The sequence below is a fragment of the Harpegnathos saltator genome, unplaced genomic scaffold (assembly GCF_003227715.2).
Source record: "Harpegnathos saltator strain DR-91 unplaced genomic scaffold, Hsal_v8.6 scaffold119, whole genome shotgun sequence".
NCBI lineage: Eukaryota > Metazoa > Arthropoda > Insecta > Hymenoptera > Formicidae > Harpegnathos > Harpegnathos saltator.
In genome coordinates, this window is record NW_020229894.1 from 24,413 (window position 1) to 85,360 (window position 60,948).

At 46.9% G+C, this 60,948-nt stretch overlaps 2 protein-coding genes across 2 annotated transcripts; one reads left to right on the forward strand and one right to left on the reverse strand.

Annotated features, from left to right (window-relative positions):
- The first annotated feature begins 5,044 nt into the window (after positions 1-5,044).
- On the forward strand, positions 5,045-50,104 carry emp (epithelial membrane protein). The gene is made up of 6 exons (XM_011138307.2): positions 5,045-6,767; positions 36,161-36,498; positions 38,587-39,084; positions 41,560-41,758; positions 46,150-46,358; positions 49,745-50,104. Exons 1-6 carry the CDS (start codon positions 6,710-6,712, stop codon positions 50,000-50,002), a joined length of 1,560 nt encoding a protein of 519 aa, XP_011136609.1. The 5' UTR covers positions 5,045-6,709; the 3' UTR covers positions 50,003-50,104.
- Positions 50,105-55,747: 5,643 nt separating this feature from the next.
- On the reverse strand, positions 55,748-59,520 carry LOC105181497 (scavenger receptor class B member 1). Its single transcript, XM_011138306.3, has 4 exons — positions 58,477-59,520; positions 57,425-57,699; positions 57,094-57,334; positions 55,748-56,634 (listed from the first exon to the last, which is right to left on the reverse strand). The coding sequence occupies exons 1-4, from the start codon at positions 59,152-59,154 to the stop codon at positions 56,284-56,286; spliced, it is 1,545 nt and encodes a 514-aa protein (XP_011136608.2). The 5' UTR covers positions 59,155-59,520; the 3' UTR covers positions 55,748-56,283.
- Between the last annotated feature and the right edge of the window lie 1,428 nt (positions 59,521-60,948).

Below are 60,948 nucleotides of genomic sequence, written 5' to 3' on the forward strand. Positions count from 1 at the left end.
CTATAGGCTAATAGTGAAAAGCCTTTCTTTTTATCGTCGGAAACAATTGCCGATCTCAATTACAAGCCAATCGCCACGCGTGATGCCCTTGCTTTTGCTGGACGATAGCAGTGGAAGTGAGTGGTAACCTTGATATTTTATTCGAACAATACCTCGAAATTTTTAGTATTACGAAACCAACTATATTGCGACTTTTGATAAATTATGACAAGGTAATATAATTGATGTAATCCAAACAGATTTGATGGCTTTTTTCTCTTTTCTTACGCCATTTTTTCCGCGCGTCGCGCTGAACGTACATTGCGTAACGTGCTCTGCCGACATCCTGATTGTAGTCTCTATTTATTAAAAAGAAAAAAATACAGGAACGAGAATCGCACGATTTTGCGCAAATCGTTTTTGCTTGGCGATGAGCAGCTACGCAAATGTTTTCTCGAAACCTTCGGATACGTGCCGGTTTATCCGAGATCCGACGTTAATCGCGATAATAAAATGTTATAACAATCGTATCGTTCTGTTATATGATTCATCGGAATCTCCTTTGTCTCGTGTATATATGTGAAAAATTTTGATTACGCCGGCTGCTTTGACTGAAACGAGCCGCGTGAATCCGTATAAATACATTCAAGCACATTCAAACAAATGTTTCAAGTATTTTATAGATTTATATATCCGCGAATCTCTCATAAATGCGTCAGATTTATTCAATATTCAGAATTCTAGTAGTAAGTTTAGTACTTCATCCAGAAGTATTAAATTAGAACATAAATGTTAAATTAAAACTTGAAACGTGAATATTAAATTTAAAATATTTGCTTTGATGTACGGAGTATTATAAGTTTTATATTTTTAAGGAGCAAATTTTTAATGTAAGAAAATGAAAAAGAGAAAAGACGTAAATAAACGTAAGAAATTTTTCTTTGAGCATATGATGACTTTTCTAAAATTCATGTAATGAGTATATTTCGAGTTATTATTATCAAGAAAATATTCTTTGTTGAAGATAACCATTAGTCACGAACGAAAAAAATTGAGCAATCGCTTCTCTTGATATAGTAGAATGATCTTTTCCTTGATCTGTTACATGTCGCAATATTTGATTCGACAAACATCTGTCTCAAACAATAGGAGGTTTGTATCATAGATACCGAAACGACTAAATTAGTCATATATCCTGTCTGGCAAAATATCATAAATTTCAAACTCTCCTCATTATACTTGTGTGGCTTCCGGATTGAGGTTGCGTCCTTCATGAATTTATTTCCATTTCGCAAACATTCCAGTTCATTTCGTCAGGAAAAGGGACGATAAATCCATGAAGGACACGGCGTTAAATTAAAAGTCAGATCAAGCGTTTCTCTATATCGCCAGAGCCTAAAATATCAAATTATATACAACATATTTCTCTCTCTCTCTCTCTCTCTCTCTCTTTCTCTCTCTCTCTCCCTCTCTCTCTCTCTCTCTCTCTCTCTCTCTTTACACATGTAATTTGAGTAAATTACATAATTGCATAAATGCAGATAGATTATTAAGATGATATTAAATTTAGTACATTTATTTGTACCATTCATGGTATAACAATGTAAATTTTTTTAATTATTAAGAGAGAGGCCCTCACATGATAGTCAATCACAAATTTGAACGGAAAGAAGTTCTGGCGAATAAGAGGCGTCGCAAAATTTTGGATGCAATCGTTCCTTCTTCTTTACGAGGATATGCATTATACATATCGTTAAGACCGAGAAGAAGTTGTTTTTAACTAAGATAATGTATATTTTCCTGGAAAACTGTGATATCCTGTTAAAAGAGAAAAAGAAATACACGCGTAATTGCTTATTCTATTTAAAGAGAGGGATTGAGATTTGTGTAAATACATACGTTATCATAGCCGTCGTACAAACGTTTCTCATTCTTTACAATCTCGTTTTCTCCCTCAATCAGCGGACGGATCCATCGTTGACAGCGGTGGTCTCTCTCTCTCTCTCTCTCTCTCTCTCTTTCTCTCTCTCTCTCTCTCTCTCTCTCTCTCTCTCTCACGGCTCACGTCGTTAGAATATAATTCCGCCTTTCAAGTTCGACCGTTTCAAAGGCGGACTCGCGGATCCTCCTCCGCACGCGCATGCCATGCGCGCGATCCTCTCGGCGTGCTTTATGAGATGAGTTATGCGAATCATACGACTCGGTCATAATGCGAGGACACTTGGGACTTCGATGAGATTGCGAGTCCGAACAACCGTCGCTCGTGAATTTTCCGATACGCGTCAGCGAATTCGAGCGAGATTCCGCGCCATCCGCTTCTTCTCGCGCGTCCGCCCGGATATGACGGACTGAAATATCGCATATGTGTGAAATTCGGTCAAACGTAACGGTTCCTCAAGCATACTCAGCCGATTGCCACATGAGTAACAATTATCGTTGATACAAATCACAGTGGGAGCTCTAGATGCGATAATGCGGCGGAGCTTCGCGAGCGGAGCAGCATCGGAGGGCGGAGGCAGGGCGGAGGGAAGGAGGGAAGCGCCGTAAAAACTCGCGTGGTTTTCCGAGCTGACCCACATTTATGTCCTCGATCGAGCCGGCCGGCCACGTTCCTAGGTAAGAGGCGATTGCGTCGATCGCGTCGATGTGCTAGGCAGAGGAATCGGGTTAATTTTGGCGGCGGACCTCCTCTTTCGAGAGTTCGCTAACTGTAAAGTCCGGTTACCCCTCCCGCTACCCCTCTCTCCGTCGTTTATCGGAGTCTACGCGGGCTCCGTCCATTTCGGTCAGACCGCGGCCGCCGCGGCGTGCTAATGATAATCCCTGGGAATCTCGGCGGCCGGAAATTCAACGTCTTTCAGTGATTTCGATGCGTGGGTAACCGACTGGCTGGTCGCGACCGGGTGAAAGTCCGTGATGCGCGAAAAACTATGTCTGAGCGCGCGACTTTGTGCACGCGCCGCCGTAAACTGGGACTAGTTTCGAACGGCATGGGTAGATCCCGTGCCGTGTGCGTTGGTTTGCAAGATGCCAAGTCGTTTCTGTTCCATCTTGGTCGTATCAGGTCACGTGACACTGACACCTCTGATCGCCGCGGAAAATACTTGCCGCAGAAAAATCCAAACCCCCCCGCCCCCCTCCCCCACCGGCGCGGCGGGTTCCGAGAGTTTGTTTGTGGTCTTGTCAGCATTGTACGTGAATCCTTGATTTGCACGCGACAAGGAATCTCAGAACAACTGAGAGAATTGGCGCTGGCAGGAAATGATAATTTTGTGACTGAAAATATTCGTATGACGTTACAATTGAGGTACACCGGCGAAATTGTACGTTTCGCGTATATCACTTTAAATATCTTCTATAATATCACGATTGAGACTCTTTTTATCGGCAAAGATTTCCATATAATAATTGTAATTAGATCAACTAAATTAATTGAGTAATGAGTTAAATCGAAGAAAAAAAATTTTAATTCGCATAACTGAGCGGAGAGCAGGAGCTTGGTTAAAAAGAAAAAATCAATGTTGGGCATTAATTGATTGGAAAATTTGAACCGATTGACAACAAACAATTAAAATTAGGGTGGAGTAAATAATTTCAATTGTTCCAATTAATTATTTTGATTTGATTGATCATATACTGATGTTTTAGATTTCTTCGATATAATATAGAGAAATGTTTGATTTAATTTCTACGCCGCGTTGGTGCCGCGTTTATCTTGGATTCGTTTCCGACCTTTCATGAACATTCCAGTTCATTTCTTCGGAAAGAAGAATAACCCGAAATTGAAACGGATTATATACACTAATAAATAATTAACATCATCAGTCGACTAAATTATGCACAGTTATTTAGCGTATTTTGATCAATTTTGATTATTAATTTGCCGGTTATTTTGGCCAAACAATTTTTTAATTTATCAATACCCAAGAGAGGAATATTTCTCTTATTGCAGCCGAAAACATTTGTTTGGATATTCAGCTGTATTAAAACCCGGTCAAGATAACCGAGAACGGCTGGCCGACTAAAGGCCTCTTGCAGAGCTCCTTCCGCTTTTCCAATTAAATTTTTATCATCGTGGTCCCCGGCCAATAGATAATTCAGTTCTGCTAATGGAGTTGCTCTCTCTTTGTAAAAGCCGACAGTCGCTGGTTAGTTGGCCAAGTGTCGGAGGATTCACTCTCTCTCGATAAGAAATATCTTGATACATACTTTGACGATTAATCTTAAGATTTATTATCCCCGCAAGGTATGGTCACCTTGAGAGACTAATTAAAAAAAAAAGAAAAAGAAGAAGGAAATGAGGTACGTAAATCGAGGTTAGCCATTAGCATTAGTTTTCGGTAAAACGGAAACTCCGGCAGACCGAAAGTCGTCTGCGAAAACGAAGCGAAGCGAGAATCCGCGGAGGACGAGACCGCCGCGCGCGTTCTTCGTGTCGCAGGATGAATGAGCGGAACGCCATGAGGAACTCGTGGGAAGCGCGTAGCGTTCCAGGACAGTCACCGAACTCCACCTATGCGGCACAAGGATTATTATTATTATTTTCCAAAACCGTCGCGCAGAGCGAGCTGGCCGGCCGCGAGGAGACGGATTGCCGGATGACGAGGAATCGCGCGCGGAAGCAAAGGACCCGAGGGAAGGACGACCTGGCGAACAAGGACGACAAGGCGCTGGAGAAAGCGAGAGGAGACGAGACGTGGAGTGCGCTCTCAGGTGCTGGTGGTGGTAGCAGCGCAGGCGCAGGCGTCCGCACCTGCGTTACCTGGCTGGAAGAAGGAGCAAGAGAGAGAGAAAGACTCGCTTCACGTGCAGGGACGTGCCTAGGCTCGCGGAGCTATGGTCGGAAAATGAAGCAGCAAGGATTCAGGCTCGTGATCATAGAATCACGCGATCGAACGTCCGTCACTTTCCGCAGTCACATGCTCGTGTTTTGAGTCCTGGAATTTTTTGCAGGACTTTCAATTCGCGGATTCTGCCGAGCCACATGCATCTCTTGCCCGCACCGCGCACCGACACGTGTGCGCGAGAGCTCTTAATAAAAAGAAAAAAAATTGGAAAAGGGAAGAAAAAGAAGACGTAGTGTTGGGATAAAATTTCTCGTGATGTGGAAGAAATTCCGACAAGATAATGCGCGCTCCTGCGCAAGCTATACAACGCGAAAGGAGCGCGAATGCCGAATGGAGCAGCAGCGACGCGCCAGCATTCAGCGATAGTAGCAACAGCAGCAGCAGCAGCAGTAGTAGTAGCCGCTGATAGTCACCGAAGGGGGCAAAGTGGAGCGGCAAGTGGGGGCAATAATAAATCGTTCACCTGAACGACGCGACGCTCTTCGGCGCGCTCGCAGTGTCTCGGCCGATCTCGCACCGATCGCACCACGCTCGCCCATCCTTAACCACACGACTTCGCGCGCGCGAACACGTACACACCGCTACCTACACGTACGTCAAACGCACACGTCAGTTCCGCCGTTTGATTTCGCTTCGGTTATCTCTCCTCTCCTCTCCTCTCTCTCTCTCTCTCTCCTCTCTCTCTCTCTCTCTCTCTCTCTCTCTCTCTCTCTTTCTCTCTGTCTCTCTTTTCTTCCTTCTGCTCCCTACTTCCATTCACGACTTCTCGACACTCCTCTTCCCGATTCAGTCTTGTCTTTCTCTCTCTCTCTCCTTTTTCTATATACATATATATATATATATTTCTCTCTCTCTCTCTCTCTCTCTCTCTCTCTCCCCCTCTCCCCCTTCCCTCCCTTTTTCTCCATCCGTCTCCATGTATCTCTTTCGCTTCTTCTATCCATATCCCTACGTCGCTCCCTCCTCCTGATCGTATGCCTCTTCCTCGCCCAAGTACATCATCATCAGCGCCGGTCGTTCCCACGATCACTGTCGCAACCACCGACAGCCGACCACGCAGCAGTCGAAGAGGTAGTCGTGTGCACTCGCGTGCATTCGTCGCGTGCGGACGGACTCGAGGGCCAACGAGGATCGCTCGATCGTGGACGCTGGTACCGCTGTGAACGATCGATCGATCGACCGACCGGTTGATCGGGGACGTGGTGGACATCCTCCGCGGTATCAGCTGGTCCCGCCGAGAGAAGGGTATGCGGTGATCGCGCTGCCTCTGCTTCAGAGAGCATCCGACGTTTTCCGTGAAACGCACAGCGACGACGGTAACGACGACGACGACGACGACGACCACGACCACGATCACGACGACGACGACGACGACGTGTAAAAGAGGAGAAGTAAAAGCGCGTCTTCTGGACCAGGATCAACGGTATAATAAACGCGCACGGCGGCACCGCGCGCTCCGGCACACTTAGCGCACTCTGAAAGGAGGATTGACTTTCTCCAGCTGTTCTTCCAACTGTTCGACAGCCTCTTCCAAGCCGTCGTCGCGAGAAAACGACCAAGAGAACGCCAAGAAGGCAACACGTGACGCTGGAAGACTACGGCGGCATCGGTAAGACAAGGACGACGAAGACGCCAAAGCTCGACGACTTCGGGAAAGAGGTGTTTTTTGTGTACTTTATCTACGGGTGGATTCTGAAGGAAGGAAGGACACCTGAAAGAGAGAGAGAGAGAGAGAGAGAGAGAGAGAGAGAGAGAGAGGGAGAGAGAGAAGAAAGGAGAAGCAAGAGGAAACGAGCTTCGAGTTCGCACTTGGAACGATTTTGGCGTATCGCCGGTGTGCTTTCGTGATTTCGGGGTGAAGGCGCAGTGAAGGTTCGTTCAGCATGAGGGTGCATCGCGGGATCTGCGCGAAACTGCAGGGCGGCTTCCTCAGACGATGGTGTAAGTACTCACTCTTCCCTCGAGATCCCGTTTTGGGAATGTTTCTGAATCCAGGACTCCGTTGCTGCCGAGGAGCAACAGGAGTTTGGCGAGAGCGCTGTACTCTCCGGTGCATTCGTACACTTGTGCTCATTCGCGTGAATTGCGCTCGCCCTCGTAACATAATACGATCGTAACGTAATCGTCATGATCGGCTCGACTCGATCGCGAAAGTCAAGCGTCTCTCGCGTGAATATCGCAGCGTCATACGCGCTCGCCGTGCGTTTACAGCCGGAAGCGGTATTCGCGATATTGTGCGCGCGTATCGAGGTTGCGTGTTTCGCGGTTAAATCGCCGCGATGTTCCCGTTGATCGCCGATGTTGCTGCTCGACCGGACGAGCGGCACGAGGACGAGGCGCGTGCGGACGACGATTGTGAAATCGTCGCGAGAAGACGGCCAGGCAAAGCCGCAGGTAACCTCGGAGGATCTACGACCCGATTATATTCCCCTCGATAACTTTCATATACGCGGTGAGGAGAACAAAACGCGACTTGTATGTCGCGGAAGGTCCACTCGGAATTTCAAGCAGAAGCCGACTCCCTCGTCACGTTGATTGGTCGAACTGACTGAAATAATCGGTCGACTAACGTCGCATTCGCACGCATTCTCTCGTTTCCGTCTTCGTTTACGTCTCCGTCGTAAGTACGATGTAAAAATGATAAAAAATAATTAAGGAACCGCTGTTTACAGTAACCGCTGAGATGCTTTCGCTCGCATGACACGCGGTAGAGCTGAACTTATTACACTTATCAAAAATCTACTCAGTTACGTTTCGCACTCGTAAACATGAGTAAAGTTAACGTTCCAATATAACCACTTCGACGTAGCACTTGAAGCCGAAGGGGCGGAGAGCGGGGGGCAGACATAAAATTCCAAAGCGAATGGTAAATTACCATTTTTGGATTACCTACGCGGCGTTACTTCCACCTTGCGATTTTCTATCTAGGCTAATGGAAAGCGCCGATTCGCGGGCGAAAAGGCTCCCTCGTCTCTATTTTCCCCGGAGAGAGGCCCCTCTCTCGCTCCCCATGTAGGCGCCGTTATGCAAGCTTAATTATCGCTCATCTTATACAACGTTAAAATCGCTTCGAATCTACTAAGGTACGGTAAAGTTCGTCACGCTCGAAAAGCTGAATCGAACCGCGTCGGCGTTTACGTAATGCATCACCGCCGGCTCGCTCGTGGCACCGTCGACTCGTCCTCGATCCTGTCAGCTGGATCCCGACGGTGCATCTTTGCGACAATCGCGCAGCGTCCCGACCACTCCGCCGACCTCGTCTCGGTCTCGCGAGGCGCACCGGACGCACCGTGACGTGGTGCGCTTCTTCGGGCCCGGCAGGCTGCGCGATTAACTCGATCATCGCGGCTAATGTCACGGCTCGCTTGTAGCTCCGTTGCTCTTAATTCGATTCAATGGATGTGTCATCGCGCTCGCGCTCGACCGCACTGAATCATTGCGGTCTATTCAGCGTCGGCCCTCGCCGGCGCGGCGGACCGGCGTCGCCGTCGACACCTCCGCCGCCGCGGCGCACAGTGGAGCCAGATGACATTCTTTGATTGAAAATTCTCTGGAGACCTGAATTTCCAACCGATCATCGACAACAATGGATGAGGTTGAGCCTGAATAAATTCCGAAGAGATCTGTCTTGCCAAAATTGAAAAGAAATTTTTTTCTCAAATTACCAGCCCCAAAAGAAAAAAAATTATCGCGTCAAACGCGAGAAATACTTGTGAAATACTCATTATTCGACATTTATTTCTATCTAATAGCGTATTCAGCGGATTGAAACTATGAAACCAATCAACAGACACCTCGAGATTTATCGATCTTGAAGCAGAAACCCATTAACCCAAAACTCATATGCCCAAAATACAAAAACATCAAATATAGACCCGTTAAGCACAAAATCGAGGGATTTTAATCCTTCATTATTTCTTAATGTGGGCTGAAATGATGAGCTTTGAAATTCTGAGGTGATTTCCAAAAGGTGATTATAAGTTCTGGGGTCTCGCATTTTAATATTCATAGGCTCGAACCCATTGAGGTCGAACCCAAGACACTGTACTTTAAACGATAAACTTTTAAGACAAACCCTAAACCCATGAACCCTGAGCCGATAATTTTTTCGAAATTTCGGCTAGACAGATCTTTTTGGAATTTATTCAAGATCAATCTCATCGATTGGTGTCGATGATCGGTTGGAAATTCAGGTCTCTATACTAGAAAAAATGTATTGTTGCGTGAACCAAAATTTTGTTGTAACAAAATAATTTGGTTAAAATATGCCCAACAAAACTGTTTAGTTCCTGTAAACAAATATCTCGTTTGATTACGGTTTGTTCGTATAACGTAATACTTTTGTTATAACAACCAAAAAGCTTTAACTATATGAATTTTGTTATACTATAATTTTTTCTTAATATATAAAATCTAAATTTTAGTGCACAGAAAGACAAAATAGTATCCATTGGGCCTTATTTTACTTTATGTAAAATAATATTTCGTTATTATATAATTTTTACGGATAAAATAATTAAAATGCTTAACTTTTATATATGAAGAACAAGATCATTTGGTCCAGACAAAGCAGAACATAGCAGACCACATAGCAGGAACAAAGCAGAAAAATATATTTAGTCGAGACAACTAAATATTTCGTTATATAAAACAAGATATTTGGTTGGTATTAAAAAATGCCTCAACTAAACAGTTTTGTTAGAGATACTAAATTTTTTTCCTAGTGTAGAGAATTTTGAACCAATAAATGTCATCTGGCCCCACTGTGCGGCGCCCTGAAGGGGCTGCCACCCCGGGCGCCCCGGGCGGATATGCGCGTTCCGGGTGCCGCGCGGTACTTTTGCGACACGAACCCGAAAGTTCCGTCGCCGGACGGGCCCGATCGGGGCCACGTGAAGTAAAATATGACGCCCGACGTCATAATATCGCCCGCGGTTTATTAACCCGCGCGACCGCTTCCGGAAAGGAGCTTTCGCTGCGAACTCGCGACCGATGCGAGACGTCGTCTTACTCTCGCGCGAATCGGACTCATCGGGAGTTCCGGTAATCTCGCCGGCTGCTGGCGAGCATGGAGAAAAGCACCCAGCATTCTGGCATAGAAAGAGTTCGTCGCGCCGAGGCCGCCGAATGGCGATTCGCTGCTCGTCGAGTAATTCGTTTCGTAGCCTGGGGGGGAATTATTCAATCGGGGCCGACTTAATTGCGCGTGAAGGATTCGGCCGGTTAATCGTACAAAGAGTCGGAGTGATGCGATCGGCCGTTTCTGGGCGGCGCGGGGGGAGGATCCTATTTTCCGCGAAGTTTCCGGTTCGCGAGACAATTCACCGCGGCGACGGCGAGCATGGAACAGCGTCGGTTAAACGTGCGAAAGACGGCGATCATCAGAGTCGTGTAAAGCATGGGGGAGGGCCAGAGAGGTTGCTTGACTCGACTCGAGTTTTCGGGGAGAAAATTTGATTTTCTGCGGGATTTCCGTCCCGCCGAAAACACGGCACACGGTGCTGTAGATGCGGGATATAACGTCGGTCGATTGTGCGAACGACGGCGTTTAATTATGTAAAGCGTCGGAGATTGCGCGACTTACGTGCCCCTCCGGGGAGAAAATTCCATTTTCCGCCGAGTTTCCGATTTGCGAAACGATGACCGCGATGCTGTAAGCGTGGAGCAACTTCGGTTAATCGTGTCGAAGGCGACGGTAAATCACGCGAAGCGTCAGGATTTACGCGACTCGCGGCTTTCGCGGCCGCGAAGATTTGACTTTCCGCGGAGTTTTTTCGATTCGCAGAGCGACTGTAAATATGGAGGCGCAGAGAGCGCATAAATTGTCACGTTTCCATTGTCGTTGATAATTTAGTCGCGCAGACGTACGTACTTTCCATGTCTGCCGTCTGAAAATTATACTGATCTCAATCTCCTGCGTGGCTGCTCGAAGGAGAACGTCACGATTGAACATTGATACTGAGAGAATGTCACGTTGTCGCATGTTTTATCGCCTCTTCGGCCGCGCGAGTCGCGGCAACTGTTTATTTTCATAATATTCTTTCTGGATTCGCGCCTACAACAGGACTCGTATCTCAGCGGCTCTTTAATTTCGATGTGCGAGAATTCGCGCCGTAAACAACATCCCACAAAGCTTGGCTTTAATTTAATTTAATAATATGATGACCCTAAATCTGTCGTAAAATTTATGATCGAAGTGACGTTCGATGTCGGTGGAATGCGAAAGACATGCAAAAAATTAGAGCATGCGAAAGACATGCAAATTACAAGAGAAAAAAAATAGGCAAAAACGGTGAGAAGGATAAACAGGGAGCGATACACGAAGGAGATATCTTTATGCGTATAATTTTGCTAATCATCTGATCGGACCGATTGTTAATCGGTTAATACGATTCCATCAAAGTCCATCAACTTTACATCAGTCGACTTCGGATCTGTCGTCAAATTCGTGACGGGAGTGACATCCGACGTGGATGGAATAAAATAGGAGAAGTGGCGAAGAAAAGAGAGAGAAAAAGAGGGGGAGAGAGAGAGAGAGAGAGAGAGAGAGAGAGAGAGAGAAAGATACGAAAAGGAAAATTGTTAATCGGCTAATGATCGATAAATAACGATCAGGTGATCAGGCTATTTAATGACTGCATTTTATGACGGACGTTTCTCTTCATATCGGACATGTTTTCTTTTTTACTCCTCGCGCCGAACGCTAATCGATCGATCCTTTTTCTAGTACTGGTTATCCTCGGTGGCGTAACATATTGGATCTCAAAGATCGATAGATCGAGATTCCGGGATTGCTAATTATCGCGTTCTCCCGTGCATGCGTCAATCATGCCAAAGTACGAGGTCTGTTTATTATATAATTCAATTTTTTTGCCGTGCGCAAAAAATTGTACATCATCGCCAGGGCAGGTTGAATTGCCAGGTTCGATCGAATCGAACGATCAGCGTCACTCGCGCCGAGTCTCTTTCGAGTCGACCTTGACAATAAATAACATGCAGCGGACATCAATGCGGAGAGAAAAAGACGACTTTGCATCAGGAATAATTAATTGTTCCTGAAGATCAAGGATCATTTAATTTTTATACATATATATGCGCACGTATACGAGCACACTTTATGAGATGTTGTCTTGTCCACTGAAGAATAGACTTTGCGATCATTAACCATTAAAACGTCGACGTCGTTCTCGATGGAATTACCGGCGACTGAGGACATGTTCTCGCGGTCGTCGAGTTGCATCGCGCTCACGGTGTATTGTCGTCTTCGACATTGCTTTGCTCTCTCTCTCTCTCTCTCTCTCTCTCTCCCCTCTCTCTTTCTCTCTCTTTCTCGTGGATACTTGTTGTATGTGCATACGTAAGACATTCGATAGCGTTCGAGCACGTGAGAACGCGAGTCGATGATGTAACCGGCTCCGTAAGTCGGAACTTTCGGGCCCTTACGTGAGATTCGCGAGAATTAACGAAGAATGCGAGTAATCCCGCGCGCAAGGAGAAATCCTGAAGCCGGATTCGCGACTTTCCAAATCCCAGCACTACGAGTGAATGTTATTAATTATTATTTGTAAAGATTATAAAATTCTTTTTAATGCAAAAAGCACAGAATAATTGCGCTCGAAGAAACTCATGAAGTGCATAAAAAAGAAATAAGATAAAAATTTTCCTTTCTTTTTTGTAATCGACAAAATAATACGAATAATGAATGAATTTAAGAGAACCATGAGACACACAAAAGAAATCTACTTTATCCGAGAAGTCATTAGCCTGCATAGTTAAGCAATTTATAATTAAAATTTTTCCATAAGCAGTCTTTCCATGGAAAGATATATCAAATAAAGGACTGCCTCTGAAGTTTCTCGCAGGAATATACAGATGCGCCAATATCTAACATGGAAATACACATTCAACATGGACTTAATAAATTACGAATTGGAATTGTCTTTTACAAAAAGATCTTTTCTCACAAGAAACGATATACGAGAATTATAATTGTGTGTGCAGCAAATTCTTAGTTCATTATGCTGCATACGAGTGTTTGTATGTGTGTGTATGTGTTAAAACTCTTATAAATCCTCGTTTTAATTCATTCTTTTGCCGAGCTATTCACATATTCCTTGTTACGTATTTGTTCGCACATTATCATCGTCGTGTTTCTCATATCGTTCATTTATGCTAACGATGCAAATAATTTTTCGTTAATTAAGATGCAAAATCGATGCAAGCAGTCGTAAATTCATAATAGAAGCAGCCGGCGAAAGACAAGTCGCTATTACGGTAGCGTTACTGCGTCCGGCATTATTTTCTCACCGCGCGAGCAATACTAAGAGAACGGCGTCTCGGGGACAGGCTCGGCGTGTTTTACATATTATGTGCTGATTGGCGTAAGAACAGGAAGCACTCTTATATAACACGAAGTAATCATTGCACGCAGATATATATATACACTTGCATACACTCGCGTGCATGCACACGCATGCTTGCGCCAGCCACGCTGGAGTACGTTTAGTTATGTCTCTGTTTGGACAAGGGTTTGTCATACCGAATTCTAATCGCGACTCAAACAGACACGCCACTTTGACGTTTGACAGCGAATGGGAATGGTAAATCTCTCACGTAAAGACCGGCTAAAGACGAACGTCGTGCATTCGTCGAAAAAGAGAAAGAAAGAAACGAACTCCCGGAGAGCCGGTGTGAGCAAGAGGTGACGTGCATTGAAGTTACAGTTACAGTTAGGAGTTAGAGTCGGTTAACGTCGCGGAGGAATGTAGGTCTGCGGACGTATGTGTGAGCTGTTAAGGCTAATTCCGCGGACTTTATTCGCCCTTCTTTCAAAAGCCGAAGCAGAACCGTCCGGGAGAGCAGTTTCCGACAGATTTTCCACCTCGGAGAATTATCCGAGTTTGTATTTGCATGTAATATATGTGTTATATGTAGTATGTGTCTGTATCTACAGCCATTTTTATTATTTTCGAAGCATCTCTACATGCGATGCTAACGATTTTCTCTAAATTTATCCCAGCGGGAGAAGAGAAACTCAAGAAAGTGTACTTTTGGAGATCTCCTGATTTGAAATTATCCGAATTTATATTTGTTGTATATACTTTTTTATGTAGTATATTTTATATTTGTAGTATTAAGTATGATAATATTTATTTATATGTTATATCCACTCTTCTATTTTTTTGAAGCATTATTTGACGCGATACCAGAAATTCCTCGGCTCTCATTCCGTCGATTTTCCTGAACCTGAACAAATTCTCACAGCGGAGATGGCGAAACGAGGTCTGGTCTGTTCGCTCGCGCGCGACTGTTTCACGGGTCTCGCGAGGTTCTCGCTCTTTTTCCAACGCTCGGCGATTAGCTCGATCAGCGCGTCGACTTTCGACGAGTGCCATTTGCCTTGGAGATTTGCGCGACGAAACATTTCGCGCGCGAAAGCGACCACTTGCTGACAATTCGCCGCCACCGCCGCCGCTGCCACCGATGCAAATTTCCATTTTTACGACTGCAGATTACCGGCAATAAGGAAAACGCGGCAACGAGATCTCCGCTTGTTGTCGTCCGTGACTTTTTACCGGCGTGCCGACAAGAGAACGTGATTGTAAATCGCGGGCGATAAAAACTGCGAACACGGTAAACGTGTAAATGCTATTGTGTTCTCGCGCGAGGCGGTGTCTCGCGAGAGGTGTCGCGAGAGCTGACGGAGGTTGTGGAAATGAATAAAGGCGCCGAAAGCGTAGGCTTCGTCGATCGGCTGATTCACACGCGCGGCTCTCTCGTCGAGTCGACAACGCGGCTCTTCGAAGGAGCGCGGGGCGATGTTATTACGGCTGGCGTGTATTAAAGCGCACCGAGCCGTTGGATGCGGATGGATGAGAGGGAATCTCATGAGCCGGCTCGCGTAACGAAAACGCCGAATGAGAAAGCCGCAATTTGGTGAAGATGAATTTCCGTCGCTCCTGCGCGCTCCCCGCATCCTCCACAGGTGCGCCGATCGGAAAAAGAGCCGCCGCCGTCGCCGCCATGCTCGCGCGCGAGCGCGTCGGCCTTCTCTTCGGCGCGTCTCGAGTTCAACGAACTGTCGGTTTCTCGTTCGTATTCCCATCATCGAATCGTCGAAACGGGGAAACTCGCCGTTCTCATTACGAGCCTTTATTTGCGACAGCAATCAACCGCGGCGGTCCTCTCTCTCTCTCTCTCTCTCTCTCTCTCTCTCTCTCTCTCTCTCTCTCTCTCTCTCTCTCTCTCTCTTCCTTCCTCTTTCTCTTTCGCTCCCCCCCCTCTCTCCTTCGCTCTTTCTCTGAGCTAGCAATTACGGGTCCGGGACATGCAGAGCACAAAGTTCGGATGAAATTACTCTCTCCTTCTAAGTGCGCTCTCGCGCGCATCTCGATGGACGCGAGCACGCGGCCGCGGATTCGTGAGCGCACTTATCTAACTTCGCCTATCATCCTTTGTCCGGCCAATGGAGACCGGGCTGATTTATCTGGTATCAAAGGTCTCGACGTGAAATGGCGACCCGATCGGGCTCGCGGACGAAAAGAATAAAATCGATAGAGATATTTTGTTTTCTCTTTGGCAACCGCGCGTTTTCCACGAGAAACGTGTTGGGAAATTGCGGCGAACACGCGAGCGACGACTTGAAATGTTCTCGGGAAGAAATCCTCTCTCTCTCATCCGGCGTGACCACCGGGCCCGGTGCCGGGCTTCGCGATTTTCCTCTCGGGGGACGAGCTCCGTTCTCTCACGGTGGATTATTCGCGCGTGTCGATTAGATATCGACACGGCTCGATCCGAGCCGCCGGGTCCGGAGACCGACGACTGGCTGGCGTTATTGGCTCGGCAGGAATGTAGAATGCATTCGATCGGCCAAGCAGGCGGTGCAGGGAGCGAGCTTCGGCCGATCGGAAACCTGCTTCGCGGCGCTCCTCTTGCAGCAAAGCGCGTTGCGCGATAGTTTCGCGAATACGCGCCCGGATTGCTTGTCCTCCGACCCTTACGCGGCACTAATGAATGCGATTGTTCGTGGGAAGTGGCACGTGGACGAACTTTGTTTCTCGGAAATATCGATTGCGAGTAATGATTCGTCGGTAAATACTTCAATAGGCGTGAGATCGAAGTCAAACTGTTACGTAAGAATAAATAGAAGACCAATTGTAGGTCTTAGTCGCGGCTAATCTTAAGTTGAGGATGATCACGTAACAAGTTGATGGACAAGAAACGTGTGTACGTGTGAAATCGAAACTTCTTCGGAGAAACGAGAAACCGCGGTGAGAATTGCACCGGATGATCAAATTTTTTCCGCATTCTTTGAACTTTTGACACTTCGAGCGAAGGTGGAACGTTTTTAATAAGTCGACAGAAGTTTGACATTTGAGAGACATCCTCTTAAATTTAGAAGTCGGGCGGGAAAAATTGAGCCCTAATGCGAGAGGAAAGGAAGTTGAGAGAGAAGAAAAGTCGAGTCTTAAGCTTTGTTTGACAGCGTCGAGTTCGTAAAAACCCGGAGATGACTAATTCCGCAGACAGTGGTATTTCTTAGCCATCGATGGAATTAAATATACGCAGTAAAATCTGTCACTTTGTTCCCATTGTCCTTCACTCGAATTTTAAGTTTCCCTCGACTTGTTAAAAACGTTTCACTCCTGCTCGAAATCCCAAAGGACTAAGGAATACGGAAGAAATGCGATCGTTCGGAGGAAAGTGAATTCTCAGTTTAAATTATCTTCGCGGCGAGTTCTCCGACTCTCCGAAGGTGCCGAGACGTAAAATTCGGATCAATGGTCGAGACCCGAGACATATTCGAGTGTAATTAAAAACACCGGCTGTCGCCACGATATTTTGCGTCTAGCCTTAAGAGCGAAAATGTGAAAGACATCGTGATGATATCATTTCTCAATCCCGCCGTAATGCTGAAGAGGCGCGAGAGCAAATACGACTGGACTCGCGGAATCCTCGACTCGCAGGATTAGAACTGCATAATGGATTGTTGGTTAGCCAGTCAGTCGGTGCTCGACGCAAGTGAGATCTCCTCGCTGTTTTTCACGAGCTCTCCGAGAGCGGAAGGAGCTTTCGGTTGAAAGGTTAATGAGAAGGAACGATGGAACAGTCACGCGAAGATTAGCTGTGACAAATGATGGTCAGCGCGATTACGTCGGCGGACGTACACGCTTGAGGATGTTCCTCGAGTTGTACAAGAACACTTGCATAATGGCCGATCTCGAAGAGGTAGAATCTTGTTTGCGTCTCTCATTAGTGGCACTTCAACTTCGGCCGAGTCCGACGCCTCGCGAGTGATCGATCACCACTTTTGCGCGGACACGAGAGCGAAAAAAGCGAATCTGTTTTTCCGTTTTGTTTCTCCCTTCCTTTTGTTCGAGTTTCTCGAACATGTTCGAGAACGAGGAGAAAGACCGAGGAAGGGGGGAGGATAGAACGTCTCTACTCTGAGTCTGAGTCCACATTTTAAAAACCCCTCCTCCATGATTGTGCGACTTGCTTTCTACAGATTCCAGCTAAATCGCTCGCGATTGACATCGACATGGAAAGCGAGGTTTGCAATTTCGCCACCCGCGGCGAAGTGCAAGAGAGAAGGAGAAAAGAAGGAGAGCGCGGCAGGGAAGGAGAAGAAAAGAGGCACAGAGGCCGTAGAAAGAGTACCTTTGAACCTTCGTACTTTCTCCCGATACAGGCGGTGTAATCGACGACTTAATGACCGCCTCTGTAATCCGCATTAGCTCACGAAGAAATGGCGATCGGCCGCGGATGCGTGCGGTGTCATAATCACGAGCGCGAGGCGAGCGACGGCAATTTCGTCCGGTCTCGAAAGAAACTGTGTCGATATAATTAATGACGTCGACGTCGTTCGCCGCTGCACAGTGCAGCAACAGCAGCTTAAATGCTCTCTTATCGCGCGCGAGGCTTGGAAAGCGAGCCCACTCGCGTTCCTGAATGGCGAGAATTCGCGCTGATTGCACGATTACGGCCCCCGCGACGTCGTAACGGCGCGTAACGCGCGAAACGCACTCGGCTCGTTCGAACAATCTCGCGATTCTAATATCTCCGCCGAGCGGACGCGTCCGTTTGCTAGGCGCGATCGCTCTTCGTCAATTACCGGTCGCGGCGTATTATGTATATGTTTATGAAAATCAGACGTTTGCGAAGGAGAAAAAAGCAGATGTCGGACGTCGATAATAGGCAACACCGGTGGCTTTTTTATTAATGCGACTAGCCAGCTGAACGGGGGGCGAGCGGCGTAATCGTTCGCGACGCGGGAATCTATGTAATGATTAATTGTGTAACGATTAAGCGAAATAATGATTCTAACGACGAGAACGGATTGATTGCGTCAGGCCGGCGTTGCGAGTGTGTTACTGCGGGATTAACTTTCTTTTTTCCTTCGGAAGGGCCGGAAATCACATTTGCGTGCGCGTGCGCGGTCATATGGGAGGACGGAAATATGGGGGTCGAATTTTACATATTTATATAATTTTATATGGCCTCATTTTTGCAAAAATATCGACACATGTTTGCGTTTATATGTATATGTGTGTAACATATGTTTAAATTTTTTTTAAATTCTGTTTTAATCAGCGACGAGATATAAGGAACGTTACTATGAATATTCATCGACAAATTTCATAACAAGAGAAGGAGAAATCCCGTCACATAAGGTTGATCGGTGTTATTGTTGTTTGAAATTATAAACTTATTTCTGAATAGGTGAATAAAATATTTCCGAATTCCGCGGATGAATGAATTCGTTACGTGGACGAAGAGAAGAAAGGACATAAAGTTTCACGACTCTGTCGTTTGCAAAAACAGAAGAAAGAGAGAGAGAGAGAGTTAAAAGCGTGCAGAAATTTTAGTCCTTTCTTTACGGGGTTTTGCATAAATATATTGAAAATCGTTGTTTACTCGGTTCCGATTGACAACGAGCAACAACTTTTACGAGGATAAATAAAATACGGATGTCGAACGATACGCAACACTGCAGGAGTGTTTGCTTGTATTGCCGAGAGGAATATAACTACACACAGCTGGTCCGTTCTTTTTGAAGTACCTTTATATATATATATATATATGTGCGTATACAGTCGACGGATATCGGTCAGGCATTTGTAAGCGATCGGCGTAACAAATTTACTCGCTCGAAGTCCGCGTGGATCGATCTTGAATCACTCTCGAAACTAACCGGACTTTCACTCGGTCTCTCGTGCGCGCTCAGCGCGCCGTTACTTTTGTACCACCGCTGCTCGGATCGGCTAAGTTTGTAAAAGCGTAATATCATGAGAGAGAGAGAGAGAGAGAGAGAGAGAGAGAGAGAGAGAGAGAGACGCTCGACTAGGGAGAAAAACCGGGGCCTCTCGTCGCGCCGGTAAAAGCCGGTGGAAGAATAGCCATCACAATGAGCGAGTTTTGTGCGGCAATTACGCTCTCGGACGGAGAGATGTGGCTGTCGTGACGGCGGCGGCAAGAAATTACGAAAGTGCGCCTGTTGCAACGCTTATCTTTACATACAATTCATCCAGTTTCGTAACGCACCGTGCGACGCGGGAAAGAGAGACGAGAGCGAAGAGCGACGTGGTCGTTTCCAAAGCGCACGGCAATTCCGACTATTTCTCGTGTATCTAGGCAAATCTAGGTAGGGAGAAGTGAGGGGGAGGAGGGAGGAGGGAGGAGGATAACGCTGTTAAATTAAATTAAGTGCGTGGTTTACAAGCCGGTCTTTATCCCCGAATTGTCGTCCCGCTAGTCGGCAGAATGGCGACAAGCAAAAATATAATGAATTACTTCTCCGAAACGCGAAGATTTGCACGTGGCATCGAATTAAAATAAATAAGAAGGAGAATTTCTATTAATATTCCCCAGGTATCCAGTCAGTGAGGCAAGTGGCCGATCGGAGCTAAAGTAGGCTCACGGTAATGATTAATTGATTGTCGCAGAGGAATGATAATCGCAAGCGATTCCAGCAAAAATTTATTAATCGCGACCGTCAATCGAGTCTTGGCTCGTTTCGGCAGTTCTTCTCACAGATGAAGTAGCGAAGATAAATTCCCCGTTGTTACCCACGAGATCCCGTTCGTTATTACGCGAAGCCGCGAGAGAGGCGAGGCGCAGACCGCTTCATCGAGTTACTTTTCTACCCTTCTCGCAAAAAGTCCCTCGCTGTCCGTCTATATCTTTTTTTTATCGCCGCGCGTCGGAAGTGCGCACTTCATCAGTTTCGTCGAGCCGCAAAAAAATATGCAAAAAGAAAAGAAAATGGAGAGAAGTATTCCGCTAATGGCGCATTCACCTCAAATTGCATTCAAGTAGAACGAACGAACGATCGCTTGCACGCGGAGCCACGCTCCGAAGGCGCAGCGAACGTTTCCTCGTCTGAAAAGGATTTTTTCCTCACGCAAAAATCTCAGCGCGCATTAGCGCGTCTTTTTTGCGCGTTTCGTCGAGAGAGCGCGCGCACTTCCTTCATTTCGTCGGGCTCTCCTGGCTCGGCTTAACACACATCCTCCGCTCGACGGATCGATCGGCTCTCCCGTGCGAGGCCCGCAATTCTATAATCGCCCGGTGCGAATGCAGGTACACGTTAGAAAGTTCCCGCGTCTCGCCGCGCGCAAACGGTACATGCGTTCGGCCGTGCGAAATCCACTGAGAAACAAGCGCTATCACGCCGCGATACGCGTTGACACACATTTTTCCTTCATCTCACTTCGACGTGCGTCGCGTCGAATGGGAGTAATCTCTCGTTCGTCCAAAAAGAATGGGAAAAAAAGTCGGCGAGAAGGAGAATCCGTCACTTTCAAGGGGTGCTGGGAGGGTGAAAAAAATTTCAACCCCTCCTCCGCTTTATCTTCGTGATATACGACGGGCAATTTACGCGTCCTCCTCACGAGGCAAATTCGGTTGTAAGGACGCACGCGGAATAAAAAGAAGTCGGTCGAATCAATGCGTGACATTGAACGAACCGAACGGGTTCTCGCCGAAGGAAACAGAATTCCCGGTTCTTACGAATCCAATTCCGTTGCGAGCGGCAGGAATGCTGTTCCTCCCGACGAGAACGCGTTTCGGTGATTCAACATCGCGCTCACTCGAGCAGTCCTTCCTCCGCCCCCGTCGCCCCTCCGACGTTTCCGCAATTATACGTTCGAGTATCCGTACGTCCGATCTCCGCGAGTTCCCCGGACAACTCCGCGACAATTAATATTTCGCCACCGTTCTCATAGCAGCCGCGCGCGGCTCCCGTTCGCCGAGCGCGAGTCGACTTCCGGCGGAGCGTCGCGGAGCGGCCGGAGCGCGAGAAAGACCGCGGGTCTCTCCCACGGAGAAGAGAGAAGGGGCAAGACAGATACTTCGCATTGTCAAAAGGCGAGATAATATCGGGCACACACGGTGGGAACGGATTATGTATCGCGAGGTGGGAACTAGAGCGCCGAAAGTCCCGTTTTCTATATCTACGAAACCGCCTAATTGCCGGCCGCTTTGCGTCGCTCCGCACGCGCTCACTTTTCCGGTCGAGCGCGTTTGCCCGCCCGGTGTCTCTTTTCATCGTGGAAAAGTGCTCGCTTTGATCAAATCGTGATAAAAAAAGAGGGAGCGAGAGAGAGAGAGAGAGAGAGAGAGAGAGAGAGAGAGAGAGAGAAAGAGAGAGATCGAAAGAGACAAAAAGAGCAGGGAGCAGAAGGAGGGAAAGGAATACAAGTACCTATATTTTCCGCGCGCAATAAAACGCGCAATTGCCGGAGCGATTGGAGCGCGAGATAGCAGCCGATGAGCGTGCAAAAGTCCAAACGTTCAGAAGCGCTCGACGAGCGAGCCCGACAAATTGCGCGACTGTTTGTACAACAAAGTCTCGCTGCGATAAATCGCTGTGATTTCATCTGTCGGCTGTTCGCGAGGTATGCAAGAACGCTCGCGCGTTATATTTTTTCACAAGAGATCCGAGCCAAAGAATAGGCTAAATCTCATGCAGGCAATAATCAGTAGCGACACAGAAAGCGGTGCAGAAAGATGGACTGCCAAAGAGCAGGAGAAGAAAAGGCAAGATAAGAAAATACAAAATTAACGAGATGTCAAAACTCATAGAGATGGATGGATTAATGTATAAAATTTTTAAAGATCGCGTTTAATTGATTAACCAACTGAAATAACAGAGGCGCGTTAAAGAAAACAACAGATACGTCAAACGAGAAGGAATGGACAAAGAATAAAATTGAATTACGTTAAATTAAAATATTAAATATAAAGATCAGAAAGTGTCAGAAAATGAAGTTAAATTATATACGAATTAAGAAGGAGTGATAACAAGAAATAGAATAAGATGAATGAGAGGCAATATAATGCAATTATGATTTACGACCGTTCCTGGATGATGATTTGGGATTCCGAAATGTCTCGGCGGCGACGAGAGAGAGAAAGAGAGAGAGAGAGAGAGGCGCGGCAGGAAATTCGCAACTCGACAACACTTCGCCTCGTTCGCGCGACGCAGCGACGATGGCACGTAAATCTGCGATCGGCGCAGAATTCTTTGCGGATTTTTTGTGGCCAACCTTGGACACGCGTTGCCGGAGCCTCGCGTCTATGAATAGACGCACGATCGCAGAAACAATGAGGGAATTCCGCCGCGGCCATCAATCAATCGTTTCATGTCGCGAATCCGCTTCTTTTTACTCCTTTTTCTCTTTTCCCCTCTTCCCTCGCGCTCGTTCGCACAATTCGGACGGCGTTTTCCGTCCCTCGTCTCTCCGCGAACGGCGCGCTGGAAATCCTTTCACTACTCGCCTTTCCCTCTTCCCTCCCTCCCCCCTCCGTCCTTCCCAGCCTTCCCGCGCTCATTTGTCGTTGCGCGCGTCGCGTTTCTACGAGCGCATAAGTAATCGCGTGCGCAATAAGACGTAATAACTTTCCTTCCTGTCGTCTTCGCGATCTTATGCCCCCTCGCGTCCCTTCACCTTTCCCCCTTATCCCCCGTCCGCCCTCTGCTCCGCCGTCGACCACGAAGACGACGATACAATTATGCTATCGTGAGCATATCGCGTCCGGTATCGCGTGTGTCGCGCTTATCACGAGATACGTTCCTCATCGTTTTCTCGTCATACCATCGGTTCCCTCCCCCCCTCCTCCCAATACTCGACCGATCCGATAACCAGCGCTGCTTCCGCTTTTCCTTTCGATCCTCGCTATCGACACTGTCGTTATATCGCGTCTCTTCTCGACCCGACGAAATAGAAAGATGAAAAGTTCAAGTTACATTACGCGCTCGATGGAGAGAAGAAGAGAGGAAAGAACGACTTGCCGTCGGTCGTGCCTTCGCACGAGGATCGATCTATCGTGAATCGACGGACGAACGCTTTTCGAGGAAATGTTCGAGTGAAGAGTTGAAACAGGCCGAACGAAGCTCTGCGAGCCTTCCGCAGGATTGATGAATTCTCAGACGAGCTAGAAAACGGATTAAAATCGCCGAAAGTATATGCCCACGTTTTCACAAAATTTTCTTGTTTTTTTCCTTTTTATTCTATATTTACGCTGAGCAAAATACTCCTGAAATACTCTGAGTGTCTTTGTACACTTTATGAATATTTAAAGAACGTAAATACTCAAACCGGTTTGAATATTTTTTGCTCAACCTTTTCTTAGAATAAATCGTAGATATCTTGAGTAAAACAACCATGTATATAATTACATTTTTATGCGCAATTCCCAATTGATGCCGTAATCGGATAACTAATTTTGCGACAAACTTGGGAATTTCTATCGGAATTTATGCTATATTCGGCAAAATTTTGAAATATTTCTATGCGAGAGCAGATACACTTCGTCGTTGGATAATTTTTAATTCAGCGCACACACATTCAATTACACGTGTAAAATTAGTCTCGTGTATAATTAGACATATCTCGTTTTGTGAAATATTTAACAGTAACGTGATATCATCAAGATTCTATCAAACTATCCAGAGTTCTTTGGCCTACATGGCGATGCTAATTGCAAGCGGTGTCGTATAATTTTGTATAAAAAGCACGATTGTGCGGTCTCATCGCCTCTTTGCGCCTCTTGTCTTTCATATTCGCGCATGGAAAGTTTTTGCATACAAAGAAGTCACTTATTCTCTTATGTTAAATGTTACGGGATACTTTTCTGTTTCATTCTTTTCTCTTACTTTTACGTAACGTCAATCGCGAACGGACATGATCGGCCGGTGTTCTTCATGTGTAAAACATTTCGACATGTACCATTTCGTACACGTAGCAAAACCGGTCTAATAAACGAGAGAGACAGGGAGAAAGAAAGACCGGGGGGGGGCTCGCTATTCTGGACAAACGTCAAACGCTAAACGCGCCTTTCTGGTTTACAAGCCGAAGCAACGTTATACTTCCTAAATTTCTTGGGATGAAATTTCACTCGCACATTGCAGCGACCAACCGTGAGTCACTTGAATTCGTGCGATTCTTCATTTGCATAGACATTCGCTCGCGCTGGAATTCGATTTGAGGTATCGAGTGAAACATTTTCTCTCTTGCTTTTACCGCGCGGTGGTATTTTCTTTGTCGCCGCAAGTGGAAATACTGCCGCTATTCGCTCGTTTTCAGAGAGTGACAGAGAGTGAAAAAGGGAGATAGAGACTTGTTCCGATAAGGAAAATTTGAAAGTAAAAGGACGTGCTCGCGACGTTCGTTACGCGGCCGGAACAAGGTCGCGGCGGAGATAATAACTCATAGAATTCACGGCTGGCCGGCGGAGAAATACTTGCGTTCCCGTCTAAAAGAGCCCCGAGTCGCCACGCGACGTTTCACGGCAATTACGCGAATCAGCCGCTGCATGAGCAATGCTGGGGCACCAATCGATCGAAAGCTTTTTTGGTTGGCTGAGATAATCGAGATTAGCGTCAGATAAATCGCGATTACACACGGAACCGTGATGGTTCCGACTGATTGCTTTAACCAGATTGCTCACAGGCCGATTGGTAGGAGATTTTACCGGCCAGCCGAATCGTTGAAAATCACCTACCGCCGCTTGATTGATGCTGTTTATCCGCTAAGATTTCCTAATCGATTAATATCCGATGCCGCGTAACAGCCCCGGACGAGGGTGTTGACCGGTTACGACGGCGGCAGCGGGGGTCAGAGGGCGAGCTGGAGGAAAGAGGGAGAAAGAGAGACGGATCAAAGAGGAGACAGGGAGACCCTCGCGCGATTATGCTGTATCGCCTTCTTGCCGTGGCCGGCGTAACTTTCCTTTCTCGGCTCGCGTTACGTGGACGCGATTCCGCGGCGGGATGAAAATAGAAAAATCCCGCCGGCAAACTCACGCGCTCGCGCACGCGCGCGTAAGGATTACGGCGATCGATAAGCCGCGTGTAACTTTCTTCCCACGAGGCGGCGCGGCGGTGGGCCTGGCTAAATTCGATTGCGATTACTCGGCGCGAGTGTAATTACGCCCAGGCGACTTTCCTCGACCGGGCCGCGCGAAGCTGAACTCTCCACTCGCTCTCTCGCTCTCCCGTGTCATTATCCGTTTCATTAGGATTTCCTCCCGGTTGCGGCGGCGGCGGCGGCGGCGGCTCCGTGACGCATCGTTTACACGCGCCCGCGTTGCCTCGAATACCGTCGCACTAGAGATGTGCGAATCAAGAATTTTTATGTCGAATCGAATCGAATCGAATCGAATCTCATTTTTTTAATTCGAATTCGAATCGAATCATTAAAAAATTTAACATGACTATTAAATATGCACATAATGATGGAAGATTTTAATATGAAAGGGGATATTGATATTGTAATATCATCTTACAGTAAAATATATATTTAAATATTTCAAGTAATTTATAATTAAGTTATTAATTATAAGTTGAGTTAATTACAAATTAAGGGTTCAAATATACAGGCCCAGATGGCTCGTTTTGTACCTGATGCATGTAAATATAATGCACATTAATATATTTTATTCGTAATTGAATCTTCGATTCGAAATTTTCGAATTATTCGGATTCGAATCATAGGAATTCGGATTCGAATCGAATCGAATTACATTAATTCGATTCGATTCGATTCGAATTCGAATAGTTCGCACATCTCTACGTCGCACCGACGTTTTACAATGTGAACGCGCGCGGCTCTCTCGCTCCAGATCGCTCGATTCGATTCGATTTGTACGCGAATTTTAGAAAGCGCGTGTGTTGCGAGACCTTCGCGGCGGCGAATTCGGTCGGGTCGATACGCTCCCCCCGTCGGGACATACGAATGAATATCCGCTTGTTTTGTGCGGAAACACTCGCCGCTAACGAGGATAATGCTAATGACAGCATGCGCGGATGTGAGCGGCGGTAGCAACTGATTTTCGCTTAATGCGTCTGGACTTCTGCTCGAGCGCTGGCTCGTTACGCGGTCGGAATCTGCGAGCAGGAAATTTTTCAGAGGAAATCGATAAAACGCGCGTATTTTATCAATTGATTGATTTAACAGCCCGGCGAAAGTCGACCGACTCGAGTTGTACGTCGGGAGAAGAGTATGTGAAGGGTGAAAAATAGTTTTTCCCGTAGAAACTAATAATATCACACATATCAGTTTTGTGCATATCAGTACACAATGTAACAATACTTGAGCCTAAGTTATTCAGATGCAATGGACAATTGTTTTTTTTTTCTTTTTACAAAGAACTACGATTTTAAGGAAATATGCATTTTCCCACTTGGAAACGATTCTTAAAAAAACTCGGTGTAAAATGGTATTAATAGTTCGCAAATACGTTATTAGCAGTTATGGCATAAATATTTCTTGCTATCGAAACGAAGATAACGAGAGAGTTGCGTCAGTTGCGAGATCGATGCTCGCGACACGCATAGCGGCCTCTCCTCCTTTTTGCAGGAATCGCATTAAATAAGCAGAAATAACGACAGCGACGAAATACAAAAATGTCAAGAAATTATCCAATTATCCACACAACGTCGCGTTCCTCGTCGCTCTTTCATAATCCGCCGCGCGGACGACTCCTCCGTCTAAAGAATCAGCTTCTGCAGGAATAATCGATCGGCGGCCGCGAACGTTTGTGACAGGTCGATGCGAGAAGAGGCGAGGCGCGCTATACTTGTTAACAGCGTCCGATCGTATCCATAAGGTCAGCGTGGCGTGACGTCAGCTGCGAGGTACATTGTGTCTCGCATAATTAATTCGTCATTAATACCATACGCGCGGAGTCCCTCCACGTTCCCCGCGAGCTTCGGTATGCCACGAGGGTATGGAATGAGCTTTCCTGCCAGGCGAGCATGAGTCACTTCTCCTAATGTGAACTCATGAAAAGCGAACATTTGCGAATGCTCTTGAGGAAACGTTCATCACGCGAGAACTTCAACCGACAGGGCTGACTTCATTCCGCAAAGTCTGCGTCGTATAGAATCGCGAATGCTTTTACACAACGCAAAAATGGGCCGGAACGTCGCTGAACGCTGAATGCTCTGTGATGGGAGCGACAAAAAATGTTGCAGTTGACACCTCGAGCTGTCGGCTGGCGTAAAGATTTGTCTGACGCAAAAGTTCTGCAGCTTGCACGAGCCGAAAGTGTGCGTGTCGCGCTCGAGTGACTTATCACCTGCTCGTGACGAACTTCGCCTCGAGTCGCGATTGTCGCAGAATTTTCCTTCAGTTCTCGACGACCTGTTCGAGTTTCCATCACGTTATAGAATTCCTTAGCCCGTTACCTTCTAATTAATATTCATCTTGATAATCGAACCGGTCTTTTCATGCAAAATCGCCGTCGCGAGCATTGTGCCGGTGAAAAAACTCGAGACACGGCCTTCTCGTTGTGAAATTCGGAAAAAATAGTTCATGGAGCAAAAAGTGAGAGAGAGAGAGAGAGAGAGAGAGAGAGAGAGAGAGAGAGAGAGAGAGAAGGAAAGAATATACCCTTCGGGCGAACTTGTCTAAAATTAAACGCGGCCTCGTCGAGAGTATCGGCTCACGTCGCCGCGTGTCTAATGTCAAATCTTCCACATATGGCACGCATGTGACTAAGGATCAGGTGCTGATACCACGTGATTTCCATGTTGCAAATACCGGGGAAGGAGAATGAAGATACAAAACGAATGATAATGGTTCTCTCGGGTGTACGAAGACGGCTGATCAGAAGACGCATTTAATCGTCGGGGATTAATAATGGAAACACAAACTGGTCCGCAATTATGTACGACCAGTTTGCAATGATAAAAGTCACTCAGTTTTATATAACTATTACACAATTGACATATTTTTTTCACGAGCAAAAGTGAAGAAAACTCCGAAGGAAATGAGTAGGTAGCTTTTGCCCTCTCTTGCATAATATATTTCTTCAGAAACCCGTCGCCTCGGTCGCGCCGGCGATGGACGGATCGCGTTAATTCGCGTCGATAGTTATTAAATTAAGCGTAATGCGCGTCGTATGACGCGTGGACGACGATTGTCGGACGAGTGCGAAAGTTTCGATGGTTTTTTATTTTATAAAAAAAGAATTTTATTTTTAAAAAAAAGTCGTGAGAGAGAGAGAGAGAGAGAGAGATTGATCGAGTTTTAGTTTTCGACAACGCTCACAGACGTATAGACGTGTCGCACAGTAAAGATAATAATAACAAACAAAAGGAGATGAAGAAGAAGAAGAAGAAGAAGAAGAAGAAGCAGAAGAAATATCGCACACGGTAAGGTCGATAATTGATTATTCAAGTCATCGTTCGCAACATTATGATGCAATGGCGATATCGCCGGTCTGCCGCTGCGCTGCTATATTACGCGCGATTTTCATCTCTCCTCGCCCTCTAGCCACTCAAGCCCCGGCGAGTGTCCCCGCGAGTGCGCGAGGTCGCGAGTCGAGCGTACACCAGCTCCCCCGGCCGGTCTCGCGGGTCTCGGGGATCTGTCGTGTGACGAAGACATCCTTTCTCCCGCGGAGAACGCCATTACGCACGAGAGGACGAGGTCGCCGGTTGCGTACGCGGCTCGCCGTCACGGTCTTCGAGTAAGGCCGATCGTTCTTGCCGCGGCGCGAACCAGCGACGGAGAGACGAGGTTTTGTCTGCCGGAAGACAGATCGCGGGGTTGCGATCCAGCTGTCCAGGTGACGCCAACTCCCTAGCGAGAAAAATCCCTGGGGAAATTCGCTGGAAGTCATCGGAAGCACGCACTTTCAAGACCGAAGACTTTTCCGCGACCGAAGACTCCGCGAGGTCGCCGAGAGAGGGAGTATCTTGTGCCAGGTCCTTCTCGTGTAAATTCAATGTGCGCGAAATCAATGTTGAAAGTGAAAAATATGAGAAGGGATTTATGCACGTTAGAGGGCTGCTGATAACGCACTGATTTGTACACGGAAAAACAATATCTCGCACACACGGAGAGGGGGAATATTTTGTGTGTCCTCGTGTGAATTCAACTTGTACGAGATTAATCTTTACACGGTTCTCTACACGGAGAGGGGAACTTATCCAAGGGATTTCTACGGCAATTTTTGCCGCAAAATTTCTGCCGTAGGCGATCGTAAATCGGCCGCTTGCTCGATCATTCGCAATCAAATACTTCGTATTCCGGCGGTCTCGGCGATTCCTTGCCGCTCATATCGTTATGTTACGATCCTGAGAATGTCGTCCGCGCGATAACGTCGGGAACGTGCCCGTTGCCGGCGCTTATTCAAGTCCAACGTCCGTCATTGTATACACCTCGCTGCCATATCATTGTCTCTGGCCGTCGATCGATAATTACGCGCGATGCAATATCCGATGTCTCGAAGCGAATTGTGCAATTCGATGGGCTACGCCTATGCGATTCGCGCATGCTCGCGCGTTTCGAGATCGAAGTCCCCGGTGTTTCGAAACATCGCGCGGAAATGGGATCCCATCGGGGGGGGGGGAGGGAGAGGCGTCCCGACGCTCTCGTGCAACTATTTGCACGACGTCTCTCTCCGCCGGGACAGTCGAAGCGAGACAGCTATCGGAGAGAAGAAAAAATATCTGGCGCTAGGGGAAATTTTTCTATTTTTCTTCGGTTTCATTCAACGTCGATTAAGAGCGTAAAATTCACCGATGAAATCGGTAACTTTCACGAGGAACTCGAAGGAGTCGTCAGGCAAAAATCGCAACGAATCTTTTGCAGTCTTGGATCATGCAGAAACATTTCGGTTATATAACCGAAATTACTACATGCCTGTTTGAGAGAGTATTATGTACGTTTAACCTTTTCACTCCTTTGGCAGGTGTTATACCGATAATAATATCGCTTGCTCCTTCCCCCTGCTTTTCCTTCCTCTCCTTCCCGGGAGAGCGCAAATTGCTTCTCCCGGGGATAACTTCGTCGCGCTCGTACCTGCCGAACATCGCAAAGTAGGACCATCTGCCATCGCGAAGGTCGCGATTCCATCGTGTCTCATTGTACGTGACTAAAAATGTTGATGGCTTTTTTGCCGCATGATCGGCCGCACACGCGGCGCATAAAGCCGCTGTCGCAAGAATCCGCCGTCGATTTTTACGCTTACTCGTCGGTCTCGCGTGTGCGCGCGCGCGCGCGCGACGCCGGTCGCCGCCGGGAATGCGGCCCCAGACTCGCGAATTCAGAGCGCACTTGCGTAAATGCGGTTTAGTAATCGACTTTCTGAGACAACAGGTTTACGCGGAAGTCGAACTCGGCGCAGAGCCGAGATAGAACGATGCGATAGAACGCCCGTTCCACGAGGCCTCGATTTTACGCACATACGTGCGTCGCGGAATCGATGGTTCGATTGAATTATCTGCAATCGCGAATCTACTCTGTTTCAATTACATCATCAGTCACGCTGAACAATCCAAGCAACGAACTTTTCACGCGAGAAAATTATATATTTTTTTATATACACATGTAATAGTCATAATTGTGTCATAATTCTGAAATGCAACATGATGCATTCACCGCAGTTTATACACGCTCACAGCTGATAATTACTTGGAAATTATTTTTCATTAATTATAATTACTAAATTTAAAATATAATTACTAAATTATAATTGGAAGTGAATTACTTAAACATGCCTCAATCGCATTATTAATGACTCCGTTATTAAATATTTCGAGCTGCCGACAAGTTCGCGCGAGAGGCAGCGCTATTTATTATCGCGTCTATAATCGTAAGAGATGACGCATTTGCGGGCTGCACGTCGAGCCTTCGATCGCCACCGGAGGGGGCTCGATGTATTTTTCGACCTCTTTCCTCTTCCTTTACCTTCAGTTCACGTCGCGGCCGGTCAATTATGGCATCCGTTGTTCTGTCCGCGTAATGCTCGGAGTCATACGTGGCTTTAGCTGTACATCGTGCGCCATTCACGAAGTTAGCCGGCGCTCCGCCGGCAAATGGAGGTCAAGTACTCGAAAACGTGGTCGCGGCCGTAACGCCTTTAAATAGGAGAAATTTCCTCGCTCGAGTTTACGCGACAGAGAGCAAGCAGCTGGAGGCATGAATTGCGAGCTTTCGGTGGGAAACCAGCGCGGCCGTTGATCAGCGAATTTTCCCCATGTATTCTCCCCCCCTCCCCGCCCTCTTTCACTCTCCTCGATCTTCTCCGACCCAAAGTTTCTTCCAAGGATGCCGAGCATCGAGGGCAAAGGGACAGAAATATCGCGAAACAGCGCCGTATACATAACATACATTGTAATTCGCACCGCCGAAAGCTTTTGTGCAAATTTTCTTCGACGACCTTGCACGACTTTTTATGGCTTTTTTATAATTTTTTACAATCTCTCACAATTTTTTATAGTTCCTCATAATTCTTCTACAATCTCTTGTAAAAAACCTCTGTAATCTTCTATAACTTTCTACGTACTCTTCTGCGACCTTCTGCAATCCCTTGCGGTCTCCCAGGTGCGTGAAATATTTTATTAATGTATTATTTCATAAGTGTACTTTACGTATTTCTCATCTACAAACATGACATCAGCATCGGTCTTTCGCCTCAGCGCCCGCGCACGAACACGCGGGCATCCTGAGTGAAATTCCGAAATTTCGAAATTTCGAGTGAACGCGCCGCGGCTGTGCCCGCTCGTACGCGGCATTAACAGTCTCGCCTTATCAGTCAGCAAATTACGATGCGCAATACCAACAACGCGCGTCCGGTTCCGTTATTTTTGCGACGCCTTCGACTGGAAAGGGGGGTCGGGGAGAGGACGTGGCGCGGCGCGGCGCGGGGCGGCGCGAAAATCGCTCCCGCAGGGAGCGTGAAATAAATACGCGCGTGGAAAGCAGGAAAAGAAAAGTCGCGAAGCGCGTTCGCGAATCGTATCTTTCTTCCGCGCAGCGGAACTATGTTAGAAAGCGAGGCGATGCCGTGGCGTGGCGCGGCGGGCCGCCATCGGCGATGCGCCGCCAGCTTTCTTCCGCTTGCGTGCCGCGTGGGCGTGATTTCGTAATCACCGCGACGAGGACGCAGGAACGCGATCGATGAAACGTATCGATGGGACAGACGCCGCTCGCATCGCGCGCGCGGAGAAAGCTGCCGAGCACGGCGCTGGTCGCGGCGAATCTCTCGAGCAGTCGCGTGCGTTATCGCGCCGTAAGATATGTAATAACGCGCGCGTACGAGAGAGCACGGTGAGGCAGAGGTACGTTTCACCTGTAATTGCAATCCATGCTTCTCTCTCTCTCTCTCTCTCTCTCTCTCTCTTTCTCTCTCTATCTCTCTCTATCTCTCTCTATCTCTCCGCGCGCTCTCGGATGCTCTGACGAGCCGGTGAATCCGAGATAGCGCGTTACGCGTGATCTCGAAGAAAAAAGGAGGACAGGGTGTGTGTGTGTGTGAATGAGTTAACTTAACACGCGTGTGTACACATCGGAGATTCGATGAAAAATTCGATCGATCAGCCGAGTGATCGAAGTAACGCGCGCCTTGCACAATGGCTGACCTCGGCGCGAAAATGAGATTTGCGATGTTATGCGAGTGTCAAAACACACCGATCGCCGGTCGCGGCCGCTTGAAATTCGCGATTTGAAGTCCAACGAGGTGAAGGTCTATCGCGCGGTGGGATTCGACGCCGGGACTGGTTTTGACACAGTAGGTCGGAATTTACACAAGCTTCGCTCTCTTCGCCTCGGCGACTTGGACGAGTGCAACATGGCGAGAGAGAGAGAGAGAGAGAGAGAGAGAGAGAGAGAGAGAGAGAGAAAGAGAGAGAGAGAGAGCGCTGCGCTCGCGACATCACACAGGATGTAAATACCGGAGCTATAATATAGATAGACACATATCGACGATATGATACAGATGATTATTTCCGAAACATGACGAATGGGAGCACGGTTTATCTAACAGAAATCTAACATGGTACAAAAGTGGCTTTTTTCGTTTTCATTATTCATCGAGGAAAGTCTCAATGACGGCGTATCTTAGTGCCTGCATATTCCAAGCAGTGGTAATCAATTACGGCTTCTCTCAGCCTGTATATATAATAATGTAACCATTATGTAACGGGAAAAGTCTTTAGTACACACGACAGAGTAATACCGCAGATGGACGGAGCAAAATTAAGAAGAAGAGGCGAGCGAAATGCGCACCGCGAGGTGAGAAAGAGAGAAAGCTCTCATATTATATAAGTAAAACAAATGATATTATTAAGGATATCATCTCTCTCTCTCTCTTTCTCTCCCTCTCTCTCTCTCTCTCTCTCTCTCTCCCCCCCTCCCCCCCCCCTCTCTCTCTCTCTCTCTCTCTCTCTCTCGATAACGCACGATGTTACGCAAGTAAAATGAATAAATCATTTGGAATGATGAACATATAAATTCGCGGAGACAGACACAACGCGGTTAAAAGTTTAAATGTGCGCGACAAGCGCAGGCGTTCGAAGTGCAAACGTAGCACATGCAAGAATATTAAATAAAATGTAAAAAAAAAAGAGAACGGGGGGAGTTAAATGGGATAGATAAGGTGACGATATATTCTGGAAAGAGGTTTCGGACGGAAAAGTCGAAGAAAATATCACGTAAAATATTTTCACAAACGAGCCTTTTACGACGCTATCGGCCTTGCGTGCCGAGCTTTCCTCGACGCGGACTAATTATGTAAAATTACGGCGTTCTTATTCACCATTCCTCCCTTCGTCTCTCTCACTCTCCCTCTCTCTCTCTCTCTTTCTCTCTTACATCTTCAATTCGCGATTTAGCTCCATTCTTCGCCGAGCCGACCAGTCGCGGGCTTAAACTGGCCGCGCGCTCACGGCAAGTGCGTTTAACGCAGCGCGCGGCGAACGAGGCGAGCGGGGATCGCCGAAGGATAAATATTTACGAGAAAGGCGCAAAGAGTACCCGCGACCGGTTTATGCTACTCGACTTGCGATTGTTTCACTTCGTGAACGGCCTTATAACGACGGTGCATAAAATTATTTATGACCGCGGTGGCGGTGGCGGCGGCGGCGGCGGCCGCCTTCCAAAAAGGAAGATGACCATTCAAGGAGACAGCCTAAAGGTTTCCAAAACCGGTCGACCTTGCTGTCGCCCGGATCGTGAACAGCCGGCTCCTACTAATCAATCATCGGTTATTGACCTCGGCCGAAGGCTGTGACGTAATCAATCGCGTGAAAAATGACCGCGTTAACCGCCAACCGTCACTGATCAGTCAGGTCACGTCATGTCGTTTGACGGGCCCGACGGGAAGACACGAATTTCAAAGAAGTCCCTCTCGCGAGGCGGCCGCGATCGCCTGCAGTTTCGTAACGACGCGACGCGCGAACCTGCGCGAAGGACGAGCTGTGAGCTGAAGACGCGAAAGAATGCAGCGAGTCTGTCGAAAAAGATCTACTCTCCGAAGCTCGATCAGGCTGTTTCGCCTGAAATGTTGTACTCGCAAGCGGTGGGCTCGTAAACGCAGCGATGCAGCGAGTAAAATCTCGCTGAAACTTTACACGTCCAATTAATACGTTAATTGGCCACCGGCGACCGGTGGCTGTAACAATGAATGCTTTCCATTCAGTGACGCAAGTCGACGCAAAAGTCACGTCTCATCTCCGTCTCACTCACCGAGCACGGAACGAAGACGGAATATGATATCTGCGTCGTCTTGTGTCACCAGATGGAAAGCACAGCGTACATCGTCGTGTCTCACTGATTTATGTGTGAAACGTAACCAACTGCGCTTAAATCAGGACAAATTAGACGCGTGTAGCCGATAGGCGGCCGACGAAACATGCGCAACGCGGATTGCACCGCGGTTTGTCGATGAGCGAAGTTTGAGCCGAGCATCGCGAGGCGATGAATAGCGATCAAACGTGTCGCAATCAGTTGAACGTTACAAACATATCGACAAGTCGGTAAAGTATCGCTCCGGCAGGATCGGATAATATTAGCGGCTGTCCCCATTGTCGATGCGGTTTGCAATAACAGACCAGTGGTGCGATTCTTTAACTCGTTATTGGAGCTAACGACAGTTTCGTTATCGTTGAGCAGTTTTTCTACGGTATACAAAAGCTGCGCAACGATAACGAAAGTGTCGTTAACTCCAATAACGAGTTCAAGAATCGCACCAGAGTGACGTGGCGCGCAAGAAGCCGGCAGTCTCATCGTCGCGAACGCAGAAAATCGAATATGTGACGGTACATTTGTGCGCAGATTTTGCAATGAAGTCTTATCTGCACCGGCGGAAATCAGTGGGATAGGAAAACGAGGAAGTGTGAAAATCTCCTTTTCTCAATTTATTTCGAATCGGGATTTTCACTGATCGATTTTAAAATCGGTCTTTTAGAGGTCGACCCTTCTCTGCTCGATTTTTTTACATATCGATTCTCTTCAATGAAGAATCGAGTTTCGGTCGGTTGATAAACCTACTTATCAATGTTGTTTCGTTGAATTCTCCAACTGAGGCCGACGTTTGAAGGAATCGAACAGGAAAGAATCGATTTAGGAAAATCGAAATCGCCCATCCGCCAGTATGAGAGAATCTCTTGACTGATTTATCCAAATCAGAAACATTTTTTCAGCGATTCGCCTTCAGAAAGCGAGAACGAGAGGGAACCAAGGATACGGGGGGAAAGGGGAGGAGGGGGAGGGGGATACGAGAGAACACAGAGCGTAGCCTTCACTCCAAAATAAGACAATTATTATTATTACTGTTATCTCACATGAGATTAAATCGCTGTCGGGGTTCTCGTTATCCTTTTTGCTTTCGCTCGGCGAGAGAAGCGCGAGAGAATCTGACTTCCATCCTCGAGATCACGTCTCACGATCGTCGGATCCTTCTCATCACCCAACGTTCTCGCGTAAGAGTCCCCCAACTGGAGACATCTTAATTAGCATCTCGTGATTATAGCAGGAGCCGCGATCGCAACGCTGCCGACAGTGACTCGTCCTTGACAACATCTCTCGGTTTTTCCTCAGGGGCGGCCGTAGCGATCGGAGTGCTGCTGATAATCGTGGCCGTCGTCCTGGCGATTCTGTTTCCGAATCTCATCGACCTCGTCCTGGACAAAGAGCTCGTCATACGCGATGGCGGCCGCACGTATAAGTGGTGGAAGGAGCCGCCGGTGGTGCCTCACATGAAGATCTACATTTACAACGTGACGAACGCCGACGAGTTCCTGAACAACGGCGAGAAGCCCGCCCTGCAGGAGCTGGGCCCGTACGTCTACAGGCAGCACTGGGAAAAGACGGAAGTCAAATTCAACGACAACGGAACCGTTACCTACAAGGTCAAGAAAACGTTCGTCTACGTACCGGTGAGTTGCCATCGCTGCGGAACGGCGAGAGCGATTTACGACGTTAGTGAGTCGCGACACTCGCGATTCAGGTCTTCTTAACTGTTTAACGACTCGGTCGCGGTCGTTTCTGGAATACCGCTGCTCTCTTCAGCGTAGCGTCGGTCTCGTCTTAACGCGCGCTCTTTGAGCGTCCGGCGTCTGTTATCCACATACGTTCCAGGAGTGCCGTCGCGTCTTGATTTTCTCTTTAGCTGAAATATTAACGTCTTGACGACCGCACACTCGACTCGGCTCGAAAAAGGATTCTATTTGATCTCCGGCGGGTTTCAGAAGATTCGGCTTCGACGGATGAATACTCTTTTTTTCTGCGGACACGAGTCCGTAAATTCTGCATGAAGAAAATATTACAGCTCTTTTTCGAGTGAATTCCCTTTTTGACCTCATCATGTCTCATCATGTCTCTGTTTGCATCATGTCTCTGTTTGCATTTTTAATTTTATTACACTTTTAATAGTAGACTCAACAGTAGAATCACTTTTTAAGGTGTAAATGACGCGTGTAAAAATGGAATAATGTAAGAACCAAGCCGGAATGTCGATTTAATTGCCGATGAGGAAAATCTCCTCGGTAATTTTTAACTACGAAACGTTCTGCATAAATCATGACAATTATAGCGTCATTTAACGCGTCCGGACTGTTAGATTACATTTTGATGAAATTACCATTTGATTTGCGGTTACGTCTGAACGTCGTCGAACGCACGGCAAGAAACCTGCAAAAAGAGCCTCGGGCAAAATAACACACTTAAATTGAAAGTGTACAGGCCGTTGTTATCGACGTTTATATTTCATCACAGGGTGATAAGCGTTGGCAAAATGAGGCCGCGCGTATGTGACAGCTGCCGTCCAGATGTGTTAAGATTCGCACGCGACATTCCACGTTTATCCGTGAATTCGCGTTTGAGTCGTGCACACCGGGCTTTGTGTTCACCGAACAAAATCGAGGAAAGCGACACTCCCGAGGCACGCGCGTCTCCAGGACGTTTCCTGCTTGTCCATTCCAGACTGCGTCCCGACGATCGCTCGAGATGCATCGCGCGCGGTCGCCGATCATTGCTTTATCGAGAAACGCGCGTACAGCCGGGATATCGGTGCTGTTTACCGAGAAAATGAAGAAGAGAGTCATAGCGACGAGAATGTCTGTCGTCGCGTTGAATGGCAATCGTCTCTGCGCTATTCGAATTAGTCACAGGTGCGTCCCTTGCGCGCGCGTCGCGGTCGCGAGCTATTCTTGTGCGCGCATCGAAATCACCGCGAGGTGACTTTCTACGGCGCAACGTCGGAGAAACACTTCCACGCACGCACACAAACACACACACACGCACGCACGCACGTATGATGGAGCCGAGTGCATGAACAACGCGACTCGATAGCGGCAGGAGAGAAAACACTCGGCGGCGCCGTTTTTGCTTCGCCGGAAACGTAAGCGGAATATTCATAAATCCGCGGAAGTTCGCTATATTGTGGCTTACGTGAAGCTTTTTACTCGAGGTTTACCCGACCCACGTAGCTATTGCTTGATCTTTCCTCGTAACCCTCCGAGCTTGAATTCCTCAGGTTTCTTGCGCACGTTATCGTTCGTTAGAAATCGAGATTTGCCACTTGAGGATGTTTTTGTTATCTCCCGCAAATGAATAAACCATATTAGAGCCTGCTTGCTTTTATCCTCGACGCCGCGCAACCGTGTTTATTCTGCCATATTTTGTATTCCTGCGATTTATCGTTCTCTTCAACTCTCTCGGACGTAGGTCCTCTTGGTCTGGATCACTTTCCATTATTTACAATTTTGTAACTTTCTCCAACTCTTGCGTGCCTTGATCTGGATTACTTTTTATTATTTTACCCTCTCGTAGCTTTACTCGTACTCGTGCTCCTCGATTATCAACTTCGCATCGCTCAATCTTTTTCTCTAAAAGTGCCTCCCGCGAACGAACCCTCCTCGTCGTTCATTCATCTTCTACTTTAAGCCTGGTGTTATTCAGAACCAGTCTATACTTGATGACTCAAGCCGGCCTCTCATTTCTCTCTTTTCCCTGCGAAATTTCAGGAGATGTCGTCCGGCTCCGAGGACGACCTGGTGGTCGTGCCGAACGTTCCCATGCTGTCGGCCACCAGTCAGTCGAAGCACGCCGCCCGATTCCTGCGTCTGGCGATGGCGTCCATCATGGACATCCTGAAGATCAAGCCGTTCGTCGAGGTGTCGGTCGGCCAGCTACTCTGGGGCTACGAGGATCCGCTGCTGAAACTGGCCAAGGACGTGGTGCCTAAGGAGCAAAAGCTGCCGTACGATCAGTTCGGTCTGCTGTACGGCAAGAACTCCACCATGCCGGACCTGTACACCATATTCACCGGCGCAAACGACATCACCAAGTTCGGCATGATGGACAAGTGGAACGGCAAGGATGGCCTGGGCCATTGGACCACGCAGGAATGCGACTCCATCATGGGCACCGACGGCAGCATATTCCCACCACACATCACCAAGCACACGATGCTCAAGGTCTTCGACAAGGACCTCTGCAGGACGTTACCGTTGGTCTATCAGGTACACCTTGGCGATCGTATATTTTATTAATTTTTTTTCGTCTACCGTCGATAATATCGACGGTAGACGAGATGATTCGATATCTCGCTGAGCGATCGTCGAATTTTGAATAGTTTTTCTCTTAATATTATGATGCGAATAAAATGCGGTGAAAAAAAATGCTTAAAAACATGTCCGTTTTTCACGTAGTTCGTCACGTAGTCAGATAGTTATCTTTCATACAGGATTTCATAAATAGAAGTTTATGTAACATTGACGTTAAGACGGCGCACAGTGTTCGCAGAGCCCACTTTTATGGATAAAAATCGGCATTTGAAATCTATTTAAGATATCGACCTACAATTTTACACACATATATTACATATTAAAAGTAATGTTTTATATATAGTCGCACACCAGAATTTGAAACGATAAAAGCAGTGAGGGGAGAGAGATATATCAATTAAAAGGAAGTTATATTTTTGTTGTTCTTATTACTATTTATTTTGTTCTTTTTTTCTTATTATCGCATTTTTATTATTATATTACAATATTATATAATATTATTATACATAATTATAATATTTTACGTAACTGACTAAGCTCTGACTAAGTTCTGAAAAAATAAATGAAGTAAATCTTCATTGGTTTGAGACTTTTTTTAATGTTAAATTCGCTAATTGAAAAAAATTTTTTTTTAATATATCTTCGATTATATCTTCGATTTAGATTGAAGTTTTTTTTAGAAATATTAAAAGATATTGACTGAGTCAAGCTAGAGATTTCGATTATTTAAAAAAATAAATATCTATAATTAATTAAGCTATTTATTAAGCTAATAATAAATATCCAAATTATTCATATATAATAATATTATATGTTATTGTAATATTGGTAACAAAAATGTGGCAATAAGAAAAATAAATATTGATAAAAAGTAACAAGTATGACTGTTTTGAAAAGGTCTTAAAAAGAGCTACAAGAATATGCTACAAGAATAAAAAATAAGGGGTTTTATTAAAAAAAAAAATTAACCTCTATATGACCTTGGCACGTACATCCAAGTCAAACCAATGGCATCATTTTACGTTCCTCTTGAAATCATAAAACATTTGTAAGAAACATTTTTTGATACAATTGGGTTTTCGAAAAAATATCATTGCCGTCACTTAAAATGACTCACCCTATATGTGTATAAAATTTTAAACACCCTTATTTTATTTTAATTATATTTGTCATACGATGGAAATCTGCTCATTTAACACACAAATGTAAATGAATAAGTTGAGCCGTTAACAGTCATGTTCGGCATGCATTCTGGCTGTAGTTTTTTGCTTCGAAATCGCTTAGGCGCACACTTGCACAGTATGTCCAATTTTTCTCATGTAAATAACACTTGTAGCTCATGTTATGTATAAAAATGGACACAATGGAATACAATGGACGTGATTTATCTCAATATTTTTGTTCCTTTATAAGAAATTTGTCACTAATTTGAATTATGGTGCGTGCATAAATAAATCGAAACATACGAGAACCATTATTAGCTTATTAAAAGAGCAGTATATAGTTAATTTTTAATTTATAAATTCAACTCTCTAATATTTAGTTACGTGAAGAATATGAGCCTTTAATATATGTACGATTCTACTCATAAAATAATTCTTTTTATGCGGTCATGTTTCTCGAACTCTCAGACCACTATTTGATCAGAAATTCGTGTTCTTTATATGTTTTCTTACACTTCAGACTCTATAGTTTTAATTTCTGCAAAAAGAAATTTACTGTTTTATATTTCATAAAATGTCTTTTGTCCACGAAAACGGGTGATGCGACACACTGTGCGGCGCGGGCGGCACGAGAAACGGAAAAAGATTTTAAATTGAAATTTAGTATAACAATAATAATCAATTCATCGGAAAATCTCGTAAAAAAAACAAGCGCTTCATGATTGATTTTTGTTTAGCCTTGCTATTGTACAATAATTAAAATCTAAATTTAAATTTTCACGTATTTTTAAAGTTAAATCTTCCAAATTAAAATCTATATTTAATTTCCAATGTCACTAAAATACAAATAGATCTCAAAAAATCCTAACAGATAAGGTAATAAATAAAGTTCATTCATTTATCCATTCACTTTCAAACTTCAAGATGAAACAAACAGCTTAGCGGAATCTGAGCGCGATTAACGTAGAAGCGAAATTTCCAGTTGAGATTTCGCCGATTAAAACTCGTAGTCGAGTGAAACTTGAGTATTTTTATTTCACTTCGAATTGCTCGACACGGGACAATGATCAATTTGCTGGAAGTCTCGTCTAAAAAACAAGTGCTGATTTACGGTCTATTTACACTTCTTTAGCCTTACTAAACGTAATTAAACCCAAATTTAAATTTTCACGCATCTTTATTTAAATCTTCCAAATGTGAATCTTCGTTTAATGTCGCTAAAATCCAACGCAATTGCCGTCTCGAACTAATTCGAACATCTTTCCAGCGCGATGTGTTAGCCGCGGGGGATGTGCCCGGCTACAGATTCGCTCCTCCGACGAACGTCTTCACCTCGGTGGAGAACTTACCTTCGCAGAAGTGCTACTGCCCGGCCGGGCCGCCTTGCGCGCCAGAAGGAACGTTCAACGTCTCCCTGTGCCAGTACGACTCGCCGGTTCTCATCACTTTCCCGCATTTCTACCTCGGTAAGTGGCACGCGACGGCGGTTTCTGGACGAGCGTTCTTGATAAATCGTCCTCGTGAGGAGGAAGCCACCTGCAATCAGCGAAAGAGAGAGCAACACTCGCGGCTATCTCCGGCTGAACGCAGCGCGCGAGAGGAGACGCCGGAGGAGCGAGGTTGAGCAAGGCTTCTTGCTCAGGCAAATATCCCAGCTGCTGTTATTGTTATTGTCGGGATTGATCGCGCGATTTTCCTTGACGCGATACATATCGTCCGATTCTCTTGACGTAACGTTGTCTCCGTGATTCACGGCCTGTCGTATCCCGCGACACGATCAGTCCGTCGCCGTCGCGACTCACGCGATTCTAAAAGTATATCGCCTTATGCAACCGACGACGCATTATTCGCAGCGATTATTCGCACATTATTATTTCGCACACGACGCGTTCTCGCTGCGTAGCCCCGAGCGCTTACAAAGCGTTATCCCTCCTGATTCGCGCCGCTCACGTCTCGCGCCGCTTCCTGGACGCTACTAACGAGAGAGTCGACTTGCTGATGCTCCACCGTCTCTACGTAGAAAAAGTAATCGACCGATCGATCGGCCGGTTTCGCGAAGATCGTCCGAGTGTGTGCCGGTTTCGTAAGCAGGATCTACATGTCACGCCGCTTCCGGCTTCGCGAAACTACACAGTTTCGCGAGTCGGCTTTGCCACAGGCCCGGTTTCTTTCTTTTCTCCGTAAGAACAAACCCTCTCTCGCTCTCTCTCTCTCTCTCTCTCTCTCTCTCACGCGCGCGCCGCAGAATGGCGCGATCCTCCCACGAAATATTATACGAGCTGTTTCGCTGCTTTATTGTCGCGCGAATCTCTCGCGTCGCCGCTTTTACTTTCGGCCTCTGGATTTCAGGAGAGCCAATCTGCGGTTGCCCGACTACTTGCGACGGTAACAATAATAGTCTTCGCCGAGCGTAAAAACAACGTCGAGACGAACGTCTGGAGTAAATTAGGAATTCAGAGAAACTTATCTAGAAGGCAAGGCTAAGCCTATTAATTTACTTCTTAGGCCCGATTAGGATGTGTAGAGATATTTATTTTGTGTATTTTCATGCAACCCGAATCGCGTCAAATATTTTTTCTTTGTGGGGGGATTTTTATTTTTGAGTCTCCGACGCACATTGAAGGATTAAAATATTCAGTATTCCTCTGCTTCGGTGCTAGGTGTTAATTTTTTATATTTGTGTGTATAAAACATTGCTTTCAATATGTGGCTTTTTTTATTTCCCACTACTCAATGGTGCGATATTTTAACAACGCTATCTTCGCAGGAATTACATTTACTTAACTATTTCTGATCATTCGCAATTTATTTTCTAATTATTCTTAATTTTTTCACTTGGCTTAATTTCCATTAGACATTATGTCAGAAAATGAGTTCAAACAACGATATTTCATTTCGATGTTTCAATTTTACCTGAACAAGGGGGAGCGTTGGCGCTTCTTTTTTTCTTTTTCTTTTTTAAAGGATTAGACTCGACTGGAATGTTTGGAATATAAAATGTCAAGGAGCTTAAAATTTACAATGTTACCGGGGCGACTCGGAATGATCGAGATGATCGTCTCATGGATGACGCGTGAGCGAGAGAGCAAACCGTACCTGCTGATAAGCTCGCACGTCATTGGCGTTAAAGCCATTCGATTCCGACTGTATAAAGCAGAATACGCGCAGAAGGTCTTGAGTTGAGTAGAAAATAATGTAGATGCAAATTCTCTCCGGCAGATATTCAATTCCCGGCGGCGTGAAAGGAGTCGCGGCGGACGATCTGTCACGTGTTAGCTCGTCGAGCTCGCCACGGAAGAACTCGCGATTCCTTTCGCCACGCCGTACACGTGTACACTTTGACACAGCGCATCTCAGAAGCTGATGAATTTCTTCTTGAAGGGCAACTAGCGTGGTTAAGCTGATGAATTAATGACACTCGAGCGCGATCGATCGATTCCGCTCGAATGATGGGCGATCTCGGCTCGATCTGCGGAAAACCGACCTGTTTCCTCGAAAAGTCGATTCTTTCAATCCTCCTCCTTTTCTGATTCTCGATTTTCGATTCTTTTCAACGAAGAATCAATTTTCTTAATCATCAATACTGTTTCGTTCAATGAAGAACTCTCAACTGGGACCACGTTTGAGAGAACCGATTTGCACAAAAATCGAACAGGAAAGAATTTATTAAACAAAAAAGAAAAGAAAAAAAAATTTCGAAAGAAGAAATCGATTGTCTGAAAACCAAAGCGAGGCATATCGCCCATCGCCGCCCGGCCCGTCGACGTTGTTGTTATTGTTGCTTCGCGCGTCGCCGCGTTGCGATGGCTCGCGTTTCGAAAGACACTTGAAGAGAGCCTTGAGCGCAACTCATGGAGCGCTGAAGCGGCGCGATTAAGCGCCACTTAAACGCACCGCGTTACATCCGTGTTACGAGCAACCGCACGGAATGACTTCTGACACTACAGAATAACGTCGTTATGTAAAGGCACGAGCGTGGAGCGTCCAGTCGGACTGGTTTCTTCTTCTTCTTCTTTCTCCGCGTTTCTTTTTTTCCTCCTTTCTCATTGTTCATTAACCGCATCGGCCGTGGAAAAACGAGATGGGGCGGGCGTAAATCGCGCCGTCCTGTTGAGCCTCGCGCAACGATCGAGGCGTTGGAAATGAAAAGGAGCAAAAGATTCCCGGAACACAGCGGCTTGCAGCTCGAGCAACGTGTAGAAGAAGCGACCGAGGGAAAGGAGAGATCCGCGCCCGCGCGCTCCTTAGCGCGAAAAGCGCTGAGACGCAAAGTTCACGCACAGCGCTCGACGAGACGGCGCGCTCTAATCGCGCTGTTTCTGTTCGCGTGCTTTTGAAATAAAAACATCGATGTGTTTTTTCTCGAGCCTGTTATCGTTTTGCGTAACACCGTCATCGCGTGAGAAAAACGATCGCTACAAGTGCAGTCTTATCGAGGTTTTTTACACCGAAAATACTCGCGCTCTCTCATGTGGTTGCCCAAAAATTCATAACAATAATAATAATAATAATAACCGTAATCTTTGTCAAACATAAAGGCAATATTGGGCCTGTGACATTTAAAATAAATTAAAATCGGAAGGAAATATTCTCGAATACGTAACGGCTTGACATGTTGAACTGTTGAGAATTGCCTAGATTGAAATACGAAGCACCTTCGGAATCGGATATCGAGGGGGGGCGAAATTACAAATCGGGGATCCTTGAGGACAAAAGCAGGATGGGGACAACAAGGCGGTAATCCGGAAAAATTTGGGCGATTTTGCGCAGCGACTGGCCAAGTGAAGTGCTTTATGTAGAAGAGAGCAACCTCGGGTCTTGAGGTGTGATGAAACAAAAAGGAGAAAACCCAGAGAGAGAAAAGGAGAAAAACAGAGAGAGAGAGAGAGAGAGAGAGAGAGAGAGAGAAATTTTCGCGAAACTTGATGAGAAAGAACTGGACGGCTCGGAGGTGGTCGAAGAAGGACGACCCAACGAATTAACAGTAACGCTACTCTACTGTTTAAATTCGCCTCGTTCAACGATGTTGACGCAATTATACATTGTCGAGCAGGAAATTGTAGCATTGATGCAGCGATCCGATATAAGCAGTAAACAAAAACAACCTGACATTAGCATCTTGAAGTGATGATGCGTCGTATGCATCTCTCGAATGTTCCCGAGCTTGATGTTTTCGAAATATTCCAGAAATATTAACGAGTAATAGGACTTTCCGAACTTCGTGGAACCGTTTCTAAAATATTCCGAAAGTATTCCAGAAGTCCCGGAGTCGTTCGCAAGGTCGGCGCAACGTTACAAACGCCGGGCGACGTTAATTAAATATCACTGAAACAACGTTCTATCGACGAACGTTGAACATTGGCTCACCGGTGAGATAAGCATCGATTTTATATTAATTGATTGAAAAAGACACGACGCGGGATCGATACGTCCCTGGACACGCGTCAATTATATTTCATTACGATACAAGAAATCTCTTTATGTTACACGCGCGCACGGCTTTTTATTCTCCGATTCTCTCACAGCTTCTTTTAGTCTCATTTAGTTCCCTCGATCGTAGAGCCTTCGCGTGCCAATGAAACATGTCATTAACTCTACCTCCGCGTTTTATCGTATACAGTATACTCTGGATATTTTTAGCGAGACTGCATCTTCCCGCAGCCACCACTCACACGCTGGTTTGTTGACGGTCGTTCGTTAAGCAAGGAAACATTTCGTCGTTACACGTCAAACCTCATTAAACCGACGGCCTTCGTTTTTCCACTTCGTCGTCGGTGCTTCGGTCAATCGACGCGATCGCTCGTCGCTCGCTCACACTCTGCTTCTCATTGCTATCTTTTTCTCCTGTCTGTTCCAGCCGACCCGGCCTTGCGGGACGCTGTGACGGGCATATCGCCGCCGGATCCTGAGAAGCATCAGCTCTACATCGACGTGCAGCCGATAATGGGCACGGCTATGAGAGCGCGCGCACGGGTGCAGATCAATCTGGCGGTGAGCCAGGTGCGAGACATCAAGCAGGTCGCTTCGTTCCCCGACATCGTTTTCCCCATCATGTGGTTCGAGGATGTAAGTATACCGCGCGAGCTCTCGTTACGACGTAATTGTCTGATCCGGGGCCGATTATTCTCGCCCCGCGTTCGGATCGGCGGCGTTCGGCATCGATGTCTCCCCCCTCCCCTCCTCGCCTCTTTCTCCCTCTCATTTATCTACGAAAAGACGCCGCGTAACGATGATAATTATATAATAACGTATAATGATACAAAGTACCACGTGTTTTTCATCATTACGCGCGATAATGCTTACTGAGTAGCGGCGCGTTGCTATGTCGCGACTCACGCGAACAATTAGCGATAACGAATGCAACCGGCGATTCCCCGAGCGCTCGCTTTTATCGTCCTCCTTTTTTCGGACCTTTTTGTCCGCTCGCTCCTGCGTCGATCGGGAATTATTCATCATAAATTATCGAGCCGATTCAACGAGTCGCCGATGATTATGTGACTCTCGCACTTTTTCTCGAGATTCACTCGCGCGCGCGCGAGTGAGTCACGGCGTGTGTTTTCTCTGAATCTACTCGGCCCTCGGGGCTCTTCGCGTTAATGCATGCGATAGATGTGGCGTGAGTTTGTGTTGTACGCGCGCTAAATGGTCGCGAGGGCATGAATTCACGGCGACGGGAGCGAGGATGACCGCTTTTTCATGCCTAATAATCACGTCGTTCTCGGCAAAAGGGGGCAAGAAAAGTGCTCGCGGCAGCTTCGCGTTCCCGCAATAGACCGACCGACGGTGCATAGATTTCAGCAATTATGCTAATGAGCAGCGTTCACGTAAACAACGTAACGCTCGTCGTCGACGTACGCATACGCATATGATGTTTCTCGTCTGCTTGCCGTCTTCCTTCTCGCTTCTCCCCTGCGTATCTCCACGCACTCGCGAATCTGAGGAAACTCGCGACTCGGAGTAGACTCTCTGCTCGCCACATGTTTCCATCCATCGGCCGCCCGTTAGGGCGACGAGAGAAGCAAAAAGGAGATAAGGTGAATGTCCCAATTAGCGGCCGAGTCGTCTAAGCTCGTCGTCGAGGGGGATTAATAAACGGATAAACTTTCGAACGTCGCCCACGCGGCGCCCAATTGCCACAATTTGAACGCCGACAGCATTCACATCTTACCGCGTGTATCGCAATTAGCGCAATTACACAGTTTTTTCCCGGATTAGTCTACGATTACGATTCGACAGCGACATTACGCGATTATTTGGCAGTTTATTTCCTACTCGTCGACTGACGTGGATAAAATATGCGCGTAATTTATCGCGGAGGGGAGAGAATTACTGTCCGGTTGATAGCGTAAGAAGAGGCTCAAACACAAGGTCGAATTTATTAAATTAATTTGTTGAAATTTAATTTATTAAAATTTGTATTCTTCAAAAAATACGCGTTTACACGTGTGCAGGCCACTACTGATAAAATTTGTTCCAGCTCAAGCTAAGCCGACTGCTAATCGGACGCGATTGTCGCTAATTGGCACATTGTCACTAATTGAGACATCATTCACGTTACCGGTGTTGGCGCCGAGTCAACATTTTCCACCAGCAATTTAATGGATTTCGGAGACCTGACTTCCGCGAATCTCAATTTTCCTCAAAGCCGGATTCAAGCGACTCGAATTATCCAGAAATTATCCGAGTAGCGCGATTTTCAGCCTGCGAATCGGGGAACCGATTTCTGGCGAAACAGGTATACTCGGATACTCGAGTACCGTATGAGTGAATAATATTCATGATGGCCTCTCTTCAGTTCGACTACGTTCCTCCGACGACGGGATGTCGCGTCGCGCTTACAAATCGTCATCGTCATCGTCGTCGTCGTTGTTGTCGTGGTCGTTCCCTCGAGCCGGCCTGCAGGTGAAATTCTATTTTTTTCTTCCGCTCGACGACAATGGCGAGAGCGTGACTGTTGTTCGCAGCTTGCGCGAGCTCCGCGAACGTGCGTTTGAATACCGCGCACGTAGCGCGTCGCATCGGCTCGCACATTTAGCCCGTGATTCATATTAATGGAACCTCCTCTGCGCTCTCTCTCTCTCTCTCTCTCTCTCTCTCTCCCTCTCTCTCTCTTTCTCTCGCCCCCTTCTTTCTTTCTTACCTCCTCTCTTTCTCTCTCCGCGTGTGACGCGGTCTGGCCAAGTCGCCGCTAATAAAGAGTTCGACGGCGTCCGCGCGCGGGATGTAACGTCCTCCTGCGAGCCGGCTAGCCTCCGGCGAGTGTTTGTTCAAGGCTCGCGAAAGGCTAAAACGCGAAATCTGGTTTGACCACGTCCGCTAATTTCAGACGCGAGAACGAGAAATCTATTTTTTCGTTTATTCTCGAGAGGAGCGCCTCGCCGCCGGTGCGGTGCATTAAATTCGTCAGAGGGAGGGAGAGAGGGAGGTTCCCCCCGCCGCTTGACATTCCAGTGCGGCTCAAAGCTTGTCCTGTTAGGGTTTCACTCTCGCGTTCAAATATGCACGATACTTCACCCTCTCCCGAATTTTCACTCTGTGATTTATCCTCCTTGACATTAACGGAGCAGAGCGCCCGAGCGTTCGAGATATCCGAGACCGGTTTCAAGCCGAGAGTTCAAAATCGCGCGAATCCGGAGGATCCGGATGGTTCGGATTCAGATCCGGGCCGGGATTGAGGTTGGACGCCATTGAGCCAGATGAGTTGTCAGCGGGTTGTTGTTGAGAAATATTGATTCATCGATTACCAAACTTTCGACGGGTCTTTTCTTGGAGAGATATTGGTGGCTTGATTGATTGTCGAAATCTTGACAGAGAGATATCTATTATAAGATCCATTCTTTCCAGCTGACCAGGCTGCGCTCTTCGCCTTCTCCAGGAGGAAGACCGAAGTTTCAACGCGACACTGGTTCAGCTAAGAAACGAAGAAAGAAAAGATAAACGAACAGCTTTCTTTTCCGCGCAGGCACACGCGTATGAAGCAAGGATATGAAAATCAAGCAAACATCTACTCGCTTCCTACATAGCGTGCAATTTTCCCAATCGCACATTTAATTGCAGTTTTATAATATTCTCGAACGGAGAACGGGGACTCTTCAGTGTTGAACGCGCGATAACGAGTTTTCCTAAAGAAATGAGCGTCGAGCACTCTTCGGGAGCCGGAAGATACGCTCGCTGGAGGCACAGCCGTGTTGCTTACAAGAAACGAGATAAACTGAGCAATCGCCTCTCTCAATCAGCGGGGAATGACATTTTTCCCGCTGCATCATTACACACAGCCATCAATCCCGACGTAATCACCTTTCCCCGAGGCGGGGAAATTCCGTCGTTATTCGTTATCGTTCGACTAATAATAACCCGAGAGGATCCCCGAGCCGCGCTCGGGCGATCGAACGAAGAAAGCAGAAGAGTTCCCCCGATCTCGTCAGCGATCACACCGTCCTCTCATTTTGCAGTGCGTCGACGAGTTGCCCCCGGAGATGCGCTCCCTGCTGAAGCTGGCCGTGGACCTGCCGCCGATAGCCCGCGCCGCGGTCTCGGGCGTGCTCGGCGCGCTCGGCCTCATCATCCTGCTGGGTGCCCTCATGTGCCTCGCTCGCGCCGCCAAGCGCCAGGAGAAGCTGCACCTCAGCAATCCGCTGCCGGCGAACGCGACCAACACCAAGAACACCAAGAACGGCCAACTGAACCCGGCCTTCCAGCACTCCAAGTAGATGCATCGTGAGGAATCGACGAGTGCGAGGGCCGACGTGCGCTCTCTCTCTCTCTTTCTCTCTCTCTCTCTCTCTCTTTCCCCCTCTTTCCCCTTTCTCTCTTCCCCTCCTCTCTCTCTCTCTCTCTTCCCCTCCTCTCTCTCTCTCTCTCTCTCTCTCTCTCCCCCTTTCTATTCCTCTCTTTCTCTCCGTCTGCTCTCTGTCTCTCCCTATCCGTCCGTCCGACCGTCCGTCCGGCTCGCGCGACCGCGACGAATCGGCGCGAGTGTCGCGGGGACTTGTACGATAATCCGATTAGATTCTTCTGTTAGATTTAGGCGACGGGCATGCTTTACTATTTTTTTCATTTTAGGATCTGCGGTGTTAGATGTGTGCACAAGTTCGTGCGGTCCTCGTCTTTCGCGCGCGGAGGAAAGAGCCCGGCTGAGCCGACGAGAGCGGACGAACGAGCCGAATGTGTCCTACTCGGGGGAGGGGGGGGGGGGACGGAGCTTCCGGCTCTTAAAAGGAAATACATTTCGCCGGAAACGGGGATCCTCGTGTTCCCCTCGAGCGGAATGCGCTCGGCTCGCTCATTGACTCGCGATCGCTCAACCGGTCCTGTTTCTTCCGCGCGGGTTTTTGCTTTATTCGCGTGATTTGATCAAATATTCTGGAATCTGAAACGAGTGGCCACACGGGGCAGGGAGATTGGTTGAGTTTTGACGTGACAAAAGGCGTTCTGCTCGAGAGGAACGGACTTTCTACGGTCGTAGAGTGGAATTAGAATCGGAGCAGCAGAGATTCTGTTTCCTCCGATCCCAAAACACGTTCGGTTCGGTTCATTGCCGCGTTGACTCGACCAGAGTCCGTTTTCTCCGTGTACTGAATGGAAAACCTGACTTAAAATATTTGCTCGTGCCTTCTATGATCCTCTGCCGTCCCTGCCGGCGGCGGAAGGTTATGGAAAGCGCGCGCGCAAACACTTAAATCCCATAAAAATCCATAAAATCACGATTGACGCGAGTTACGAGAATAAAGCGGATATCTGCGACACGAGGATCCGAACTTTTGCCCACGTATCTAATGTTTGACGTATTTTAATCTCGCGACGCCGAGAGAAAGAGAGAACGAGACGCGTGGCTCTCTTTCTGTCGCGCGCGGAGTTGTGAGAACGGCGCGTGTTTGGATTATTCGTGTGTTTTGCTCCGCGATTCTCCCGAGGCGCTGTTTTGCCAGACGGGCGCGTGAGTACAGAAAACAATTCGCAAACGACGGTTATCGCTGCTCCCGGATGACGACGTGGTCGAGAAACGACGAATTTGGTGTCGACGGGGCCGTCTTGCCGGAGCAGAACGTCGCGACGACTTTGCGAATCGATCGCTTCCTCAGCGAACTTATCTCGCGAAATCGCAATTTCTCCATCCGCGCAACGAGTCTCGTGGCCACCAAACTCGAAATCACATATTCCGCCTGAATAGAAACCTGGAATTGGTCGCAGAACGGAGTAGTTTTTCGAATCTAGCGAACTAGATAAAATTGTATTTAAGTTCTCGGATATTCAATCGCCATAAATCAATTTCGGTCAATGCGAGGCGTGCAAGAATGTGTTGGTAGCCGGTAATGACAATAATTGTTATAATGATTATATATATATATATATATACATACACATAATATATAATTAAATTATTATAACAACTATATATGTATAATTATTGATAATAAGAATTATCGTAACGATTATATGTGAATAATATTAATAATTATTATAATAATTATACCGTTGTAATAATTATTATAATAATAATATCGTTATAATAATTATTATAATTATATCGTTATAATAATTATTATTCGCTACCGACATCCTCGTGCGACTCTTAATGGCGAGATGAATTTGTAGTGATCAACCTTGACCCTGACATCAGCACTAAGCGACCTCCCGGATATGCTGTTGTGGTTTCTCCCGCTCCAAGTTGCGCAAGAGCCACGTTCTGAGTTTTGAGTGCGTAAAACGCAAAAGGAAATAATAATTGCAACTCACAAGTGGTTATTCAATAAATTTCGGATGAATCTCTTGTTAACATACGTCCAATAGCGCGATGTTGCTCAAGCACGTGGAAACGAGCGTGTTCTCGTCAGAATTAAATCAACCCAATGCACACTTCGGTGACTCAAAGAATTTATGAAAATCTTTTTTCTATCGTCTCTTTTTATCGTCGTCAGGGGCACGTCAGAATCCAAAGTTTATTAACGAGTATTTCTCTATCCAGTATGACGTTCGTATTACGAACGAAAAAAAAAAAAAGAAAAAAGGAATCGCTCAATCGCGCGGTTGTATTTCGGGGAATTTCGCTCGGTTGGAAATTTTCGACGCGTCTTTCTTTCCCCGCCGAGACGAAATTTGACTCGAGCCACTCGCTCGTCGTTCCGTGATCGAATCGCTTCAGGACCTTCGATCGCGCGGACGATTATCGTCGTGAGAATACTTACGTAAGATCGAAGAGAATGCAAATTGACATTCCGTCCAGGACGTGTCCCGAGCTCCGTCGACGACTCTGATCCAGTCGGCATTGCTGCCGTCTCGTCGCGACGACGAGGAAATTTGCAATCGGTAATGCGAGACACGCGCTCGCCGCGGCGTGCAGAACGAGGGAAATTTTTCTTGTAAATACAACTTGGCCGTCTATACCGGTTGTAATTATCACGAGTGTACGATTTCTCGTTATTTGTTTGTACACATGTATTACTATTATATTTTATTATTATTATTATTATTATTATTATTATTATTATTATTATTATTATTATTGTTATAAGTAATACTGTGCGTAGATTATAATTAGACGTAAAATAAATCCACTTTTGTATGATATAGAAATCAAAGGATGCCAAATGTGAATTGCGCTCGCGCGGAATCGGATGTTATCGGTGTCATTGTAATCGTTACGTGTTATGGTTGTAACTCTCTTTCTCGGCATGTATTCTATCTTACTAGACTCTAACATTCGCGCGTATAAATCTTGTAAGAGAGGAAGCAAAAATACGAGACACGATCGAGAGGAATCGATTTCCCGGCTGGCTTCCTCTTTTTCTCCGTCGGAAAGACACTTCACTTTCTCTTTTCTCTCTCTCTCCCCCGAGAGAGAATCTGCCTCCCTCGTGTTCTCGCTCATTCCCTTCGTTCCGCCGGGAAGAGCGAGGGAAGAATCGAAGAGTCGCAGGCTGTGATCGCGATCCCGATCGCGTGATTCCTGCTGACGACACGCGCGATATCGCTGACCGCATTATCGCACGTTCGTCGAAGCGCGCGAGCGGACGGCGAAGAGGGAGCGAAGAAACGCGAGCGATGCGAAAACAAGTTTTCCCGCCGGCGGAGAAATTTGCGGCGCGTGTACGAATTGACGTTTTCGCTCGGGCGTTTTCTCGGAACGTTTCGCGCGCACGCAGGGGTTATCGCCGTCGCCGCTGAGAGAACGCGCGACGATGAAACGCAAATTTCCCCCCGATGCATGTATGCTGACGATTTGAAATAAATTAAGTATGACGGGCGAAAAGAGTGAGGAGGTCGCGCAATCTTTTATGCTTCGCGCGTGTTTTAACACGCTCGCATGAATTACGACCGGCGATATTCCCGCGGAGGAGGAGGAGGCGGAGGAGGAGGAAGAGACGGTTAATTTGCGACTCGTGCGCGAGCGATCGCCGGCACCTATCTAAAAGTAACCCGACGGAGATCCGGAGCTTTAAATAAACGCGACTTCTTTCTCAACGTCCACCGAGATAACGAATTTCCGCTTCGTGTGCGCGAAGCAGAGATAACGTCGCAGCGCGCTCTTCTCTCGTCCCTCCCCGTCGAGTCTTCCGATGGGAGTCGGGCAGTCGGGAGTCGAATAGAACGGGACCAATAGTTGCTCTTAAGCTTTTTATTAGAAAAACAAAGGAGATGTATACATACACATACGCACGTACCTATCGGTTAAATATCACAAGTACAATCGCATCGAGGGTTACGACAGTCACAAGAGAGCCCAATGAAACTTACGACGCGTTCGTCACCGCGAACTCGAATCGAAAGTCACTCGTTGTATATAACCTACGCTATATATCTCCGGTAAGCGTGCTTGACACACACGCTTGCGCCTTTTCCGCGTCGCACGTGCGCGACGCTGGTCCCCGGCGAGAGATCTCCAGGTGAGACGGAAATCACGACGACGGCGGGAAAATGACGAGGGAACCTAACATATATCAGCGGAAAGTCTTTTCGTTTTCCCCCGTGTTCTTCGCTTGGCTCAAACCATGCTGCCATCTTCCAAGAGCAAGTTCGATCTTAATGAAAATTGGTACACACAATGGAGAAATGTTGTTAACTAATCTGGAATTTAAATTAATTCTGAATTAAAATTCAGAACCCGGAACTAGAACCACGGAAATTGAGGGCTTTAAGCTACGAAAAGACTTTCCGGTATCCCTAATAAATATATGCGAACGGCACGAGCGACTGTAGAATTGAATTTTCGATCGCGAGATCCGATCGTTCTCGACGTTGTCGTGACTGCCCGTCCCACCTGTGGTGGGTGCGTCACGCATGCGTGACGCTGGTAGCGAACGCGTCAGAAACTACCACTACGTTTAAGACACCCTAAATCGAGTTAGTCGGTTGAGTCGAAATAACGAGCCCGCTGATTGACGGACGTCCGCGCATCGCGAAGCATCACCGCGATTAAGTACGATCGTCTCTGTCGCACGTCGGCGACGCGCGTTCGTTAATAACATGACGAATGCAAACGCCGCATTGCGGGGCGGATCGCGGCCGTCAGCGTAATTACCCATTATTCGACGTGCGCTAAAGTCTCAATCACAGCTTGGCCGCGTTGTTCTCGAACCGTGTGTGTGTGTGTGTGGCCCATATTAATAATCGTTACTTGAAAGTTGTTTCAATCGCACTCGCGAACGTCGTGTCGTAATTCGACCGATAACACATTACAATTCAAGACACTCGAATCCAATTGTAAATTCAGATTTAAACTCGTATTGATACTTGCGGCAAGTGAGACGCACAGATTGAATCAGTAGACTTCAGTTTCTCGGTTAAATCGCAACTGCAGATGTAAAATGTATATCATGTTATAATTGAACTAGATAATTCTAATCCAATTCTTACGTCTCAAGTTCAATATTGATATTTAGAAGTTATCTCGAGTGAGATACGCGGAAAACGTGCAGTGGTCCAATAAGAGCATTTAATTTCCGAGAATTAGTCAGAAACAAGTTTCCTCGCTTACGGTTGAAATATGCGATTCGTGAGATGACTTTCAAGTAAGATCGTCTGTTGATATTATTACGCTTATGTGCGTGTCTCTTTCCTATATTTTTTGTTTGGCCGATCGCAACGCGGTACGTCAACGTATAAAATGCGCGTGTTTGCCCCCTTTCCCCCTCGTAGAAACTCCTCATCATTTGTTCGCGGGAAGTTTCGCGAGCGAATTTCGTTTCGCGACCATCCGTCGCGAAGGAATCAAGTGAGCAACGCTGTTTTTTTTTCCTTTTTTCTTTTTTTGGCTTACACTGTTCTCTTAACGTTTCTCTCAGCGAGTCGCCGCGAGAGCGTAGTCCCACTTTGTCCCACCTTGCTGAGGCCCGGTGAGTTACTGGGCGAACGCTCGGTCAGAGTACAAGACACCGTCAACGGAATATTCGACACGGCCGAATAATACTTGCACGCGCGCTTTCTTCGTGCGGATTCGTCGTGCGGATTGTACTCTGTTGTTATACGACCGAGTCTCTTCGTGTGTGCCAGCCGGCCCAGCTGCGCGTTGCCTTCGAATCGCGCGACGCAAGCTCCACGCAAAAGCGTCCCGAATTCGCTGCTCTCGACCGAGCTCACCGACCGCGCAACTTTTCCCCTAGGCTGAACACGCGAGGAATGGAAAACTTCGCGACTCCGCAGTTCGGCAGAATTTAGCCGCCGTGAAACTTTGCACTTTCCCGTTCTCAGGGAAAAGTCACACACGACCGCTGCCCAGAGCGGCGATCGCGCGGTTTTTCCCCAGAAGTGGAAACGTCAAAGACTCTCCACACCTCCATGCTTCTTCGACAAAGTTACACGATCGCGTCGGATTCGCACGAGACCGTTCACTTTTCACGTTTCCGCTCTTAAGGGGGAATTCGCGAACCCTGCTGCTGAAGGAGTCTTGGGACAAGTCTTCAGCGTCTCTCCTTCTGAAACGAGCGGTCTCCCGTCTCGTTCGGTTCCTTCCTCCCCCTTTTCCCGCCTTCCTTCCGACGAGCTCTGCCGACGATTAGCTTTCGAGCAGCTGGTGTGAATTGAACGAGTTCATCTGGAGACCCACGTCCGGATGTTCCATGCGGTGCTTCTTGAAGCAGACGAGCAGCGCGCCTATGGAGAGGACCATGCCTACCAGGCTGCTCCACTGCACGGCCGCCTCGATGACGTGCAGGGTGAAGGTCACCATGTAAAACATATTCAATACGTTCTGCGGAAAGTCGGTGTCGTCCACTCCTACGTCTATCCAAAGGAGAGGGAGGATCATGCCATTTTGGAGTCTGCCCAGCTGAGGCTGACCCGGCCCTTTCCGCACCTCCACGTTTATCTGAAGCTTCATCCAGCCGGCCATGGGAATGGCGATGTCCTGGAAACGATCGATTCGACAAGTCGATTTTTGCACCCCCTGCTACCCTTTAGTCGCGGGGCGAACGGCTTAACCAGCAGCCCGCAGCTCGCTACAGCAACTACTTAGCGACTACTTAGAGAAGCGCCAACTTCGACGGCGACGTTACATCAATATTAAAACTTCTCTCAACTTCGGCAACATAATTATTGCACATTATATGGAATAAAAAATAAGATTTGTTCGTCGGTGTATTTATATTTGAAAAATACTTCGTTGAGGTTTTAACACTTTATTTATTCACTTATTTATTAAGGAGAAGAACTTTCACTTATTTACCAACGGGAAGAACTTTCAAGAAAATGAGAAGGAGAACATATAATTTATAAAAGAAAGTATTTTTTAATTTTTACGGGAGAAGATTTCTAAGTCATTTTTCACACTCCAGATTCTGATATTCCTTTAAGCCTGATTACTTACCGGATGCACATCTATGTAGCTATCGTGTTCCTCCGCGCGGGGATGCAAGCCGTCTAATTTCTCCATCAGGGACTCCTCGGCCCTGAAGAAATGCGGATGGGATAACAGTATAGGCATATTGGAGCACCTGGTAGTGTCGAAGAGTCCGCGACGCGGGCAGGATCTCGAGGTGCCTTCCTTCTGGCAGTAGCACTTGCTCTGCTCTTTCGTGAATTCAAACGTGTTCGGTGATAGTTTATACCTGGAACGAGAGAAGGATTCGCGTGCAATGAGGAGACGCGATCGCGTTTGCGTATGATCGTTGCTCAACGTGATCAGCATCGATTGTTACCTCCAGGTGAGTATGTTATGGTGGGTCACGGGCTCGGTAAACTCGTAGGATATGCTCTTGCACATCTCGCTGGAGTACATTTCCAGGGTGTTGTTTCTGTTGTTTAGCAAATAGGGCGAGAAGAAGGTGCCGTCGGTGCCTTCGATCTTGTTGCATCGCTTGTCGCCCCAAATATTATTGCTGGTATGGCCGTTGATCTGCTCGTACCTACCAAGCTTCTTCATGTCCTTCGTCCCGCTGTTTATCGTGATGCGATTGCTGTTTATGCCTTGTTTCTGCAAATGAGAAGGTGCGCGTTTCATGTTAGTGCGAAACGATCACACGGGAGAGAGAGAGAGAGACACTCGGTTCGCGTGACTGATTTTATATTCTTGGTTTCTTATTTTTGATCCTCGGTGATTTCCTGTTTTCCGGGATCAGACGGGGAAATCGGTCAAAGTTTAGTTATCGGTCAAAGTCTCCAATAAACTTTAACACGCACACGGTCAAATATTTAAACAAATATTTTAAATCGCATTGAAAAAAGCGTTATATATATACTTATATAATTATATAAAATCTCACATATAATAATATATATAATTATATATATATATATATATATATATATGATTATATGTAATTGTACAATTATATAATTTCACATGTACATGTATATACTTATACATAAATTATATATTATTATATATAATCCATGTATGAAAACTTTGCCTCTATAGTCATGTAAATAATTATATATATCCGCAGCGAGAAAACGCTGTTGAGTGAAGAAAAAAAATTGTTTTGCAATAAACACAAGCAGGTACTTCAATTGTATTTGCACAGCAACATTTCTCTCAGCGTGAACATGTATAATTGGGTATCTTTAATATAGCCGTGTGATGCGTATTATCTTGTATCATGATCATTCTTTTCATTTCCCGTTATCGATTTTCCGGTTCACTCATCGTTCAGTCATACGGATACCGAAATGTTTTCTCCCACGCTTATCGTTCCCCGGGACTTATCGTTCACGTGTTCAACTGATGATCTCGCAGTTCGATCACACTTACCGTAACAAATAACCCAAACTTCTCCATCTGCGTATCCTGCTGGAAATTCACGAACGGCTTCATTATGTCAAAGAGAGAGTCGTCGTATCCCCAGAAGTAGTCGGCGGTGTTGAGGTGAAGGAACGGCCGCTGGTTGAGGGACGTCGACAGCGCGGCGAGACTCAGCCGGGTGACGAAGGGCAGTTTATGGACGTACGAGCTGGTCAATATCATCATCATGTTCGGCACGACGATTTTGTCGTCAATCTCGGATCTGCCGCCTACCCACTCGTAGGACTTGCTGTCTTGGTAGGTTATCGTGTCCTCGCCGACCTCCACGTTCACGCGATTCTTCGTCTCTAAGTATATGTACGGCCCGACCTCTTCGACGCGCAACTTGTCCGCCCGGTAAGCCAAGAAGTCCTCCGTGTTGGTGTAGTTGAACACGTGAACCTTGAAGTATATCTTCATGGGAGGGTTCTGCCACATAGACATGGCGTAGCTACCGTTGCGTAGCTGTAGCTGCGAATACACGTAGTCCTGCAGGTAGTTGGTGTACCAGAAGATGTAGAAGGTGCCGAAGCTCACGAGGAACACCCCGAAGTACAACCAGGCGGGCCAGCTGCGGAAAGGACTACGTCGGGCGCAGCGCGCCACCGATGTCTTCTCCAGGTCCAAGTTGGTCACCGTGATCGTCATGTTGCTGCAGTAGACGCCTGTGGAATCTACTTTAAGAGATCCTGATAGCCAACGAGGATCGAGAGTCGACAGGAGGACAGGCAGAAAAAGAGAGAAATAAAAAAGGAGAAGAAGAAGAAGAAGAAGAAGAAGGCAGCTGATGAGATTCGCCAAGTACTCGGCTTCACACACGAGACTGAAGAGACGGGAAGAGGCAGCGGATCTTTCGTAGATGAGTCTCGCGACTGGTGATAGGAAGAGACGGCCGGCACTGGAAATTTCGACTGAACCGAAACGGCCGCTGCGCAACTAGATAAGTCGGTATCGACGGAAGTGCCTAGTCGTCGTCGTCTGTCGGCGGCGGCAAATAAACTGCCGGCGACGTTTTCGTCGGACTGGCTCTTAAGCCGCACTGACTCCGCACGAAAATCCCCCGCCTTCTTTTTAACCGCCTTCTTTTTAAATTCAACCGCTGATAACCTTGCTGCGGAGGTGACCCCTGATGGCCAACACCTCCGATAAGAGTAGCTGGAGTGTAAATCCGCGGCGCTCAGCGCAATCGCGCGCCCCACCGCGCACCCTGCCGCTAGCAGCGCGGCTCTTCAGGTATTCGGACGCGATTTGCGCCCTTGAGCGACACCTGAGATGCGGAGACTCGGAGATCAGGTCGGTGAAGAAAGACGGCAGAAAGATCGAACGTAGAATCGGCCGGCTTCTTGGCATCGAGTTGGCGGTTGGGCAGGTCGGTGTAAAATTCCGGACTGATCGACTCGGAGATTCGGAGAAACCTTCAGCAGGACGAATAGCAGATGAACGACACTGACATTCGATAGCATTATCAAGGTCCCCGCTGGGATATCGGGACTGCTTTACCTCGTGGCGAAGACGCGCAATCGCCAGCTCGATATCGCGACTTTATTTTCGCACCCGCCAATGTGGACGCAGCGCGGTGCTCGTATGATCCGTTATCGTCGACGAAATTCGGAGGCCGAGGGCTGCGTCGGCCGAGTCGTACGACATGTTTTTATCACCTTCAGACGACCAACAACATGATCCGAGATATCCGGTCGGCCAGCCGGCTGACTCGCCGAACGTAGAATCTATTCGCGTGCGCGCTTATGGGAAGGCGAGCAGTGGACCGAGAGGGTAGTCAAAACATGATAAACCAAGAGATCTCGAGAGTTTCCTGCTCGTCCAGACGATGTTAATTGGCGACCGCTGAGTGAGAGCTTTTGTATGTAACGGGATGAAGAGACAACACTTCCTTCCTCGCGTTCGTGCAACGAACGAGCGAGCGGCGGTTTGATGAAATTGCATGGCAATCTGGATGCGAGATCCACCTTGAAAAACGCACACAATTCTCATTCTTCCTCACGGACCGACAATTTTCTTTTACTTCTCAAGATGTTCGACCTTCGAATCAGCGTTCGCGACGCTCGACACCAAAACTATCAAAGCAGCGGTGAAAAATGATCGGTTCATAATGTTTATTTATTTTTATTTATTTATTTATTTATTTGTAATATACGGGTCTGATCCCTCTGGTGTACAGTAGTTGAGACAAATAGTATAACGAGCAAGAAGATTCTCATACAATAAATGGGGAAAGAAAGTAAAGAGAAGAAAATAAAAGAGAAAGGAAGAAAGAAAGAAGAAAGGAAAGGAAAAGAATAAGAGAGAAAAACAGGAGAAACAAATTTCATTTTATCCTCCTTCCCTCCTCCCTCTCCCCCGCCTTTCCTCTTTACATAAGTTGCAGAGTCACAAGTTACGCATTGTTGTGGTACGGATTAATTTAGACCTATTTCTCGCAAA

Coding starts and splice junctions, on each gene's coding strand:
- emp (XM_011138307.2), top strand. CDS start 6,710: ATGAGGGTGCATCGCGGGATCTGCGCGAAACTGCAGGGCGGCTTCCTC. Junction 6,768..36,160: donor CGGCTTCCTCAGACGATGGT/GTAAGTACTCAC, acceptor GTTTTTCCTCAG/GGGCGGCCGTAGCGATCGGA. Junction 36,499..38,586: donor AAACGTTCGTCTACGTACCG/GTGAGTTGCCAT, acceptor GCGAAATTTCAG/GAGATGTCGTCCGGCTCCGA.
- LOC105181497 (XM_011138306.3), bottom strand. CDS start 59,154: ATGACGATCACGGTGACCAACTTGGACCTGGAGAAGACATCGGTGGCG. Junction 57,700..58,476: donor AGTTTGGGTTATTTGTTACG/GTAAGTGTGATC, acceptor TCTCATTTGCAG/AAACAAGGCATAAACAGCAA. Junction 57,335..57,424: donor CATAACATACTCACCTGGAG/GTAACAATCGAT, acceptor CTCTCGTTCCAG/GTATAAACTATCACCGAACA.